Here is a 72,089-nt window from a genome sequence, read left to right on the forward strand (position 1 = left end):
CAAGGCAATACAATGGAGAAAAGTTTTTTCAACAAACTGGACATCCACATGCAAAAATATATATTTGACACATAACTTAAACCCTTTACAAAAATTAACTCAAAATAGATTGCAAGCCTAAAGGTAAAATGCAAAACTATAAAACTAGTAGAAGATAATATAGGAGAAAAATCCAGATGACCATGGGTTTGGCAATGACTTTTTAGCTACAATACCAAAGGCATGATCCATGAAAGAGAACATTGATAAACTAGACTTGATTAAAATTAAAAACTTCTCCGTGAAAGACACCTTCAAGAAAATGAAAAGACAAGTCACAGAATGTATTTGCACAAGACATATCTGATAAAGGACTGTTATGCAAAATATATAAAAAACTCTTAAAATTCAACAAGAAAACAAAAAACCCAATTAAGAAATGGGAAAAGACCTAAGAAGATACACAGATGGAAAATAAGCATATGAAAAGATACTCTACATCATATTTCATCAAGGGAATGGAAATTAAAACAACAGTGAGAGCCCAGCTGGTGTGGCTCAGTGGATTGTCATCCCATGGACTGAAAGGTCCCAGTTAGATTCCCTTTCAGGACACATGTCTGAGTTGCAGGCTCGATCCCTAGTAGGGGGCGTGCAGGAGGAAGCCGATCAATGTTTCTCTCTCATGTGGATGTTTCTCTCTCTCTCTCTCTCTCTCCAAAATCAATTATAACAATAAAATAAAATAAAAAAGTCAAAAAACAAACAAAAAAACAGTGAGATACTACTACACCCTTATTAGAATGGTCAAAGTCCAGAATGCTCATAATACCAAATGCTGACAAAGACGTGGCGCAATAGGAATTCTTATTCATTGTGAGTGGAACCCTAACTGCAAGAGAGTCTGAGAAGTGTAGGGTTTAGATTGTCTACAACTCCATCTAGAAGAGGTGGAATGAACCAGGTTGAGAGAAACAATCCACAGTATTCACTACACCCTCCACAGAAGTGGCACCAAATTACACTCTCAGCAACACAGCATCTTATCAACTCTTTGAGATTTGCTAATCCAATATATAAAAAACAGTACCTGCTGTTTTAATTGACATTTCTCTTATTATGGGAGAGGCTGAGCATCCTCTCTTAGAGATCATCACAATGTACATCTCTGTGAAATATAATTCACAGTGAGTGCTGCCCTCTGGAGTTGTGCAACATGGTGACCCTGTAATATGATTACATACCATTTAAATTTCCTTTTGTGAATTCTTTATGTCCTTTACCCACATGCTGAATCCCACCCCCTCCCATGATATATTTAACTGGAAACATAAATGGGGCCTGAGCATATGGCATCCTCAGTGCCACAATTTTTCCAAACCTACATCTTACCTAGTTTGATGGTTAATTTTGTACTGATGTGACTGGGCTAAAGGAGGCCTAGATAGCAAGTGAGACATTACTTCTGGGTGTGTCTATGAGAGTTTCTGGGATATTAGCATTTTAATCAGTAGACTGAGTAAAAATGATCACCCTAACCAATGCTGGTGAACATCATAAAATCCACTGAGGGCATGCCCTGGCCAGTTTGGCTCAGCAGTAGAGCATTGGCCCGCGGACCAATGAGTCTCAGGTTTGATTCTGGCCAAGGCCATGTACCTTGGTTACGGTTCCTCCCTGGCCCTGGTTGGGGTCGTGCAGGAGGCAACCAGTCAATGCGTCCCTCTCTCATCAATGTTTCTCTCTCTTTCCCTTTCTCTCCCTCTCACTCTATCTGAAGATAAATAGAAAAATATCCTCAGGTGAGGATTAAAAAAAAAATGCACTGAGGGTCTGAATAAAACAAAAAGGCAGAGAAGGCCCTGGATGGATAGCTCAGTTGATCAGAGCATCATCTTGATACACCAAAGTTGTGGGTTCAGTCTCCAATGAGGGCCTGTGCAAGAAACAACCAATGAATGCATAAACAAGTGGAACAACAAATTTCTCTCTCTCAAATCAATCAATATATATTTTTTGAAGGCAGAGAACGGGTGAATTTACTTCCTGCTTGAACTGGCACATCTATTTTTCCTTCCTCAGACATTTGTGCTTCTGGTTTTTCGGCCTTTGGACTTGGACTGGGACTTACAACATTGTTCACCCTCCCCCTTCTTTCTCGGGCCTTCAGGATTGGACTGGAACTATATCATTGGCTTTCCTGGGCCTCCAGCTTACAGACAGCAGATCACAGGTCTTCTCAGCCTCCATAATCATATGAGCCAATCCTTCATAATAAATTCCATTTTATGTTTATCTCTATCTCTATATCTATTTATATCTAATCTATATCTATATATCTATTCTTAATACTCCTACTAACCCAATAACTTTTTTTCCCTTTGGGTCATCTCCCTCCTAGGGGATAGTCTCAAGGGTAGAAAGGAATAGTCTCAACTTGAAATGTCACAAGCATTTCAAGTTCTGGGCTCTAGAACTTTGAAGTTAAATTTTATTCAAAGTGCTTTCCCAATGCCAGTTTACACAAAATTCTAGTTTGCCTCCTGCCTGATGCAGATTTAATTATGAATCATGTTGAATAGATAGATAAGGACACAGAGTGCCTAGTGAGCTGGGTGACCACTCCTGCCTGCTGGGCTTGCGTTCTTGTGGTTTCTAATGTCTTCTTGGGTGAATTATAACCTCATGTTTATGCCAGGACTTTTGGTATTTGTCAATGACCTATAGATGCTGGAAGCCTGAGATCTCAAATTTAACAGCAGGCCTTTTAAGGCTGGTCAATCAATCAGGCCACATAGAGCCACAGAAAGTACAAGATGCTGATGCAGAAGGCCTCCAGTTCCCAGAGGAACACACCACTTGCCTGGAAGTATGGGGTTGATTTTTTTTTTTCTCTCTCTCTTGAAAATACCCAGTTGCTAGGAGATTTAGATGCTCAGTGGCAGGGCCATCTGACAAGGAGTGTACTTAGGTCTGTCCTCTAAGCCCCGATCTGATGCACCAAATTCCATCAACAGATAGTCATTCCTTTAACTTAAACTTTCCCCCAGTAACCTAGCACTCCCTCCAGACTCACTGGTTATTTTCCACTTGATCAGATTCAAAGTGTCCTGGTTATTTTTAATCCTTTCCTCTCTTTTTCCCTCTGTCCCTCCTCCATTCAATTAATCATGAAGCCGTCTTCTGAGTGCCACTGGGGAAGGACTGCTGAAGTGGTAGGAGTACTGATTGTGTGACGTTGGGCAAGTGATTCAAACTCGCTGAGCCTTAATGTCTTCATCTGTAAAGTGGAGCTAACAACATCATACTTCACAGAGTTTTTTGTAAGGATGAAAACTAATACATGGTTTTATTTAAAATAAATAAATATGCACATGCACACCACCATTTCCGCAGAAGCCTCTTCAGCTGACTAGTATCAAGCTTAGTAATTTATAAGATTCTATTTTATTTTATTTTATTATTATTATTTTTTATCCTCACCCGAGGACATTTTTGCATGTTTTCTTTTTTTTTGTTCAGACAGAGCGGGAGGGAGAGAGAGGAAGAGAGAGAGAGAGAAACATCGATGTGAAGGGACACATCAAGTGGTTGCCACCCGCACGACCAACCAGGGCCGGGGACAAACTGCAACCGAGGTATGTGCCCTTAGCGGGAACCGAACCTGGGTCTCTCTGTACCGCAGGCCGACACTCCATCCGCTGAGCCAAACCGGCCAGGGCAGATTCTATTGTATTTTAAAACATACATACAAATAATGCATGATTTTATAAAAAATGAATTTATGTTTCTTAAGATAAATCTCTTTCTATATATATATTCACATCCTATTAGTTCTGTTTCTCTGGAGAACCCAGACTAATACAGCATCTAACTTTGTACCCCCTGATCTCCTCCAGATTAACTGGCCTCTGAGGAGATTCTTATTTATTTAATAAATAAAAATATAGTTTAATAAATAAACCAATACTTATATATTGAATTATTATTATTATTTTGTCTATTTAAAGAACTCGTTTCCCCCAAAGTACCACCTTCCTACTGACTACTCAGTGGGGAAGTGACTCCACCACTGAGTAGTGGTTTCTGAACACCTAACTTCTGTCCCCATTGATTCACAAGGTATCCTTCTGGACTCCGTTTCCTATTTCCCACATGTTGCTTTATTAATTGGCTGAATGTCTGTCATTTATTATTAACTTTGGAATCCTGAGCAAATTATTTACCACTCTGCCTCAGTCTCCTCACCTGTAGAATGGGGACAATAGAAGTACCTACCTCCTACCTCATCAAGTTGTTGTGAGGATTAAACGAAAATGCTTAGCACACAGTAAGCATCAAATAGATGTTTGCTAAGTCAGTGTTCTTTCCTCTAGAACACTGTCATCCCAACAGCCTCTCACTTTGTCTCCTCTTTAAGGGGCTGTATTAGTTAGCTATTACTGAAGAATAAACCTTCTTAAAATTCAGTGGCTTAAAACAATTGTTCATAAGTTTGTGGGCCAACTGGGTGGTTCTGCCGATCTGAGCAGGTTTGGCTAATCTCTGCTGGGCTGATTCATGTCTCTTCAGTCAGCCAGGAAGTCAGCTGATGGCTCAAAGGTGTAGGATGGCCTCATTCATATGTCTGGCAGTTGGCTGGCTTTTGGGTGACTGGACCAGATGCTCCAGCAGTGTAGCCTGGGCTTGTTTTCATGGCAGAGGCATTGTGCCGAGAAAAAGAGCAGAAGCATGCAAGGTTTCTCAGGGCCTTGATGTGGTAGGTACACTGTTATTTCTGTTGCATTCTATTGGTCAAAGCAAGGCTAGTTCTAATCCAAGGGTTGGGGAAATAGACTTTTTAGATGGTGGAGCTGTAAAGTCATATTATAAAGGGTGACAATTCAGGGAAGGGTGAGGATGCCAGCTTTGACATCAAACTACCACTAGAGCACTGGTGCCTGGTGTGGGGAGGTGGGAATGTACTTGTCAGGAGGGAGTGAAAGCACAGCATTACCTCCAAGTTTTGAGATCAAACTGGATTCAAATGCCACCTCCACCAACTACCTGTGAGGACTTTGGGTGACTTACTCTACCTTCCCAAGCTTCAGTTTCATCACAGGTTTGTTGTGAGGATCAAGCAAAGCAATGCTGAAAAGGGGCTTAGCACACAAAGGTTTGCCTAGCACACACAGAGGGAATATTCATTCTTAGAGCACTAGGCTCACCCTGGGCTCTGCTGAGTGCTGCCTCTGCTTCCCAGCACTGAGGAGATGGAAAGCAGGCCAAGCAGGAGCATGATTTCAGATGGGGAACCATGAAATGGCAATTACAGAGTAAGAGCTTAATTACAGTTCTTTGGGAAAAGAAGAGAGGAATGCAATCTGATGAGCAGAGAGGCGGGAACTGGGGGGTGAGGACCAGGGGGAGGGAAGAGAGTGAAGGAGGCCCAAGAGGGAAAAGCTGAGCCATCAGAAAGGGGTCTCCCCTCCTCCTCTAAAAAAATGTTAATGACATTTTTATTTGATGTTCTGTTGTTGCTTTGATTACAAAATTACTGTGCGTTCACTTTACAAAGTTTAAAAAGTACATAGCCCGAGGGCATTATGATAAATAAAATAAGTCAGTTGGAAAAAGACAATTATCATAAGATTTCATGTAAAGGAGAATCTAGAAACAAACAAACAAACAAAACCTCGTAGAGCCCTGGCCAGTTTGGCTCAGCGGTTAGGGTTAGAGCATCAGCCCACGGACCAGAGAGTCCCGGGTTCAGCTCCTACTAAGGGCATGTACTCGGTTGTAGTTTGTCCCTGGCCCTGGTTGGAGTCGTGTGGGTGGCAACTACTCGGAGTGTCTCTCTCACGTTGATGTTTCTCTCTCTCTCTTCCTCTCTCTCTCTCTCCTGCTCTATCTGAAGATAAATGCAAAAAAAAAAAAAATGTTCTCGGGTGAGGATAAAAAAAACACACAAAACCTTGTAGATACAGAGAACAGGTAGGTGGTTGCGACAGGCAAGAGTTACAGGGGTGGATGAAATGGTGAAGGGGATTGAAAAATACAAACTTCCAGTTATAAAATAAATAAGTCATGGGGTAGAATAGTTACAGCAAGGTAACTATAGCTAGCAACACTGTATTGTATAGTTAAAAGGTGCTAAGAGAATAAATCTTAAAAGTTCTTATCACACAGAAAAAAATGTAACTATGATGGTAACAGACGTTAACTAGACTTACTGTAGTTATCATTCTGCAATATATATAAATATCAAATCATTATGTGGTATACCTGAAACTTAAATGTCCATTATACCCAAATAAAAATAAATACAGACAAATCACTTCACTACCATACTATTATGGCACCTCAAAAAGTCAACAGTGCATGCTTAATATCATAAACTACCTATCATGTTCAAATTTCCCAAATCTATTTTAAATAATTGATTTGATTGCAGATAAGACCTGCCACATTGCATTTGGTTATTATAGCTATTAATCCATGGGTTCCTCTTTTTTTTCTTCCTTGCAATTCTTTAAAATAATTTTTTTAAAATTATCTTTATTGTTGAGAGTAAAATAATTTTTAAAATTTTTTAATTACAGTTGACATATAATATTATATTAGTTTCAGGTGCATAACATAGCGATTAGACATTTAAATGTCTTACAAAGGGATCTTCCCCATAAGTCTAGTACCCATCTGGCACTATACATAGTTATCACAGTATTAGTGATTCTTTTCCATATAATACTCTTTACATCTCCTTGACTAATTTTATAACTGGCACTTTCTTCTTTTTTTTTTAAAAAAAAATGTTTTTGTTGATTTTCTTTTTAGAGAGAGGAAGGGAGAGAGATGAAAACATCAGTGTGAGAGAGAAACATTGGCTGCCTCCTGCATGTCCCCTGCAGGGGATTGAGTTAGCAACTCTGGCACATAGCCTGACTGGGAATCAAACCAGTGACCTCTTGTGCATGGGACGACGCTCAATCCACTGAGCCACACCAGCCAGGCACACTTTCTTACTTCTTAATCCCTTCACCTTTTTTTTTTATCCTCACCCGAGGACATTTTTCCATTTTTTGTACAGATAGAGTGGGAGGGAGAGAGAGAGAGAGAAATATCGACGTGAAAGGGACACATCGAGTGGCTGCCACCCGCACGACCAACCAGGGCCGGGGACAAACTGCAACCGAGGTACATGCCCTTAGCGGGAACCGAACCCGGGTCTCTCTAGACCGCAGGCCGACGCTCTAACCGCTGAGCCAAACCGGCCAGGGCACCTTTTTTTTTTTTTTTAAATCCTTACCCACACAATCCCAACCGGGGCCAGGGACAAACTGCAATCGAGGTACGTGCCCTTAGCGGGAACCGAACCCAGGACTCTCTGGTTCGTAGGCCGATGCTCTAACTAACCGCTGAGCCAAATCAGCCAGGGCAATCCCTTCACTTTTTTTTTTTTTTTAATGTTTTTTTTCTTTATTGATTTTAGAAAGATAAGAAGGGAGAGGGAGAGAGAGAAACATCGATGAGAGAGAACATTGATTGACTGCCTCTTGCATGTCTCCCACTGGGGATTGGCCCACAACCTGGGCATGTCCCCTGACCGGGAATTGAACTGGCCATCTCTTGGTACATAGCTCAATGCTCAACCATTGAGCCAAACTGGCCAGGCCAATCCCTTCACCTATTTAACCCATCTCTCCAATGCCCGTCCCATCTAGCAACCATCAATTTATTCTCTGTATCTATAAGTTTGGTTCTGTTTTGTTTGTTTATTTATTTTGTTTTATAGATTCAACATATAACTGAAATTATGTGGTATTAGCTTTTCTCTGATTTATGTCACTCAGCATAATATCCTCTAGGTCCATCCATCCATGTTGTGGTAAATGGCAAGATTTCATTAGTTTTTATGGGTGAGTAATATTTCATTGTATACATGTACCATCTTTTCTTTATCCATTTGTGTTGAGATGGAAACAGGTCTTTTGATTGGAGCATTTAAACTATTTACATTTAAAGGAATTATTGATAAATATGCAAGCCGGTGAGGGGAGGGTCAATGAAAATGAAATGGCTTCTGTTCACACTTCTGCCTGAGAGAAAGCTGCTCCTCCAGCCCTTGCCCTGGTGCTTTTCAAGCTCCTGCCCCAACACTGGAGCTCAGAGCAAGTGAGTCTGTCAGTGAGTAAATCCCTGCATCGGCCCCCTAAGGGGAACCTGGGGCTCCAGCAAGCAGCTCTGTCTCACTCAGCCACAATCCCTGCTGGTTTTCACAGACAGAAGTTATGGGGATTTCTCTTCCTGGCACTGGAACACCCCCTCCTGGAGGGGGGACCTCTGCAGTTTGGATATCCCACACCCCCATTTCTTAACTGCCCCACTGTGAGTGTGGGGCCTGCCCCTTCTGCATCTCTAATGCTCCTAGCAGTATCAATGTGGCTTCTCCTTGATTATGTAGGACTGCAGGCTGTTCTCAGGGGGGCTGTTCTGTAGTTTAGTTGTAATTTTGAAGTGGTACTGAGGGGAGGGGAGCACAGCATGTACCTACTCTGTCATTTTGACAAAAAGTTCTTTCTTGCAATTTATTTGTGGAAAAAATCACATCCTTTGTCCTTTAGTTTTGTTTTGGAATTTGCTGATTGCATCCTATGGTATCATTTCACGTGTTCCTCTGTCCCCTGTATTTCCTATAAACTGGTAGCTATGGGAAGCTTTTAAAAGTGCACATGACGGGGAGGATAAATCAATGGGGGATAAAGGGGGAATATCTGTAATACAACAATAAAGATTTTAAAATTTTTAAAAAAGAAAGAAATGTTTGTTTTTTAAGCCAAAAAAAAAAGTGCACATGTCCAGGCCCCACCCTAAAAATGTATTCAGTAGACCAGTGTGGGTGCGGGGAATCTCTGACTTTCCCCAGATCCCTAGGTGAGTATGAATCTGTTTGCCTCATGTCTGGGAATTGCCAACCCATCCGACTCTGCCAGAAGTCAGCCTCAGTCTCAGCAAGTATCAGAGACAGAGGCTAAGGTTCCGATCTCCAGTGCTGGCCAGTGGGGTGTCACTGCAGGAAGAGGCATTAGCTGTCTTCCGTGGGTTAACTGAGACTCACGGTGCTAACTTTCTGGGAGCCCCAGTGGTGTGCTTCCTTCCTCTAACCCAGTTAGGGAAACTTAAGTGACAGGACCTGCCCTGGCTTCGAGGGTATGTGTTGGGGGAGGAGCAGCAGTCTTGCGGCCGTGGATGTTTAGGGCAGGTGTGCTGTCTGTCCACAGGGTGGGTGATTTTACTCCCATCACCACCCTGAGGGCCTCAAGCTGCTGACAGTGCCCCCTGGTGTTCTGTGCTGCTGAGGCAGGTGGGCCTGGGACTCAGGCCCAAAGCCTGTGCTCTTGCTTGTCTGTTGATATTCCCCTCCCCCACTCCCCAGGACCAACTGTCCCCTTAACTGCTGAGACATTCTACTGCTAACAGCTGGCACCTCACTGCCATGACACACAGCAGTCAGAGTGATCTTTCTATCATCCTCATCAGATCACCTCATTACCCTGTTCTAAGCCCACACATGACTCCCATCACACTTAAGATCCACACTCCTCACCATGGTTGACAAGGCCCACTATAGTCTGGCCCATACCCACTTCTCCCATCACATCTTCATTCTTTTCTCTTTCCTCCCCAGCCACACTGGCCTTTCTCTGGTCCTAGAACAGGCGGCCTCATTCCTTCCTCAGGGTCTTTGCATTTGCCATGTTGTCCTTCAGGAATACTTTTCCTCCAGCTCCTCCAGGACCCATCACTCACATCTCCACTGAAAACTCACCTCCTCCAAGAAGCCTTCCCTGATCATCTTGTGTGACCTAGCTACACTTTATCACTCTATTTTTTTTGTACGTGACCCTAGCGGGAACCGAACCCGGGACTCTCTGGTACGAAGGCCAACGCTCCAACCGCTGAGCCAAACCAGCCAGGGCCCTTCATCACTCTTTATCCTATTTTACTTTTCTTTATAGCAGTTATCATTTGTTTGAAATTATATTGTTGACTTGTTTGTCTCTTCCTTTTGTTTGTGGATACTTTGAGGGGACGGGCATCAGTCATCTCAGTCACTAAAATATCTCAAGCAAGTACAGGTGCTCAATAAATATTTGTTGAGTGAATTGATAGATGGAGGAGTGAATTCACAGATAAAAACAGCATTTTCTCAGTCCTGCCTCTACACACACACAGAAGGAAGTACTCATTGGTTTCAGCCTGAATCCTGCCTCAATTTGCACAGCTATCATTGCAGGAGCCACACAGAAGCTGCACCCAAGGGTCCTTCTTGGAAGCAACAGGGAGGTTTGGGGCCTCACACTGGTCAACTGGATTTCAAGTCAAACACTGGCTTTTACAGAAACTTATTTTATTGTTCACTAAGGGAACCCCACTGAGAACAGATAGGCTGGGAATAAAAAAGCAGGTGAGCCTGTGGATTATTTCACCCATAATCCCACCAATCAGATATAATGCTAATATTTACTGAGCCTCAGTGGGTAGCCACACTGTTCCAAATGTGCTCTATACTTCAGTGACTCATATGATGACCCCATGAATAGGCATGCTATCACCATTGCATAGGGGAAGAGTGGAAACAGGGGCACAGAGAATGCAAGTAATTCAACCAGGTTGCCATAGCTAGTAAATAGCTGAGTCTGGATTCAAATTCAAGCTACCTACTGCCAGAGGGCTTGCCCATCACCTGGGCACAGATGACATTTGGTATATTTCCCTCCATTTTCTTTCACTTTCAGGAAAATGTACCACTATTTTACTACTTTTTAAAAGGCTGTTTGAAAAAATTAGTATTTGTCTTTCCCCAATTTTATTTTTTAGCACTATCGCCAGAAGAGTCAAAGTTTATGTATCTGTCTTCCCTACCTGACTTTTTTTGTAATTTGTCATTTTTTATATCATTTCAAATGTCTAGAAAAGTTGTAAGAACAGTACAAGAAACTCACAGAAATCCTTTACCTATATTAACAAGTTATTTGACATTTGCTTTATCATTTTCTCTCACCATGTAAATATTTATGTATGTGTAACAACTTGAGATTAAATTGGAGACATCATGTCCTTTAACCACTAAATACTTCAGTGTGCATTTCCTAAGAACAGAGACATTCTCATCCATAACCACAGTACAGTTAGCAAATTCAGGGCACTACATGTTGCAACAATGCTATCATATAATCTATACTCCATATTTAAATTAATCAATCAACCTGTGTGTGTAGTGTATGTGTGTGTGTGACTGTAATACAAATAAATAATACAATGATTAATAAATACAAGAATAAACTCTGTGTTTTGTGTTTTCACAACTGTAAACCTCCTTTTGCCCCACTTTTATTTTCCCAGTCCAAGATCTAAACCAGGATACTGCATGTAGTTGTCATATCATTTTAGCCTTCTGTTTTTAAAATTTATTTTTTCTTTATTGATTTTTAGAGAGAGGAAGGGAGAGGGGAGAGAGAGACAAAGACATCAATGAGACAGAATGTTGATTGGCCACCTTCTTCATGCCTCCCACTGGGGATAAGGCCCATGACCTTGGCATGTGCCCCGACCAGGGATCGAACCAGCAACCTCCTGGTGTATAGGTCAACGCTCAACCACTGTGCCACAGGGTGCGGGCATTTTAGCCTTCTTTAAATTTAAATAGTGTTTCAGCCTTTCTTTGTCTTTCTTGACCTTGCCATTTTTTAAATAATATAAGCCAGTTATTTTAGAAAATGTCTCTCAACTTAGGTTCCTTCCATTCTTTTTTTCTATGCAAATGTATACATACATAATTTTAAAATTTTAAAATAGGACCACATAGTAGTGCTATGTTTTGAAACTTTTCATTGAAGTATAACACAAATACAGGAAAACAGATCATAAGTGACACTGAACACACATATTACCAACACCTAGAATAAAGGACAAAACATGACCTGTCCCCAAAGCATCCTTGTGTCCTCTGTCAGTCCCTAACCCCTCCACCCAAAGATGACCACAATCTTGACCTTTAAAACAGAGATTATAGGGGGAGGGGGGAATCAGTGGGGGGAAAAAGGAGAATCATCTGTAACAAAAATTAATCAATTAAAAAAAAACAACACAGAGATTATATTTGACTAATTTTTGAGCTTTACATAAATGGACTTATACAGTGAGTAATGCCATTTTGAACTGGGCTTTTTCACTTAAAATGTGAACACTTGTCCTGGCTGGTGTGGTTCAGTTGGTTGGGCATCGTCCCAGGCACCAAAGAGTTTCTGGTTTTATTCCTGGTTGGGGCACATGACTGGGTTTTGGGCTCAATCCCCCATGGGAGGTGTGCGGGAGGTGGCCAGTGGACTCTCACATCGATATTTGTCTCTCTCTCTCCCTCTCACTTTAGCTCTCTCTAAAAAATCAATAAAAATATTCTTTAAAAATTTGAACACTTATCTATGTTATTGACACTGCTGGTGGGAATGCAGACTGGTGCAGCCACTATGGAAAACAATATGGTGTTACCTCAAAAAATTAAAAATTGAATTTCCATTTGACCCAGTGATCCCACTTCCAGGAAGATACCCTAAGAAGCCCAAAACACCAATCAGAAAGAATATATGTACCCCTATGTTCATAGCTGCACTATTTACAATAGCTAAGATCTGGAAACAGCCCAAGTGTCCATCAGTAGACGAATGAATAAAAAAGCTGTGGTACATATACACAGTGGAGTACTATGCAGCTGTAAGAAAGAAAGATCTCTTATCTTTTGAGACGACATGGAAGGACCTGGAAAGTATTATTCTAAGTGAAACAAGCCAAGCAGAAAAAGACAAATACCACATGATCTCACTTATATACAAAATATAATAAACATAACAGTCTGAGGAATAGGGTAGACCCAGAAACATGGAAGTAGGGTACCGACTGACACCCAGAGAGGGTGGTGGGGGGAGGGAAGAGATAAACCACAGAACTTATATGCATGTACGCATAACCACTGGACATGGTTATGGAAATGGGACAGGGGGGAAAGGGGAGGAGGGTGTTAATGGGGTAAAAAAGGAGAAACATCTGCAACAAAAATAAAATTAAAAAAAAAAAAGAAAGAAAGTTCTTTCCTAGCATCCTATTTAATGGCTTCAGAGTATTTTACTCAAAACATACATTATACTTGATATATTGGGCATGTAGCTTTTATTCCATTTTTTTCCTATTATAAACAACACTGTGTGAATACCCTCCCAAGCAAGAAGCAGCACAGGGTAGTTGTAAAGCATGAGTCTCAAAGCTGCCCTGCCTGGATCTGAATCCTGGATCTAATACTTGCTAGCAGTGACCTCAGGCAAACTGCTTCACAGATCAGTGCCTCAGTTTCCCCATCTGTAAAATGTGGATGATGATGATGATATGGCACCCATGTCATCTATTGTCAAAGGATCTAAATGTGCTCATCCAAATACAGCACTAAGCCCAGCCGGTGTGGCTCAGTGGATTGAGTGTCATCTCATGGACTGAGAGGTCCAGGTTTGATTCCCAGTTAGGGCACATGTCTGGGTTTCGGGCTTGATCCCTGGGGTGGAGGGCGCATGCAGGAGGCAGCTGATAGATGTTTTTCTCTCACATTAATGTTTCTATTTCTCTCTCCTTTCCTCTCTCTCTCTAAAAAAAGAAAAATCAATAAACAAATACAGCACTTAAAACAATTCTTGGCACAAAGAAAATGCTCAATAAATGTCAAGCACTATTATTAGTTATTGAGAACATTTTTCTAGAAGTAAAAATACATATATATTAATTTGATCCTAAAAGGCATTCAGGGTTTTTTCTTTCTGTATGATACTTGTTGATAAAGTCACCGAGTGGGATTTATGTCAAAATATGATGAGGTGAGAAAAAGCCCCAGACTGGAGAGCACAAAAACCTGAGTCCCAGCCTTGGCTTGTTAGTTAAGGAGCTGCTATGTGATCTTTGAGAAGTCCCTTGATGTTTCTGAGCCCCTATTTGCTCAAATGAAGAACTGACTAACTACTGAATATTATATAGTGTAAGGTTAATTAGGCTGGCTTTGGGGTCATGCAAATCTGAGTTTCTATTCTGACTCTGTCACTTACTCTTCTAAAACCCTTGGGTAAGTTATTTAACTTATTTAAACCTACTCGCAAGGCTACTGAGAGGACATACAGTGTAGGGCAAAAGTAGGTTTACAGTTGCTCATAGGGAAAATAATACAATAATTAATAAATAATGATACAAGAATAAACTCTAGCCCTGGCCGGTTTGGCTCAGCGGCTAGAGCGTCAGCCTGCGGTCCAGAGAGACCCGGGTTCGGTTTCCGCTAAGGGCACGTACCTCGGTTGCAGTTTGTCCCCGGCTCGGGTTGGGTCGTGCGGGTGGCAACCACTCGATGTGTTTCTTTCACGTCAATGTTTCTCTCTCTCTCTCTGTCTCCCTCCCACTCTGAACACAAAATGAATGTCCTCGGGTGGGGATTAAAAAAAAAAAAGGATAAACTCTAGCCCTGGCCAGTGTGGGTCAGTTAGTTGAGCATTGACACATGCACTGAGAGGTCGCCAGTTCAATTTCCAGTCAGGGCACATGCCTGGGTTGCAGGCCCAGTCCCTAGAAGGGGGCATGCAGGGGGCAGTTGATCAATATTTCTCTCTCATCGACATTTCTCTCTCTCTCTCTCTCTGTCTCTCTCTTTGCCTTTCTTTCTAAAGTCAATAAAAACATATTTTTTAAAAAAGAAGAAGCCTGGCTGATGTGGCTCAGTGGTTGAGCATCGACCCATGCACCAAGAGGTCACCAGTTCGATTCCTGGTCAGGGCACATGCCCAGGTTGTGTGCCCGATCCCCAGTGGGGGACATGCAGAAGGCGGCCAAAAGATATTCTGTCCCATTGATGCTTCTCTCCCTCTCCCTCCCTCTCTCTCTCTAACATCAATAACAAAAAAAATTTTTTTAAAAAAAAAGAAGAAGCAACTCTGTGTTTTGCATACTTACACTGTAACCCTTTTGCCCCATCCTGGAAAGGCGATGGTGCCTGGGAAACACCTGCAGAGGGCCAAGTGCTGTAGGTTCAATACTGGTGTATCCTTGCCCTGAATTAAAGTATGAAGAAATTATAAACTCAAGTGCTGGGTGTTATTATTGAAGATAAGAGCATAAGCTCTCTCTTTTTTTTTTTAATCTTAGGGAAAGAGTGGCAAGTCAGGGTGAAACAGCAAACAACAGAATTTTAAGGGCTTGTGGGAAACAGTATAAATAAGAAGCAAAGCAACTTTAAGTTGGACCAGCCCCATTTCTCAAATTTGCTTGATTATAGAAATCAATCTATATTTTTTATTTCTACAATATGCAGACTCTGATCAGTAGGTCTGAAGTGGGCCCTGGAATCTGTATTTTTAACAGATGCTTCAGGTAATTCTTATGATCAGGCAAGTTTTGGAAATACGTAGTCGATTCTTAGAGAGTGGAAGCACATGGACTTGTTCCCTAGGGTGGCTGGGAGGGGTCAAGTAAACTCATGTGGAAATAGTCATCATCATTTACTAAGCACCTACTAGATGTCAAGTACCAACCTCAGCATGTTCCTACAATATTCATTTAATTTTCACAGCAATTCAAAGAGACAGACTATTGTTCCAATTTTAAAGATGAGGCTCAGAGAGTTAAATGACTTGCCCGAGGTGATTTATACCAAGATATCCATGTGTCTCTGATTTCAGAAGTCGTAGGAACTACACTAAACTGACCGGTCAGATCGCTCAGATCCATCCATTATGATAGATCATCCATTATGTATGTGAGTATCACTGTGCTCATCACTTTACTGTTTTCAGAGCAGTTTTTTGTTTTTTTTTTATCCTCACCCGAGGACACTTTTCCATTTTTTGTTCAGGTAGAGTGGGAGGGAGAGAGAGGAACAGAGAGAGAGAGAGAGAAACACTGATGCGAAAGGAACACATCGAGTGGCCGCCACCCGCACAACCGACCAGGGCCGGGCACAAACTGCAACCGAGGCACGCGCCCTCAGCGGGAACCGAACCCGGGTCTCTCAGGACCGCAGGCCGACGCTCTAACCGCTGAGCCAAACCGGCCAGGGCTCAGAGCAGTTTTTAAAAAAACAGTTTTATTGCTCCGGCTCATTGACCCATGGACCGGAGAGTCCTGGGTTCAGTTTCTACTAAGGGCACGTACCTCAGCTGCACTTTGTCCCCAGCCCCGGTTGGGGTCGTGTGGGTAGCAAACACTCCATGTATCTCTCTCACATCGGTGTTTCTCTCTCTCTCTCACCCCCTCTCTCCCTCCCACTCTATCTGAAGATAAATGCAAAAATGTCCTTGGGTGAGCCCTGGCTGGTTTGGCTCAGCGGTTAGAGCATCAACCTGCGGTCCAGAGAGACCTGGGTTCAGTTCCCGCTAAGGGTACGTACCTCGGTTGCAGTTTGTCCCCTTTCACATCGATGTTTCTCTCTCTCTGTCCCTCCCACTCTATCTGAACAAAAATGGGAACGTGTCCTCGGGTGAGGATTAAAAAAACAACAACAGCTTTATTGAGGTATAATTTATACACCATGAAATCCATTCATTTATAATATACAATTCTATGGTTTTTAATATATTCACAAAGTTGTATAAACATACCACAATAAAATCCAGAACATTTCCATTACCCCAAAAAGAAACCTCATGTGCACTTAAAATCACTCTCTAAATCCTCCCCAGTTCTTGGCAACCACTAATATATTTTCTGTCTCTATGGATTTGCATATTCTGGTCATTTTATATAAATGCAATCATACAATATGTGGCTTTTTGTGTCTGGCTTCTTTCATGTAACAATGCTTTCAGGTTCATTTGCATTATAGCATGCATCAGTATGTTGTTACTTTTTGTGGCTGAATAATATTCCACTGTATAGATATGCCACCGTTTCTACTCTTTGGCTATTTTGAATGATCTTGCTATGAACATTTGTGTACAAGTTTTTGTGTGGACCCGTTTTCATTTCTCTTGACTATATACCTAGGAGTGGAACTGTTGGATCATGTGGTAACTCTTCAGTTAATCATTTGAGGAACTGCCAGAGTGTTTTCCAAAGTAGCTGTGCCATTTTATGTTCCCACCAGCAGCGTATGAGGGTCCTTTCAGAACACAAATATAACTTGGTTAATCCCCACAACCACCCCAGAGATCAGAGAAGGGATGTGACTTCTCAGAAGACACCAGCTATGAGGGCTGGGGCTCCAACCCCAAGACTGCCTTCTTTCAGGAAGCCTAATTTCAGCCCAAACAGTAGGTTTTAGGTTTTTGAGAGGTGGAGGGGTGATGGGCAGAGAGAAGGATTCTACGGGTACAAAGCCTTGGAATGGATATGGAAGCTTCCAGTTTTAGGGGCAGAGACATCAGAGCCACTTCTGTTTTAGTTTTATTAGGCGACAGCCGGAGCCAGGTTCTGACTAATTAATGATGATCAAAGTGCTCTGAGAAGATGGAGTGCCCTGCAAAAGCCAGCCATGAATTATTAAGAGCCAGGTCTTCTTAGCTGGGGGCAGGGGACATGAAGTGGGGGGAGGTGGCTGCCCAGGAGTAGAGAAAGCTAGGCCCTCACTTCCCCCCTCAGCTTGCATGAGCCTGAGACCTCCTGCAGAACTCAGTTTCTCCATCCAGCAAATGGGGCCACATGTGAGCTCTCAGGTCAGGACTTGGCAGAGAGGGTTGGTGACCTGAGTCCTGTTACCATCCAACCCCAGAGGCAGTATATACCCAAGTTGCTCCCACCAAACAATAATTAATAATAATCATACCAATACATAGTTCAGGGTCAACAAACATTTTCTTTAAAGGCCAGATAGTATTTGGGGCTTTGCAAGACCATATAGTTCTGTCTCAACTACTCAACTCTGCCATTGTAGCCCAGCAGCACCATAGACAATACATAAAACAGTGGATGCAGCTGTCCAATGAAACTTCATTTGTGGACACTGAAACCTGACTTCTATGTAATTTTCACGTTACAAAATATTATTCTTCTTTTTACTTTCCCCTCCAACCATTTAAATGCATATATACCATTCTTTGCTCCTGGACTATATAAGAACAGGTGTTGCCTCAAATTGTTAAATATAATTACAATTTGACCCAGCAATTCTGCTCCAAAAGAAATGAAAATATATGTCCACATAAAATGTATACATCAAAGTTTACAGTCGCACTCTTCATAATGTGGGAGACTTTTTGCTTGGCATCGATTTTGCTAAAATCTGCTCTGCCACCACCTGCCCCAAGGCAGGATATCGCTGCATTTTGCATTTCTTTAAGTAACCATTTACTCAACAAGCCAGTCTTTGCTGACCTTTTGTTCCTTTTGTAGTATTTCCTAGAATTGCTTCGGGCAAGCCTGGTGCTTGGCAACAGGTGCTTCTAGCCCTATATATTGTGTGAATTACCCCTGAATAAACGAGACTTGATCAGAATCCTGTCTTGTCTCCATTTCTCGTGTCTCTTGTCCCTCCTCATCCTCACTCCCCCTCTAGAGTCCTCGTTGCTCGACCTGCGGGACGGGTCATCATAATAGCCCCAAAGTAGAAGAAAAACACAAATGTCCACCAACTGATGAATGGATAAACAAAATGTGGTATATTCATACAATGGAATATTGTTCAGCTATAAAAATGGAATGAAAATTTTATATATGTGACAACATGAAAAAGCCTTAAACAAACTATGCTAAGTGAAGGAAGCCAGACAAAAAATAACATTTGTATGATTCCACTAATACAAAATGTCTAGAATAAGCAAGTTGATAGGGATAGAAGTAGAGGAGTCATTGCCTAGGGCTGAGGAGCTGAGAGGACTGGGGAGGGGGTGATAGTGATAGCTAAAAGGTATAAAGTTTCTTTGGGGTATGATGAAAATGTTCTAAAATTGTGGTGATTGCCCTGGCCAGTTTGGCTCAGTGGTTAGAGTGTAGGCCTGTGGTCCAGAGAGACCCGGATTCAGTTCCCGCTAAGGGCATGTACCTTGGTTGCAGTTTGTCCCCGGCCCTGGTTGGGTCATGAGGGTGGCAGCCACTAGATGTGTACCTTTTACATCGATGTTTCTCTCTCTCTCTCTCTCCTGCTCTATCTGAATAAAAATGAAAAAAAAATGTACTCGGGTGAGGATTTAAAAAAATAATAATAATAAATAATAATTCATTGTAGCCCAGTGGCGTGGCTCAGTGTTTGCGCATCGACCCATGCACCAAGAGGTCATCAGTTTAATCCCCGGTCAGGGCCATGCCTATGTTGTGGGCCAAATCCCCAGTGGGGGGCATGCAGGAGGCAGCCAATCAGTGTTTTCTTTCATTGATCTCTCTCTCTCTCTCTAATATCAATAAAGAAAAAAACAAACAAAAATAAATAGATAAATAAAATAAAATAAAATGAAAATAATTCATTGTAGCCCTGGCCCATTTTGCTCAGTGGTTAGAGTGTCAGCCTGAGGACTGAAGGGTCATGGGTTCGATTCCTGGTCAAGGGTGAGCACCTGGGTTGCAGGTTCAATCCCAACCTCTGTTGGGGTTATGCAGGAGGCAACCAATTGACGTATCTCTTACATCGATGTTTCTCTTTCTTTCTCCCTCCCTCCCTTCCACTCTATCTAAAAACCAATGGATAAATATCCTCAGATGATGTTTAACAAAACAACAAAAAATTAATTGTAGAAAATTCAGAAAATACAGATAAAAGATATCAGGGCCACTCTTAGTCTCATTCTTTAGGTATAAACATGGGGAATATTTTGGGGTGGCTCTGGAGCCAGTCTCTTGGGTTCAAATCCCAGCTCTATCACTTACCATCTGTGACCTTGGGTGGCTCATTTCACGTCTCTGACCCATTTCTTCACCTGTAAAATGTAAACTATAATAGCACCTACTGATAGAATTGTGTGAGAATTAAATGAGGATGTAAAGCACTAAAAACAGTGCATGAGACATATTACACACTCAGTACATTTTCCCAGTGTTTTTTATTTATATATATTTTTCCTTACAAAAATGAGATCATTCTGTATCCACCATTTCATAACATGGATATCATGTTAACTGAATTATATACATCTCTCCATAGCATTAGAAATCCTTCTATAGAACAGTTTTCTTAAGATACATATATAGTATTCCATCCCTGCAGGGGGATATTTAGGTGTGACACCCCACCCCCAACAGTTTTCTCCTTTTCTTTAACTACTTCAGGACAAATTTCTAGGGAGTTACTGAGTCAAAGGAAGTGTGGGTGCTAAAGGCTTTTGGCACATAATAGCCAAACTGTCCTTCAAAAAAAGTTTAGAAGGAGTTTCACTTGCACCAGGAAGGAAGAGAAGGCCTCATTCTCTCCAGTGTTCTACTTATCTTCTCACTTAGAAACATCATTTGCAATTTGACCCAGATGAAGCATTGCTTTCTGTCTTTTTCTAGTTTGTAGTTCAAGCTCTTCCTAATGGAACCCAGCTTGGACATTTGCACAATCCCATGATCTCCCACAGTGGTTCTGGACTGGTAATCAACCTCCCTAAACCCAAAGGCTCAGTTATAATCCCCAAGTAAGACCAGGATTTCTAAAATGAGGTAATATAGGTAAAAACCCCACTGCAGGCCAACTTCTCATTATTTGAAACATGGTTGTAGGGATTTCAGAAACAGGGATAGCATCTCAGGAAAGCTCTGTAGGCAACTGTTGTGCACATGGGGAAACTGAAGCCCAGGAAGCAGAAGTCTTCCCAGTAAAAAAAAGTCAGAAACATCTAATAGAAAAATGGGTGAGCCTGGCTGGTGTGGCTCAGTGGATTGTGTTGTCTCATGGACTGAGAGGTCCCTGTTCAATTCCCCTTCAGGGCACATGCCCGGGTTTCAGGCTCAATCCCCAGTGAGGGGCATGCTGGAGGCAGTCCATCGATGTTTCTTTCTCACGTCAATGTTTCTCTCTCCCTCCCTTTCTCTCTCTCTAAAGAATCAATAAAAAATATATTTTAGCCCTGGCCGGTTTGGCTCAGTGGTTAGAGCAATGGCCTGCGGTACAGAGAGACCCAGATTCAGTTCCCGCTAAGGGCATGTACCTCGGTTGCAGTTTGTCCCGGCCCTGGTTGGGCCCTGGTTGGTGCGGGTGGCAGCCACTCGATGTGTCCCTTTCACGTCGATGTTTCTCTCTCTCTCCCTCCCTCCCTCCCACTCTATCTGAACAAAATATCTAAAAATGTCCTCGGGCCCTGGCCAGTTTGGCTCAGCGGTTGGAGCGTTGGCCTGCGGTCTGGAGAGACCCGGGTTCGGTTCCCACTAAGGGCACGTACTTCGGTTGCAGTTTGTCCCCGGCCCTGGTTGGTTGGTCGTGCGGGTGGCAGCCACTCGATGTGTCCCTTCACGTCGATGTTTCTCTCTCTCTCTCTCCCTCCCACTCTATCTGTACAAAAAATGGAAAAATATCCTCGGGTGAGGATAAAAAAAACAACAACAACAACAACAACAAAAAAAATGTCCTCGGGTGAGGATAAAAAATAAATAAATTAATTAAAATAAAAAAATATATATATATTTTAAAAAAGAAAAATGGGTAAAGAACATGAATAGGCAATTTAGAGAGGAAACTTAACTCTATATTAGTATTCAAAGAGATGTTCAAATGCGTTAGTGATGAGGGACATGAATGCCAGAACAAAGAGTAGGTACCAACTCACAAATTGGTAAAATTAGGAAGTTGGACAATACCAAGTATTGGTAGGGAAAGGGGAAAATGGGGCTCTCATGCAGCCCTGGTAAGTGTAGACTAATATTCTGAGACGCAGCAGTTCTACTCCTGGACTAATGTCCTAGGGACCTTCTCACACAGCTGAGGGTGTTCACTGCAGCTGTTGTTTATGGTAGCTGGGAGTAGGAGATAAACTGGATGCCCCTCACTGGGGGAATAAATGTGTGAAATATGGTAAAAGCACATTATGGAATAATTATGCAGCAGTTCAAAACAATGAAATAGAACAGGGGCCAACAAACCAAGGTCTGTGGGCCAAATTTGACGTGCTGCCTGCTTTTGTACAGCTTGGCTCTTGAGCTAAGAATGATTTTTACATTTTTAAATGGTTGGGGGTGGATCAAAAGAATATTTTGTGATACATGAAAAATATATGAAATTCAAATTTCAGCATCCACAAAGTTTTATTAGAACATAGCCAAGCTCATTAGTTTGTGTATTATCTATGGCTACTTTTGTACTACAATAGCAAAGTTGAGTTGTTGGGATAGAGACCATATCTCTGTAAACCTGAAATATTTACTATGTAGCTCTTTACAGTGAAACTTTGCTGACTCCTAAATTAGACAAATGCAAAGAAACTTGGATAGCTCTACAAACTATATGGCTAAATGAAAAAGTATCAGTTATCAGTTGCTGTGTAACAAATTACCCCAAAACCTGATGAATGATTTAAAACAAAGATAAACATTCATCATTTCACATAGTTCCTGTGGGTCAGGAATTTGGGTATGGCTTGACCCAGTGGTTCTGGTTTGGAATCTGTCATGAGATTGCAGTTAAGATATCACTGGGACTGCCCTGGCCAGTTTGGCTCAGCGGTTAGAGTGTTGGCCCGCGGACCAGAGAGTCCCGGGTTCGGTTCCCACTAAGGGCATGTACCTCAGCTGCAGTTTGTCCTCGGCCCCTGTTGGGGTCGTGTGGGTGGCAGCCACTCGATGTGTCTCTCACTTTGATGTTTCTCCCTCTCTCTTCCTCCTTCTTTCCCTCCTCCTCTATCTGAAGATAAATGCAAAAATGAGGATTAAAAAAAAAAAAAAATGATCTCACTGGGACTGCTGTCATCTGAAGGTTTGACTGGACCAGGAAAATCATTCAAGATGGTTCACTTATATGGCTGACAAGTTGGTGCTAACTGTTGGCAGGAGGCCTCTGTTCCTCACAGACCTCTCCATAGGGCTGCTTCAGTGTCCTCACAACATGACAGCTGACTTCCCCTAGAGTGGCTGATCCAAAAGAGATCAAGAGGGAGTTTGCAATGTCTTTTATCACCTAGCCATGGAAATTGCATACTGTTATCCTTGCAATATCTTATTTGTTGAGTAGGGTCAGCTCTATCCAGGGCGAGAAGGAACTGCTCAAAGATACAAATACAAGGAGGTCCACTGGGGTCTATCTTGGAGGCTGGCTAGCACAGTAAGAAACAGAACACGGTAGCAGGGTAGATGTTAATTAAAAAATTAAATCACATTCACAGGAAACAACACTACATATTTGACAAAGCTACATACAAATTCAAAGATATTTATTAAACAGAGTGGGGAAGGAGAGTAATGGGAGTGGAGGGCAGGGATACAAAGAAATAAATGAGTGAGTCAATTAATAAAACCAGAAAGGAAACTTTGCACAAACCAACTATTAGTGTGGGCTGCAAAATGAGATGATTACTCAACTCTCTGCACTCAAATTCCTCCCTGTCCACTCAAAAAAGAGGGAGAAAGATTGAGAAAACAGGTTCCTTGTCCAAGATCACAAGAACCCAGCTTCCCCAATAAAGTCTTGCTCTCTTTGCATAATTGAATTGACACATTCAATATATGGTTGACCTGCAGGGTCTTCAGAGAGCTCTGGTTCTTGGCTCGGTAGAAAAGGTCTTCAGGATAGGATGTGAGAACCAGCAGAACCAGCCTGGGAAGAAAAGGTTTAGTTATTTAAATGCTGGTGGATTGCTCACCCTCTTGCCAGTGTTCTTACTTCCCTGGAGACAAAGGGTTCTCACAGTGCAGATCCCTGTGAATACCCCCAGGCCCAGTCTTGGTCATGGTGGAAGAATTGAAACTCATTTCTTTCCAAATATATCCTGTGCCCCTAGGTCTTGTGACTTCTTTTATTTATTTCTTCTAACTTTATAAGCTGTGCCAAATAAGATCTGTTATTTCAAGATGCCCAGAGAAGTGAATTAAAGAGATTATTTTCAACTATTTTACCTCTTTGTGAATTCATTCATTCATTCATTCAATACTTACCGAGTATGTACCTACAATGTGCTAGTAATGGTGCTACAGCAATGAACAAAGCAGGTCAAGTCCCTGTCCTCCTGAGTGAGGGGTGGGGGTGGTGGGAAAAGATGGACAGTAAAGGAGCAATAAATAAGATATAAAAACTAAAATGGGATAGACATAAAAGTCATGTGTTATCAGGGAATACTTGTATTTGAACTGAGACCTGCAAGGTGAGAAGAAGCCAGCCCAGAGAAGAGTGATGTTCTGGAGTGATGTAAATGTCCTCAGGTGGAGATAAACATGGTGTTGGAGATTATAAAGTGAGGCAGGCCCCAGATCAGATAGGACCTTGTAGCTATTTGTCAAGAGTTAGGAATTTACTCTGTCAGATGGAACTTATTCCACATTTATTAACTATATGACCTCAGGTAAGTTACTTCACTCCTCTGAGTCTCAGTTTACCTATCTATCAAGTGGAGTTAATAATCCATTCATTGTGGTAGGCAGCCTCTACAGTGCTTCTCATTAACTGTGAGTTCTGGTATTCACACCCTGTGAATGTGGGTTGAGTCATTTCTCTCCAATACAATGTATTGTAGAAATGATGGTGCAATTTCCTATTCCTGCCATAACAAATCACCACAAATTTAGTGGCTTAAAACAGCACAGATCTATTATCTTGCAGTTCTGGAGGTCAGACATCTAAATGGGTTTTACTGGGCCAAAATCAAGGTGTTGACAGAACTGTGTTCCTTCTGGAGACTCCAGGGGAGAATGCTTCCTTGTCTTTTCCATATTGTAGAGGGCGCCTGCAGTCCTCAGCTCCTGGTCCCTTCTTCTATTTTCAAAGTGCATCACTCCAACCTGTTTCCACTGTCACCTCTACTTTTTTGGGGGTCACTGACTGTCCTGCATCCTTCTTTCCCCATAAGGACTCTTGTGATTACATCGGGCTCATGTGGACAATCCAAGACAATCTCCATCACCTCAAAATCCTTAATTTAACTACATCTCCAAAGTACATTAGCCATGTAAGGTATCGTACAGGCTCTAGGGATTTTTAGGACACAAACATCTTTGAGGGGCTATCATTATTCTATCTACCACAGATGGTATCATTTTTGTGAAAGACTGGGGCTTTTGTCTCAAATTCTTTTGTTATCTTTCTCTCTCTTTGATCACTTTGGAGAAAGCCAGTTGCCATGAGGCAACCCTGTGAAGAGAGGCCCATGTGGCTAGGAACTGAGGCGCCTGGCCAACAGCCAGTGAGAAACTGAGGTCTACTAACAACCATATTTGTGAGCTTGGAAGTGTCTTCTGCAGCCCCAATCCAGCCTTGAGATAGCTATAGATCAGGCCAACAGCTTGACTTCAGACTCATGGGGAACCTGAGCTTGAAACAGAACTAAGCTCAGATTCATAACTCTCAGAAACCATGTGAGAAGATAGTTTATGGTTTAAGCTGCTAAGTTTTGAGGTAATTTGTAATGCAGTAATAAAACATATTCACTCATTCAGCAAGTATGTGTTAAGTGCATATGCTATATGCCAAAATTTTGAGGTGTTGGCAACACAGTAGTGAATAAAACAAAAAAAAATTTCTGCTCTTATGGAGTTTACATACTACTGGGTGAGACAGCAAACATAGTAAGTCAGTAAATTATATATGTCAGAAGGTGACAATTGCTATGGTAAAAAAAGTAGAATAAGATAAGGAAGATAGGCTAGTCAAGGAAGGCTTTGCTGAAAATGTCATATTTAAGCAAGACTTGAAGGAGGTGAGGAAACCAGGCTCTTCATGGGAAAGACTATTCAGGTGGAGGAAACAGCAAGTACAAAGGTCCTGTGGCAGGACTGTGCCCTGCTTTTTTAAAAGGCAGCAGGCAGCCCGGGCCGGTTTGGCTCAGTGGTTGGAGCGTCGGTCTGCGGTCCGGAGAGACCCGGGTTCAGTTTCCGCTAAGGGCATGTACTTTGGTTGCAGTTTGTCCCCGGCCCTGGTTGGTCGTGCGGGTGGCAGCCACTTGATGTGTCCCTTCACGTCAATGTTTCTCTCTCTCTCTCTTTCTCTCTCTCTCTCTTCCTCTCTCTCCCTCCCATTCTATCTGTACAAAAAATGGAAAAATATCCTCGGGTGAGGATTAAAAAAATAAATAAATAAATAAAAATAAATAAAAGGCAGCAGGCAAACCCTGGCTGGGTAGCTCAGTTTGTAGAGCATCGTCTTGATATGCCAAAGTTGCATGTTCGGTCTCCAGTCAGGGCACATACAAGAATCAACCAATGAATGTATAAATAACTGGAACAACAAATCAGTAGTTCTCTCTTTCTCTCTCCTTCCCTCCCCCTCTCTAAAATTAATTTTTTTTTTTTTTATCCTCACCCGAGGACATTTTTCCATTTTTTGTTCAGGTAGAGTGGGAGGGAGAGAGAGGAACAGAGAGAGAGAGAGAAACATCGATGTGAAAGGGACACATCGAGTGGCTGCCACCCGCACAACCAACCAGGGCCGGGGACAAACTGCAACCGAGGTACATGCCCTTAGCGGAAACCGAACCCGGGTCTCTCAGGACCGCAGGCCGACACTCTAACCGCTGAGCCAAACCGGCCAGGGCTAAAATTAATTTTTAGAAAAGGTAGCAGGGCCAGCTGGTGTGGCTCAGTGGTTGAGCATCGATCCATGCACCAAAAGGTCACTGGTTTGGTTCCTGGTCAGGGCACATGCCCAGGTTGTAGGCCATATCCCCAGTGGGGGGCATGTAGGAGGTGGCCAATTGGTGTTTTCTCTCATTGATGTTTCTATATCTCTTTCCCTCTCCCTTTCTCTCTCTCTCAAATCAATAAAGAAAAAAAAGGCAGCAGGAAGGTTAGTGTGACTGGAGTGGAGTGTACTAAGGGCAGAGTGGTGGCAGATGATTTAAAAAGTGAGATTGTAATGGGGAAGGACTATGCTATACTACATATAGTACTCTTAGTAGGTATTGAACCCAGCTTGTTACTGTAATCTGATTTTTTCCCTCTCCTAAAATTAAAGCTTGCATGTTAGAAGTGTTATAGTATACTATTACAGGAATCTGCACTTTTAGTTCCTGTGTGAACCTAAGTGGTTTGGCCTCAAGACCCTAGAATTCAGCTGACAAAAAAACCAAGTGACCAACTCCAGAATGCTGACCATAAACACCCATATCAAGACCTGTGGGAAAATGTCCTGCACATCCCCCCTTTTTTATCCTCACCTAAGGACATTTTTTCATTTTTTGTTCAGAGAGAGCAGGGGGGGGGGGGTGGAGAGAGAGAAAGAAACATCGACGTGAAAGGTACACATCAAGTGGCTGCCACTCACACAACCCAACCAGGGCTGGGGACAAACTGCAACCGAGGTACATGCCCTTAGCGGGAACCGAACCCGGGTCTCTCTGGCCTGCAGGCCGATGCTCTAAACGCTGAGCCAAACAGGCCAGGGCATCCTCCCCTTTTTGAGCATATTACAGGAATGTGCTATTCCAGATCCTGCCTGGGCCTGGGGTAGCCTGACCACAGGGACGGGCTAATGCCAAGATCCTTATCAAAGCTGACCAGAACAACTACCCCCTTTTTCTGCATGTCTACAACCCCTTGCTTGATTTCTTTGTTCTATTTCTCCTCCTGATAAAACCGCCTGCCTGTCCTGAGACGTTAACATGGTTTTGAGGACAGGAGTCAGCCATTTTGTTTGCAGTAATTGAATAAACTGCTTTCCTTCTCATAAGCACCTCTCCCATGAATTTAGCTTTTGTTCTGGCAGGCAGCTGTACCTGCATTCAACTTCAAGATGAGGATTAAAGTAGATAATGTATGTTAAGCTTTTGGAATCTAGTAGTGGCTTAATAAATTAAATTTTCTTTAAGAAACTACATTTAAAAATTTTGGAGCCCTTCTTGGTGTGGTTCAATTGGTTGAGCATTGTCCCATGCACCAAGAGGTCACCAGTTTGATTCTTGGTCAGGGCACATGCCTGGGTTTTGAGATTGATCCCCAGTAAGGGGCTCACAGGAGGCAGCTGATCGATGTTTCTCTCTCCCTCTCCCTTCCTCTCTCTCTCTCAAATCAATAAAAATGTATTTAAAACGAATGAAAAAGAAACTACGTTAAAAAAAACCCAACTTGTGCCCTGGCCGGTTTGGCTCAGCAGTTAGAGCGTCGGCCTGTGGTCCAGAGAGACCCGGGTTCGGTTCCTGCTAAGGGTACGTACCTCGGTTGCAGTTTGTACCCGGCCCTGGTTGGGTTGTGCGGGTGGCAACCACTTGATGTGTCCCTTTCATGTTGATGTTTCTCTTTCTCTTTCTCCCTGCCACTCTATCTGAACAAAAAATGGAAAAATGTCCTCGGATAAGGATAAAAAACAACAACAACAAAAAACTTGTGACACTCGCCAGAATGGCTGCCACCAACAAATCATCAAACAATAAGTGCTAGTGAGAGTGTGGAGAAAAAGGGACTCTAGTACACTGCTGGTGGGAATGCAGACTGGTGCAGCCACTATGAAAAACAATATGGTGTTTCCTCAAAAAATTAAAAATTGAACTGCCATTTGACCCAGTAATCCCACTTCTAGGACTATAGCCTAAGAATCCTGAAACACGAATCAGAAAGAATATATGTATCCTCATGTTCATAGCAGCACTATTTACAATAGCTAAGATCTGGAAACAGCCCAAGTGTCCATTAGTAGATGAGTGGATAAAAAAGCTGTGGTACATATATTCAATGGAACACTATGCAGCTGTAAGAAAGAAAGATCTGTTATCCTTTGAGACAACATGGAGGGACCTGGAGAGTATTATGCTAAGTGAAATAAGCCAATCAGAGAAAGACAAATATCACATGACCTCACTTATTTGTGGAATATAATGAGCAAAATAAGCTGATAAACAAAATAGATCCAGAGACATAAAAGTAGGGATCAGACCGACAAACCTCAGAGGAGGGTTTGGGGAGGAGAGAAGTGATAAAACAGAGAACTTATATGCATATATGCATAACCAGTGGACATAGACAACAATACTGTGAGTGGGGGAGGGATTGGAAGGAGGGTGTCAATGGAGGAAAAAGGAGAAACTTCGGTAACAAAAATAAATTAATTCATAAAAATAAATAAATACATACATACATACATACATACATACATAATAATAAATAAATAAATGTTCAGGGGAAAAAAATTTGTGAGCCCTGACCAATATGGCTCAGTTGGTTGAGAGTCATCCTGTGCATTGAAAGGTTGTTGGTTTGGTCCCTGGTTGGGTGCATGTGGGAGGCAGCTGATTGATGTTTCTCACATGGATGTTTCTCTCTCTCTCTCTCTCCCTCCCTCTATCCCTCTCTCTTTAAAATCAATAAAAAGATATTTTGCCCTGGCCGGTTTGGCTCAGTAGTTAGAGTGTGGGCCCGTGGACCAAAGATTCACAGGTTCAATTCCAGTCAAGGGCACATACCTTGGTTGTGGTTCAGTCCCCCACCCTGGTTGGGGTCATGTGGGAAGCAACCAATCAATGTGTCTGTCTCACATCAATGTTTCTCTCTCTATCTGAAGAAAAAAAAGAAAAAGATATTTAAAAAATTGTGAAATGATCTCATGTATACACAAAAGAGGAAAGGGAATAACAATTAATTTAACCCCAACCTACACTAATAAAACTCTATCGGCTATGGCTGAAGTCTCTGATGTTCTTTTCCCTATTCCAACACTCTTTTCTGCCCTAAACACCACTTATTAAATATAGTGTTGATTATTCCTTTACATGGCTTTATATTTAGTCCACATGTGTATATCTATAAACAATCTCTAGCACTGTTTTTCAGATTTTAAATATATGCATAAAATGTATATGCAAAAAAGCAAATCTAACGTATATCACAATATATTATTATATATGTCATAATATATATCAATAAATATATATATCATGGTATCATTACTATAGCAATTATATCATTCTATAATTTGCTTAAAAAAGTTTTTTTTTCTTTATTGATTTTTAAAGAGAGAGGAAGGAAGAGAGAGAGAGAAACATCGATAAGAAAGAACATTGAACTGGCTGCCTCCTGCATGACCCCGCACTGGAGATTGGGCCCACAACCTGGGCATGTGCCCTGACCAGTAATTGAACTGGTGACCTCTTGGTACATGGGTTGACACTCAACCGCTGAGCCACACCAGCCGGGCAATTTCTTTTTTCTTTTTCTTTTTTAAACTTATCTTTATTGTTGAATGTATTATAGATGTTCCTCCTTTTCCCCCGATTGAACCCTCCTCCCCGCTCCCAACCACCTCCTACCTTTCCCCACACTGCTATCTGTGTCCATTGGTTATGCATATATACATTTAAGTTCTTTGGTTTATTTCTTCCCACCCACACCCGCCTTCACTTTGAGGTTTGTCAGTCTAACAACCAATTTGTACTTCTTAATCCCTTCACCTTTTTCACCCATTTTCTCTACCCCCCGCCCCTCTGGCAACCAACAAAATGTTCTCTGTATCTATGAGAATGTTTCTGTTCAGCTTGTTCATTTTGTTTGTAGATTTAATTGTTGACAGATATGTATTTGTTGCCATTTTATTGTTCATGTTTTTGTTGTTCTTCTTCTTTTTCTTCAAGAAGACCCTTCAACATTTCATATAATACAGGTTTGGTAGTGATGAACTCCTTTAACTTTGGGAAACTCTTTATATGGCCATCGATTCTAAATGATAGCTTTGCAGGATAGAGTAATCTTGGTTTGAGTTTCTTGCTTTTTATCACTTTGAATATTTCTTGCCACTCCCTTCTGGCCTTCAAAGTTGTGGGTTTTTTTGTTTTTGTTTTTGAGAAATCAGCTGACAGTCTTATGGGAACTCCCTTGTAGGTAACTAACTGCTTTTCTCTCGCTGCTTTCAAAATTCTCACTTTGTCTTGAATTTTTGCATTTTGATGATGATGTGCCTTGGTGTGGGCCTCCTGGGGTTCATCTTGTTTGGGATTCACTGTGCCTCCTGGACTTGTATGTCTGTTTCCTTCATCAAGTTAGGAAAGTGTTCTGTCATTATTGTCTCAAATAGGTTTTCAATTTCTTGTTCTCTCTCTTCTCCTTCTGGCACCCCCATGATGCAAATGTTGGCACACTTGAAGTTGTCCCAGAAGCTCCTTAAACTAGCCTATTTTTTTTTTTATTCATTTTTCTTTTTATTGATTTGATTGGGTATTTTCTGCTTCCTTATATTCCAAATTGATGGTTTGCTTCTTGGCTTTACCTCCTCTATTATTGAATCTGTGTAAATTATTCTTTATTTCAGTTAGTTCCTCCTTCATTTCTGACTGGTCCTTTTGGGTGGGGCAGGGCCTCAAGGAATCACCAGGGCAGGGCAAATAGTGTGAGCTAGGTTGTTGGAGTTCCAGATATGGCGGCCCTCTGCTGGCCTCATGGGGGGCCTTGTGGAAGAAGGGCTCACCAAAGGGACAAAGGCCTCCGACAGCACGTCTGTCCAGGAGAAAGTTGCCTCTCCAGCCCTCGCCTCAATGCCAAACAACTCAGTTCTTCCCCGTATGTCCCTGGTGTCTTTCAAGCTGCATTCCCCATGCTGGAGCTCAGAGGGAGTGTGTCCAAGTAAATCCGTGTGTGGTCCCTTTAAGAGGAACTGCCTGGGGCTCTTGAAGCCTCAGCCTCTCTCAGCCTTAGTTCCCACTGGTTTTACAGTCGGAAGTGATGGGCCCTTCTTGTCCTGGCACTGGAACTCTGAGCTGGGGGCCTGGTGTGGGACAAGGACCCCTCACTTATCAGGGAGGACCTTCCCAGCCAAGGTGTCCCTCCTGACTTTTATCCGCCACACGTGGGTGAGGGACCAGCCTGTCCATGCCTCTGCCCCTCCTACCAGTCTCAATGTGGCTGCTACTTTTAATTTTGTAGTTGTAGGACTTCCATTCAGCTCGATGTCAGGGGGTTTTGAGTGATGTTTGTTCTGTAGTTTAGTTGTAATTGCAATGTGGTTGTGGGAGGCCACAATACTGCACTTAACTACGCCACCATCTTGACTGGAAGTTCAATAATTCCTTTTTTTAAGAAAAATTGGTTGATATCTTTATTGCTTTGGGGACAGGGGGTTCTCAGGTGCTCTTGGTGGGGCATGCCTGCTTCCTTTTCACCATCCCAGACTTCTGGTTGCACAGGATGGTGCTGGCCCTGCAGATGGCAGTCCTGCACAGATCCAAGCTGTACTTGTTCTTTCAGATTATGTGCTGGATGCTGCGCAGGATGGCCCCGGCATTCTTGGTGGTGACAATCTGCAAATAGAAGGTGGCTGGCTTTCACTGGCTGGATCTCAGCTTCATGACAACCCCTACAGCCTTGCCATGGGCAGCTGGCTCCACCCACTTGTGGTGAATCATCTTGTTGTAGTGAAAGGAGTTGTGGGCCTTCTGACTGTTGGGTTTCATGCTGTACATTTGCTTGTTCCTCTTCATCAGGAAGCTGGCATAGTTCCATAGGACCAACCATTGCAGGTGAGCAGAAATGACAGTAGCTTTTCTCACTGTGGCAGCCAGAGATGGAAGGAGAGTAATTTCTTTTTTTTTTTCTGTATTGATTTTAGAGAGAGAGGAAGGAAGAAGGGGAGAGAGAAAAGCATCGATGAGAAAGAACATCGATTGGCTGCCTCCTACATGCCCCCGACTGGGGATCAAGCCCACAACCTTGGCATGTGCCCTGACTGGGAATCAAACCGGCAACCTCTTGGTACCTGAGTGGATGCTCAACCAGTGAGCCATACAAGTCAGGCGAAAGAGAGTAATTTCTTTCTTTCTTTTTTTAAAAAAATCTTTATTGTTGGATGTAAAATGTATTACAGATGTTCCACATATTTCCCCCATTGACCCCCTCCTTCCCACTCCCGCCCCCCTCCCGCCTTTTCCCACACTATTGTCTGTGTCCGTTGGTTATGCATATAAGTTCTTTGGTTTATTTCTTCCCACCCCCCCAACTCCTTTCCCTTTGAGGTTTGTCAGTCTAGCAACCAATTTGTACTTCTTAATCTCTTTACCTTTTTCACCCATTCCCCCAACCCCTCCCAACTGGCAACCAACAAAATGTTCTCTGTATCTATGAGAATGTTTCTGTTCTACCTGTTCATTTTGTTTGTAGATTCCATTGTTGATAGATATGTATTCATTGCCATTTTGTTTGTTCATATATTTTATCTTTTTCTTCAAAAAGACCCTTCATCATTTCATATAATAATGGTTTGGTGGTAACGAACTCCTTTAACTTTTTCTTGTCTGGGAAAGTTTTTATATGGCTATCAATTCTAAATGACAGCTTTGCAGGATAGAGTAATCTTGATTGTAGGTTCTTGCTTTTCATCACTCTGAATATTTCTTGCCACTCCCTTCTGGCCCGCAAAGTTTCTTTTGAGAAATCAGCTGACAGCCTAATGGGAACTCCCTTGTAGGTAACTAGCTGCCTTTCTCTTGCTGCTTTTAAGATTCTCTCTTTGTCTTGAACCTTTTGCATTTTGATGATGATGTGTCTTGGTGTGGGCCTCTTGGGGTTCATCTTGTTTGGGACTCTCTGCGCTTCCTGGACTTGTATGTCTGTTTCCTTCACCAAGTTAGGAAAGTTTTCTGCCATTATTGTTTCAAACAGGTTTTCAATTTCTTGTTCTCTCTCTTCTCCTTCTGGCACCCCCAAGATGCAAATGTTGGCACGCTTGAAGTTGTCCCAGAGGCTCCTTACACTATCCTCATTTTTTTGGATTCTTTTTTCTTTTTGCTGTTCTGATTGGGAATTTTTTGCTTCCTTATATTCCAAATTGATGGTTTGCTCCTCGGATTTACATACTCTATTATTGAAGCTGTGTAAATTATTCTTTATTTCAGTTAATGTCTCCTTCAGTTCTAACTGTGCATCTATGATTTCTAACTGGTCCTTTTTTATGCTCTTGAGGCCCTCCCTAAGTTCACTGAGGTTCTTACTAAGTTCATTGAGCATCCTTATAATCAGTATTTTGAACTCAACATCTGTTAGGTTGCTTATCTCCATTTTGCTTAGTTCTTTTATTGGGGTTTTGTTCTGTTCTTTCATTTGGGACCTGTTTCTTTGCTTCCTCATTTTGGCTGCCCCCCCGTGTTGGTTTCAGTGTATTACTTAATGAGAGGTATGGGGCTCGCTGAGACCAGATGCTGCTCATTTGAAAGAATTTAGGAAAAACCTGAAGCAGGATCCAAGACAGGCCAATCCTATGGTTAAGCAAGTGGCAACAGCTTGGGTGGGCCTGAAAGTTGGGTGGGGTGGGGTGGGGTGGGGTGGGGTGGGGTGGGGTGGGGCCTCTGGGAGTCACCAGGGCGGAGCTACCAGTGTGAGCCAGGTTGCTGGAGTCCCAGATATGGCGACTGTCTGCCGCCCCCGGGAAGGGCTCACCAAAGGAACAAAGGCCTCTGACAGCACATTTGTCCCGGAGAAAGCCCCCTCTCCAGCCCTCGCGCCAGTGCCAAACAGCTCAGTTCTTCCCTGTATGTCTCTGGTGCCCCTCGAGCTGCCTCCCCTCCAAGGTTAGAGGGAGAGAGTCCGATAAGTCCGTGTGCGGGCCCTTTAGGGGGCTGCGTGGGGCTCCAGCCGCTTCAGCTTCCCAGAGCCTCAGTTCCTGCTGGTTTTTCCAGCCAGAAGTTATGGGGACTTCTCTTCCTGGCACTGGAACCCTGAGTGGGGCACCTAGTGTGGGAGGGGAACCCCTCAGTCCTCAGGAAGGACCTTCCCAGCCGAGGTATCCTCCTGATTTTTATCTGCCACACGTGGGTGTAGGACCAGCCCGCCGCAGCCGTCGCCACCACCCCAGCCGCCTCTGCCCCTCGAGCCTCCATCCTTCCTACCAGTCTGGATGTGGCTGCTGCTTTAATTCTGTAGTTGTAGGACTTCCATTCGGCTTGATTTCAGGCTGTTTTGAATGATGGTTGTTCTGTAGTTTAGTTGTAACTTTGATGTGGTTGTGGGAGGATGCAATACTGCGTTTACCTACGCTGCCATCTTGACCGGAAGTCACTCGAAAGAGAGTAATTTCTTAATATTATCTAATATTCAGTTCATATTAAAATTTCCCCAATTGTCTTAAAGATGTCCTTTTACAATTAGTTTATTCAAATAAGGATTTAAACAGGTCCATCCAATGTATTTGGCCATTATGTCTTGTAAGGCTTTTTTATTCAAAAAAAGTCTTTTCTTTTTACCCCTATACATTAGAATGTTGGAGAAATTGGGCTCTCTCACATCCTGGATTCAGTTGGTTGCTTCTTATAGCGTCTTGATCAAATTCATTTTTTTGGTGGGAAGGGAAAGGAGAGGATAGAAAACTGTCCAAAACCTACACGATGGGTCTCCTGATATGATGTAATGGGAAATAGGTAACATGGTCTCTGTAATATTTTACCAAAAGTGACTTATCTGATAATCATGAAGAATACACAGGACAAATTCAGATTGTGAGATCTTCCACAAGATAACTTGTCTGGACTCTTCAAAAATGTCACGAAAGAAAAAATTAAATAAACACTGATTGGATGCTGGATCACACACAAGACTATAGTTATACAGAATATGACTGGGAAAATTGAGGAAATTTGAATATGAAACTGTATATGATATAATATTATCACATTGTGTTTCTTAGGTGTGATAATGGCATTGTGGCTGCATGGGAGAATGCCCTTGCTCTTAGGAGCTGCAGACTAAAGAATCTGGAGTGAAATGTCAGAATGTTTGCAAATAACTCAAATGGTTCAGCCAAAATCATAAAATAAAATCTGTGTATAATCTGGCAAAGTGTACTGACAACTGGTGAATCAAGATGAAAAGTGTAAGAGTGTCTGTTGATTGTAGTTTTTAAAACATTTCTGTTGGTTTGAAATTTTTTTAAATAAAAAGTTGTGGAAAAAGAATGTTTTGCTCATGCCCAGCCAGTGTGGCTCAATGGTTGAGCATCGACCCATGCACCAAGAGGTTGCCAGTTCGATTCCTGGTCAGAGCACATGCCCAGGTTGTGGGCCCAATCCCTGGTGGGGGGCATGCAGGAGGCAGCAATCAATCTTCTCTCTCACTGATACTTCTATCTCTCTCTACCTCTCCCTTCCTCTCTTTCTAAAATCAATAAAGGAAAAAAAAAAAAATAAGAATGTTTTGTTCATGGAGCTGCTGGGCCTCTCCTGAATTACACTGGCATCTCTGATTTGTGGGTGTCGTCATTGCTTACTCGGATCTCCCCTATTGCTTGCCTTTTGCTCCAGATCTCTTCCCCTTGGATGCAGGAGCCGTGGATGGAGGCCCCGAGATCCTGTGTCTTATCATTCTGATGCTGTGGAATTCTAGTACTGTATCATTTAAAGGAAGGAAGGAAAAGAAGAGAAGAAAAAGCGGAGAGTAGGCTTGTCTTGTGCAGGCTCTGTCACCTCCAGGATTGCTTCTACAGTCAGCCACCGCCCCCTGGTGGCCATCAGCATGCAGTGTCTCCTCCTCGCAGGGCCCTGCAGCCCTCACTCTTACCAAGAGGCACCGGTGAAAAGCACACTTGGGGACGAGTGGTTTTACAATCCCAGCCTGCTCACCATTTTAAAGAACACCAACTAGAGCCCAGGATGGTGCAACGTGCTTTAGAGATATTAACTCAATCCTCACACCAGCTAACAGGTGGGGCTACGGTAGCACCTACTTTTATTTTTTATTTATTTTTATTATTTTTATCTTTATTGTTGAATGTATTACAGACATTCCTCATTTTTCCCCCATTGACCCCCTCCTCCCCACTCCCGCCCCCCTCCTGCCTTTTCCCATACTGTGGTCTGTGTCCATTGGTTATGCATATAAGTTCTTTGGTTTATTTCTTCCTACTCCCCAACCCCCTTCCCTTTGAGGTTTTTCAGTCTAGCAACCATTTTGTTCTTCTAAATCTCTTCACCTTTTTCACCCATTCCTCCAACCCCCCTCCCATCTGGCAACCAACAAAATGTTCTCTGTATCTCTAAGAATATTTCTGTTCAGCCTGTTCATTTTGTTTATAGATTTCATTGTTGATAGATATATAGTCATTGCCATTTTGTTTGTTCATATATTTTATCTTTTTCTTCAATCTTTCATATAACGGTTTGATGGTGATGAACTCCTTTAACTTTTTCTTGTCTGGGAAACTCTTTATATGGCCATCGATTCTAAATGACAGCTTTGCAGGATAGAGTAATCTTGGTTGTAGGCTCTTGCTTTTCATCACTCTGAATATTTCTTGCCATTCTTTTCTGGCCTGCAAAGTTTCTTTTGAGAAATCAGCTGACAGTCTTATGGGAACTTCCTTATAGGTAACTAACTGCTTTTCTCTTGCTGCTTTTAAGATTTTCTCTTTGTCTTGAACCCTCTGCATTTTGATGATGATGTGTCTTGGTGTGGGCCTCTTGGGGTTCATCTTGTTTGAGACTCTCTGTGCTTCCTGGACTTGTATGTCTGTTTTCTTCACCAAGTTAGGAAAGTTTTCTGCCATTATTGTTTCAAACAGGTTTTCGATTTCTTGTTCTCTCTCTTCTCCTTCTGGCACCCCCAAGATGCGAATGTTGGCACGCTTGAAGTTGTCCCAGAGGCTCCTTATACTCTCCTCATTTTTTTTTGGATTCTGTTTTCTTTTTGCTGTTCTGATTGGGTGGTTTTTTTTTTTGCTTCCTTACATTCCAAATTGATGGTTTGTTTTTTGGCTTTACCTATTCTACTATTGAATCTGTGTAAATTATTCTTTATTTCAGTTAGTGCCTCCTTCATTTCTGACTGTGCATTCTTCATTTCTGACTGGTCCTTTCTTATGCTCTGGAGGCCCTCACTAAGTTCACTGAAGTTCTCACTAAGTTCACTGAGCATTCTTATAAGCAGTGTTTTGAACTCAGCATCTGTTAGGTTGCTTATCTCCATTTCGCTTAGTTCTTTTCCTGGAGATTTTTTCTGTTCTTTCATTTGGGACCTGTTTCTTTGTCTCCTCATTTTGGCTGCCTCTCTGTGTTTGTTTCTGTGTATTACTTAACAAGAGGTATGGGACTAGCTGAGACCAGATGCTGCTTGTTTGAAAGAATTTAGCGGATCCTGAAGCGGATCCAAGACAGGCCAATCCTATGGTTAAGCAACTGGCAACAGCTAGGGTGGGCCTGAAAGTTAGGTGGGGCGGGGCCTCAGGGAATCACCAGGGCAGGGCTACCAGTGTGAGCCAGGTTGCTGGAGTCCCAGATATGGCAGCTGTCTGCTGCCCAAGGGAAGGGCTCACCAAAGGAACAAAGGCCTCTGACAGCACATTTGTCCTGGAGAAAGCTGCCTCTCCAGCCCTTGCTCCAATGCCAAACAGCTCAGTTCTTCCATGTGTGTCTCTGGCGCCCCTCAAGCTGCTTTCACCATGCCAGAGCTCAGAAGGAGCAAGTCTGAGTCCATGCTCAGACCATTTAAGAGGAACTGCCTGGGGCACCAGACGCCAGCCTCCCTGAGCCTCATTTCCTGCTGGGTTTTCCAGCCAGAAGTAATGGAGATCTCTCTTTCTGGCACTGGAACCCTGAGCGGGGTGCCTGGTATGAAATGAGGACCCCTCAGTCCTCAGAGAGGACCTTCCCAGCCAAGGTGTCCTCCTGATTTTTATTTGCCACACGTGGGTGTGGGACCAGCCCGTCCACCTCCGCCCCTCCTACCAGTCTCAATGTGGCTGCTTCTTTAATTCCATAGTTGTAGGACTTCCATTCAGTTCGATGTCAGGCAGTTTTGAATGATGGTTGTTCTGTAGTTTAGTTGTAACTTTGATGTGGTTGTGGGAGGATGCGATACCACATTTACCTATGCTGCCATCTTGACCAGAAGTCCTGGTAGCCCCTACTTTTAAAGACAAACTGAGCCCTAGCTCATGTGGCTTAGTTGGCTGGAGCATGTTCCCATGCACCCAAGGGTCTCTAGTAAGATTCAATTCCCCGATTGGGGCACGTATAAGAGGCAACTGATCAATGTCTCTCTCACATAGACTCCTCTCTTTTTCCCTCTCCCTTTCTCTCTAAAATCAATAAAAACATATCCTTTGGTAAGGATTTTTAAAACTTAAATAAATAAATAAAAACTAACTCAGAGAGAGGAGGTGACAGGCCAAAGAGTGTCACACCTAACTATAGATGTAATGCTGTGCCCACTACAGCACAGCTGCTTCCAATTTTGATGATGTGATAATGGTAAAATAATAGCAAGAGCCCTGACTGGTATGGCTCAGAGGTTAAAGCATCGGCCTACAGATCAAAGAGTTTCGGGTTTGATTCCTAGCAAAGGACACACACCTCAGTTGCAGGTTTGATCCCCAGCCCCTAATCAGGGTCATGTGGGAGGCAACCAATCAATGTGTCTCTCTCACATCAATATTCCTCTCTCTCTCCCCTCTCCCTCCCTTCCACTCTATCTAAAAAGCAATGGAAAAAAATTCTCCGGGAGGATTAAAAGATAGTAATAAAAATAATAACAAGATACATTTGTTGTGTGACTTTGGGCCATGCACTATACAACATATTAACTAATTTAATCCACAACAGCCCTAGGGGAGTAGGTTTTATTAATAAGCCCATTTTACAGCTAAGGAAATCAAGGTAGAGAGTTTAATAAATCTGCCCCAGGTCACTCAGAGAGGAGTACTAACTGGGGGGAGGGGAGAAAGCATTGAGGAGCATTGGAAATGTCTATTTGCTCAGTTCATAAATGTTTATTACTACCTACCAGGTACAGGACCCTGAACTAAGATATGAATGTGCAACGAGAAGACAACAAAACAACACTACTAAATAAAAAAAATGGGGAAAAATGTAAATAGAAAATCTAATCTATTTATAAAAATGCATTCCTAAAAATAAGATGCTCAACAAGAAGAATGAAATTTTTTTTTTTTGAGAATGGAATTGTTTTACAATCAGTAGAAATAAGGTAAACATGGACTACTGATCTGTTCTAAGAGAAGGGAGAGAAAGCACAAGTGAACATAAACATTTTTACTGCAACCCACCAGTGAAGAACACACTGATAAGTCCCAATTTAAGGTTTGGCTAAATATTTACCTCAAAGAAAAGTAAAAGAGGGCACTGGCATTTTCCTGAGAAATTCATAAGAACTTTTTAGACATGCATTCAAATTCCTGTTTCTAATAGAATCTGGCAATTCAATTTGACTTTCAGAGAATGCCATTTAACCATACCACCTGCAACCAACTCCATTTGCTCCAAGCAGCTGCCTTCCAGGTTGTAGCCTCCCAGGGTCCAGAAAAGTCCAGGGGCCACTCTTGCCTGGGCCGCTTCCCTTCTCCCTCCCTCTGGTGCTTCCCAGGCCCAATATAGCATCGGATCACTTAAGATTTCTTGAAGTCCCTAGGCTCGGTCCCACTGGGCTGCTGTGATTCACTTCTTCCTCACCCTGGGTGAAGAAACCCCCAGCGAAGATGCCCACAAGAGTGCATCCATGCTGTGCTGCAGCTGCAGTTGGAGCACTAGGACCAGCTGAGCACCACCCCTCTTCACCAACACACACTTTTTTCAGCTTACACTGTTAAACAAAATACCTGATGAAATTTTGTAGAAAAATGAAGAACATAAGGTGTCATTGTTTGTTTTTTTGGTATGTGCCTCTAGTAGGAACTGAACCCGGGATTCTCTGGTCCGCAGGCCAATGCTTCAACTGCTGAGCCAAACCGGCCAGGGCAGATGTTGTCATTGTTTTTAAAAATCACTTTATTAAATAAAGTATGATTGAAATACAAAATGTGTACATGCTTACTGTACACAACGTGAGTTTGAATACCATTTTCATTCTCACCATCTTTGTTATCATTTTGGTCTATATATTCCATGAAATGTTGTCTGGACATAGTTGAGAAAAGTGTATAGCTGGAAAAATTGGCTAAGAGTGTGAATAGACTGGAGGATAGTGTTGACTAAAGAACAAAACACACAGATCATCCCTTGAAAGAAGCTGTGTTTCTCAGAGTGACCAGCAGTGTCAACCTTATTTGGGAACTTTTTAGAACTGCAAATGCTTTGTTTGGATCACACTTGCTGAATCAGAAAACAGCAGGCTGGGGCTTAGAAATTCGTTTTAACCAGCTCCCCAAGAGATTTCGGTGCATGCTCAAATTTGAAAACCACGTACTACTGCTACACAATGACCAAACCTTCTACTAATTCAGTGATTATTAAAAAGTAAATGTATCACTCTTCCTACCCAGAGCATGCCCACGCCTTTCTTCCCTCACAAGTATGCATCTCCTAAACTCTAAGGGTCCCCACCAGACTTGCAACCAGGGGAGCAATGGACAGTAGCAGCTTGTCCTGAGTTAACCCCCTGAACCTGTCTCCAAGGCTCCTTTTCTCTGACTTTCCATTGAGCCAAAGCAGCCCCACCTAGACTCTCCTGTTGCTTCTTCTATCCTAGGCCCTGCCTTGTTTTACTCTCCCCGGCTTTAATAGACGTACTCTCAACATAAATTTTAAAAAGTGAATTTATATTTTCTTAGTCTTAACAGCAAGTTGTATTAAAGAAATAAGAGCAAGAGGAGCCTGGAGAATGCCTGGTGTGGAGGTGGAGTTTTCCCACACAATCTCTCTCGAGGTAAAAGACAGTAGGAACTAGAGGCATTCAGATACATTGGGCAATGTTTGAGGTGGGGAATCCCTTAATCATGCACCATCCACCCTTCACCCCCAAAGTGTTTGTGTTGTGAAATTAGAAAATAAACTGACAGTCAAAAAAGGACCAAAGGTGTCCCTCCTGACAGCTGATTTGGCTTGGCTGGAGGTGGGAATGGGTGTGCATGGAAGAAAATGTTCTTGTAGCTTGTGTGGGATCCCCCTTAGAGCACCCTTGAGGTCCTGGTAAGGGTCCCCTGGTGGTATTTTTCTGGCTTACATCCCTCCTGTTCTCCCATCCCTTTCTTTAAAATTAAAGTTTTTTGTTTTCTTTATTGATTTGAGAGAGAAAGGGAGAGGGAGAGAGAGATAGAAACATCAATGAGAGAGAACATCAACTGACCGCCTTCTGCATGCCCTCTACTGGGAATTTGGTCCACAACCTGGGCATGTGCCCTGACCAGGAATCAAACTGGCGACCTCTTGGTGCATGGGTAGATGCTCAACCACTGGGCCACACTGGCCAGGCTCCCCATCCCTTTCTGCTCTCCCCTTGGCCCCTCTCCCTGATCCTTTTTCTCTAACTCCAGCTTTTTACTTCCCTCCCCATTACCCACAAGTGCCCAGGTCTCCAGCTGCTGACTCATTAGCATGGAGGACAGACAGGTTGCTACCTCCTTGCGAGCCCCATGGGACATCTTGTTCCCTACTGACCCCTTAGGCTTAGAGGGACCTCAGTGGCAAAGATTGGGGACCTTGCAGATGGAGGAGGATGTGAGGAATTTTGCTGGGCCTGGAGGAGGAGGTGGTCCATAAAGCTCCCCAATATGGGGGACGTCCTGTCCCAAGGAAAAGCCTCAGGGTCCAAAATTCTTGGGAGGCTGGCCACTGTTGTTCTAATGGATTACTGAGTCTTTGGGTCAGTAGAGTTGCCCCCATCGGAGCCAGATCCATGGGCCAGGAAATGTCACTGACCTTGAAACCTCTGACTAAGAAGAGAGGCAAATGAATGTCCCTTTTCTCTGCCTGCCTTTGGTCTAGTTTTCTTGCTGGGCTCCTGCCCTGTTGCCACTCACTCAAACTCTTGTGGATACAGGGGCTATTTGGGGGCAGGAGTGTGGTAGGTCAAACCCATCCCTTTCCAGAAGCTGCAGGGCTGCTTCTAGATCAGGTTGGGGATGGTGAGGCAGGATGTCCGTGCCTGTGGAATCCTGGGATTTCTCTGGGCCTAGACCTGGCATCTGGACATAGATGCAACTTCACCCCTTCTTTGACCCCTCAAATAGAGTCAAATTGTCCATTGTGACTTGTCAGCTAGGAGGACTCCAAGGCAGCTTTCTCAAATCCAGCTGCAATTGTGGGTGTTAAGGAGGTCCCTCACATGTTCTTTCTCACCTTTTGAATTAAAACTTTTTATTATGCTCTATCCCTTAGCTTGTTATATACCTGTGGGTTTTTTCTTTTTATAGTTGATGTACAACATTCAGATATACAACACAGTGATTTGATTATTTTCACCACAATAAGTCTTGTAACTATCTGACACCACACAAAGTTATCATGATGGCCCTGATCGGTTTGGCTCAACGGTTAGTGTTGGCCCGCAGACTGAAGGGTCACAGGTTTGATTCCCCGTCAAAAGCATGTACGTGGGTTGCAGGTTCGATCCCTGGCCCTGATCAGGGTCGTGCGGGAGGCAACCAATTGAAGTGTCTCTCTCACATCAATGTTCCTTTCTCTCTCTCTTTCCCTCCCTTCCACTATCTCTAAAAAACAATGGAAAAATATCCTTGGGTGAGGATTAAAATAATAATAATAAATAAAAATACTAAGAGCCCTGTGTAGCTAGTTCAGTTGGTTAGAGCATCGTCCCTATATGCCAAAATTGTGGGTTCAATCCCTGTTCAGGGCATGTATAAGAAGCAACCAGTGAATGAATGCATAAATAAATGAATGCATAAATAAATGGAACAACAAGTCAATGTCTCTCTTCCTCTCTCTGAAATAAATCAATACAAATTTAAAATATAATCAACTTCTAAAAATAAAATAAAAATACTATGAATTTCTATTTTATACTTTCTCTGGTAATTCCAGTATCTGAAGTGTTTCTGTCTGTGATTTATTGTTTGTTATTTCTGCATGTTCTCTTTCATGATGTCTCCTGCATACCTGGTTATCTTTGAGAATGTGCTGGAAGTTACTAAAAAAAGGGTATGTGTGTGTGTGAATACTTTGATGTCTGAGATAATACCTTTCTCTAAAGATTATATTCAATGGCTTAAAAAATTTTTTTTTCCTTTATTGAGAGGGAGAGGGAGAGGGAGATAGAAACATCTATGAGAGAGAACATCAACTGGCCCCCTCCTGCATGCTCCCCACAGGGGATTGGGCCCACAACCTGGGCATAGGTCCTGACTAGGAATTGAACCAGCAACCTCTTGGTGCACGAGTTGCTGCTCAACCAGTGAGCCACACTGACTGGACTCAATTGTCTCTGTAAGTCATCTGGGCACATCACAAATCTGGTCAACATTGTAAATTTTTTTTATTCTTCTCTTTTTATCCTCACTTGAGGCCACTTTTTCATTTTTTGTTCAGATAGAGTGGAAGAGAGAGAGAGAGATCGTCATGAAAGGGACACATCAAGTGGCTGCCTCCTGCATGACCTTACCAGGGCCAGGGACAAACTGCAAGTGAGATACATGCCCTTAGTGGGAACCGAACCCAGGTCCCTCTGGACCACGGGCTGATGCTCTAACCGCTAAGAGAAACCGGCCAGGGCAACATTGTAGATTTTGAAGGTTGAGATTCCCTACACCTCTGAGAATTGTTGAATTTGAGAGACATATCCATCTTCAGTTCAACATTTTCTTGAGGGTGTTTTCATTTAGGGTTCTAGTTCAAATATGGGGTGATTATTCAGACTACCAGCTTTACTTTTACACTTGTACCCCTTATACTGAAAGTCCACCACCCTTACAGCTGAGATTCACAGGCGTCTCTTTCCATCAACAAATACCTTCAGGCAAAGGTAGCTGGGAGTTTTGGGATTATGAACTGTCTTTAGCTTCTAGAATTTGATCCCTAGTTCACTTTTATTAGCTCTTTGAAATGTTTTCCTTTTTTCAACATTTTATCCAGCTTATTTTCTATGGAAGAATTGGTCCTAATTACCTAGACCATCATTGTCGGAATTGTAACCCTTCACTTAAGGCTTCATTATCCATCCTCCAGTTTGCCTGCACAGGTCTCTTCTTGCCTGAAGAAGGTAGAAGGGAAGAGAGACAAAGAAGAGATGCTGTCTGTTTTTATGACCTTATTTCAGAGTAGAAACTTATACTTCCTCAGGAAAAGCTACACTTTTTCGACATGAGGAGATATGGTCACCTGGAGTTTCTCCACTTAAACTAATTTCATATGTTCAATTTATCCCCATTTTGTCCAGTAGGTCACGAGGTAGATGGTGGTGTCCAGCCACCCGGCAAAGAGCGAGAAAAGAGGGGAGGGGTCGGTCTGAGGTGTTCTGGCCATGGGGCACAGTGGCTGGGGGCGGCCACCGGGCAGAGAAAGCTCTGGCTCGGAGGGAAGCGAACACGGAGCACTGCACACACGCCCAAACAGATCGGAACTCGGTATGCCAGGCGCTGGAATTTCATTCCTCTCCCCGGAATGCCCGCATGGCAGCGGAAAACATCAGGCCGGAAGCGAGAGTGCATCCAGCCAAGGCTTTTGGGGATTGTAGTCTGCAGCCGCGCCGTGTCCTGGGCACTCGCAGGAAGTCCTTTCTGCGTGTAGAACCGCATGTGGCGAACGCTGCTTCTCCCCCAGGGTTCCTAAAATGTCCAGGGAAGCAAGGGGCTTCCTTTGACACCTCTTTAAAGGGCACACCCAGATCTTCCTGTTAATTCCTTTTTAAAAAAAATATATTTTTACTGATTTTAGAGAGAGGAAGGGAGGAGAAACATCAATCAGCTGGTCTCTGCTTGAGCCCACAACCTGGGCATGTGCCCTGGCCAGGAATCGAACCTGCGACCTCTTGGTGCATGGGACAGTGCTCAACCATCTGAGCCACACTGGCCAGGGCCCTGTTATTAATTCTAAATTTGGTGATACAACCTTTCCAACCCATGTGTCACCATTAGGTTCCTTTTTACCCCTGCCACACCACTTTAGGATCCTTTAACCTGAAAGAAAGCAATTTAGTGCTTTCTTGTGGTTATTAAAATTTAGTCTAGCCCATTTGAAATGTCCAAACAAATAGCTTATTTTTAGGTGCTTGCATGTAGGTCGGTTTCTCTGAGCGTTGGGTTAGTCCTGTTTGGCCTGGGGCCGGTGGTCTGCTGTGACAGGGCAGTCCCTTCACAAAGAGATGCATGGCTGTCTAGACACTACATGCAGCTTCACCCCAGGCCTGTGTGTTCATTCACTGCAGGGCAGACTAGTTTCCTCTTTGGCCCAATGCAGTCCATGCTTCCAATCCCTCTAGAGGTGGATCATCCCCTAGTTTGGTTGGGCAGTTACTGGGACACAGTCCTTTGATTCCTGCCACTCCATATTCCTTCCTCCCTCCTGGGAACTCCAAGCACAGTGTAAACATATGTCCTGGTTTTCCAGCACAGCCTCAGCTTCTGGTCTGATAAGCTTCCCTTTCATTCTTTTTTTTTTTGTATTTGTCACCCAAGAATACTTTCCTATTTATCATCGGATAGAGTGGGAGGGAGGGAGACATCAATGTGATAGAGCCACTTCGACTGGTTACTTCCTGCATGACCCAACCAGGGCTGGGGACAAACCGCAACCGAGGTACATGCCCTTGGCTGGAATTGAACCTGAGACTCATTGGTCTGAGGGCTGATACTCCAACTGCTGCGCCAAATTGGCCAGGGCTTCCCCTTCATTCTTGGTCCCAGTTTAGAAGATCAACTATATAGTCACACTATCCAGAATCCACTGATATCCTTTCTTGTGATCTCTGGCAGCAAAGAAAACGGAGTTGTTCTGTCCTTTTCTTCCTAGGCACAACACAAATGCGGAACCTAGGAGGGCTTCCAGCTCTGCTACAGTACTCCCCTCCCTTCAGAAATCTCCATTCGGTTGTCTGCACCTGTGTTTGATCCTCCCTCCCCTTTACCACCGCATACACACTCTTCAGGGGTAGACAGCAAGCTTTCCCAACAACTCCAGGTGACAGCCCAGAAGTGGGCCTGTGGTTTCACTGGGGATGGAGACATAGTATGTGCACAGTATCTCCAGTCATTCTGTTGGTGCCTGAGTTCTCTAGCCCTGTGGGGTGGGGTAGAGGCCTCAACCCACGAACATAAAGCCCTTCTCTCCCCTGGACCTGACCCTTGATGCATGGTTATATGTCAATGGGGGCCCAGGAGCAAGAGAGTGTGCAAGTCTCACACCTCCTAGTGAATCCCATGGGAGAGTGTGCCCAGTCCTTGCGGCACCCTTTAGAATATAGGGTAGCATGATATTTTATTTTCACCTTTGGGGTTTTATCAGCAACCCCAAGCCAAAATCCTGTGATAACTCTTAACTTTTGAAAATTAGCATTAAAATCCAAGAACAATTGGTAATTGATAGTTTCTTAATGCACATAGTAAAACAAAACCCCATTAGTTATTACAGTTAATACATATCTGGTCATAGCATAATAAAACATCATCTATACTTCAGGTCAAAATTTCTTGGTTCCTTTATCCATTAAAAACATGTTTGTCCAAAAGAGTGTTCCCCAAAATTATAGGGCTTTCACTGAAATTAGCAAAAAATAATTCTCTCCTTCTACCAACTCCTGCAAATACCACTTATGTTCTTATCTACAGGAAGCCTTTTGCTCCCTGCTCTCCCCTTCTTTTTAACTGGTCCCTGAAATGGCATTCTTAGAGAGTAAGAATGACTTTGCTTGATCTTAACAGTGCCAACACCTCTCTCTTTTGTCTTGGGCTTGGATCAGCTTCTCACCTATGGGAGCATAAATGCCTATTTTTCCTTCTCCTAAATCCTTTAGGCACACTAGATGTACAGGCCAAAAAGACTCATAACCTGAGGGGAACAAATCAGATGACTTTATTTATTTATTTATTTATCATTTATTTATTTATTTTTGGTATGTGCCCCTAGCGGGAACCGAACCCGGGACTCTGGTCCGCAGGCTGACGTTCCAACCGCTGAGTCAAATTGGCTGGGGCTCAGATGACTTTATGAGAGAGACCAGATAAGAGCAAAGGGACCGTCTTTAACTGTTAAAGCTGGTTTGGCTTAGTGGATTGAGTGTTCTCCCATGGACTGAAAGGTCCTGGTTTGATTCCCAGTCAGGGCACATACCTGGGTTTTGGGCTCAATGTCCAGTAGGGGCCGTGTAGGAGGCAGCCAATCAATGTTTCTCTCACATGAATGTTTCTCTCTCTCCTGAAAAAATCAGTAAAAACATATTTTTAAAAAAGATTAAACATTCAGAGAAGCACATACAATAATTACCTATGCATCACACTCTTTTAACAAATGTAAATATCTTGCCATATCTTTTTTTAAAAGGTATAAAATGAGTTTAAGCTTTCTTTATTCCTTCTTTTCCCTCTCTCCATTAACTCCAGAGGAAACCACCACGTTGAAGCTGATAGTTTAATACTTCCTTACCTTTACTGCATGAATTGATTTAAAAAAAAAATAGCATGGATTTTATTATATCACATTTTATGTATCCCTCTGCAACTTTATTTTCAATTGTTTTGAATATATTAGGCATGTTAATACTGAAGGGGTTAATAATGTTTTGACAAAATTAAACTCCATTGTACCAGTTATTCCTGTACATAAACACCCAAGCAGTTTTCAAAATAACAACAACAACAACAACAAACCCTGGGACTGAAACCCAGAGGAACCATAAAGATAAGGGGTTAATGGTGGCCTTGGAAAACTTGGAGGGACCATAAAAAAGAGAGATTAATGACTGCCCTGATCTCTGTAACAAGCTCATCTCGTCCGTTGCAACAGATTCCTCCCTCACCTCTGTAGCAGTTTATATCAGCCCTGGCACCAAAAAGCAGCACCAAGAGAACGTAGTTGTTTTTTTTTTTTTTATTTTTAGTTTCTGTAGCTTATATGTATATAAGCCAGAGAACAAAGAAATTTCGATGCTGAGCTCTTTACAGCTCGGCATTCGTGTACCCAGGCATATGAAATAAAGCTATTTTGCTCTACACTGGCCTTGCATTGTAGATGTGATCCCCCACTGGCTCAGACCTTTTAAACACATGTACATTCAGTACAACCATTTGTTAGATACTTGAAAATTTGTGCTGAGGATAGGGCACTAAACAAAAGTGCAAAAGTAGCCGCCCTCAATCATCAAGCTGTTCACTTGCTATTTTGTACTTTTCTGTATGTATGTTATGCTTCGATAACATGCACCCCTCCCTCCAACCTCTACTCTACTTCCAGAGTAGGACATATAATAAATAAAATATTTAGAATGTCAGGTGGTCGTAGTTGTTATGTCAGGGGGAAAGGGAGATGGAATGTGCCATAGAGGAGTGGTCAAGGAAGAGTTCTCTGGTAAGAAAACCTAAAGCAAAGTTTGGAAGACAGTGAGGGAAAGAGGGTTCTAGGAAGAGGGAACAGCAAAAGTAAAGGCTCTGAAGTGGAAACTTGCCGTGTGTGTTTGTTACTGCCGGTAGGCTAGGGCCCAGAGCTGAGTGATCAAGGAAGATGAATGGCAAGTCAGACAGATAATACTGGGTGGTAGGTGGTAGCAGTATTATATAGGGCTTTTACTTTAGCTTTTATCCAGTAAAATTGAGAGCTATCAGGAGTCTTTGAGCAGATGGGTGACATGGTCTTAGATTTTTTGTCTCACTCTGGCTGAACTGCAAATATAAAGGCAAGAATGGAAGCAGGAAAGCCATTATTTGCCAAGTATTTGGGACACAGATGATGATGGTGACTTGAGCTAAATTGGTGGAGGCAACAAGAAACGGTCATCTTCAAATACCCCACAAGCAGATAGGACTTATTAAAACTTGGATGTGGGTTGTGAAAGAAAGGAATCAAGAATGGGTTCCTAGTTTGGGGCCTGAGCAACTGGAAGATAGGGTTGCCTTTTCTCAGATGGGAAGAAGGGGGGAGAAACATGCTTATGATAGCACTGGGAGGAGATCGTGAATTAGTTTATCTTTGGACACGTTAAATTTGAGATGTCTTATAGACATCCAAGTAGAGATGTCACATAGACAGTTGGTTGAGTATGAAATCCTGAGCTGGAGATCCAAATTTTGAAGTTGTCAACAAGTAGATATTTAAAGCCATGAGACAGAATGAGAGCCCCAAATGAGGGTGTATATAGAAAAAGAAGAGGTCCAAAGACTGAGCCCTGTGAGACTTCCCATGTCTAGTACAAGGAAAAATTTTTAAAAAGCCTGGGAGAAGTAGTTGTCAATAAAGTATATGGAAATCTAGGTAAATGTGATAACCTGTAAGCCAAATGAAAAAATGTGTCAAGGGCAAGGAAGTGATCAGTGGTACCAAATAATACTGAAAGGTAAAGTAAAAGGATTGAAAAAAGATCACTGGATTCAGCCATTTGAAGTCCATCAGTGACTTTTGGTAAGAGCAGAAACAAAAACCTGATTGGGCCCTGGCCGGTTTGGCTCAGCAGTTAGAGCCCACAGACCAGAGAGTCCTGGGTTCGGTTCCCACTGAAGGCACGTACCTCGGATGCGGTTTGTCTCCAGCCACGGTTGGGGTCGTGTGGGTGGCAGCTACTCGATGTGTCTCTCTCACATAGATGGTTCTTTCTCTCTCTTCCTCCCTCTCTCCCTCCCGCTCTATCTCAGGATAAATGCAAAAATGTCCTCTGGTGAGGATAAAAAAACAAAACAAAAAAACAAACCTGACTGGAGTGGCTAAAGAGACAATGGAAGTAGATGAATTAAAGATAATGAGTATTAGACACATCTACTGAGGAATATTCCTATTAAATGAAGAAATGGAGTGGCAGGTGAAGGGGGGGTGCTGTATATTTATAAATATATATGAGAAAAATTACATGTTATTATGCTGATGGAAGAGATTAAATAGACAAGAAAAAAAAAAAAGAGAGATGCAGGAAAGAGGACGATTGTGGAAACAATGTCCTAGTTTAAGGACGGTATCCAATATACCACAGAAGTTGGTCTTAGATAACAGTCAACCACAGTAACAGGAATAACTGGTGGACAAGAAGCATGTAGGTGAGTAGTTGTCTTCTGATTGCTTTTATTTTTTCCTGTTAACTAGGAAACAGTCACCAGCTGAGTGACAACTGGGGAGAAGTGCTGGAGGTTGAGAAGAGAGAAGCTATAAAACAATCTTAGGAGACCGGGTCAATGACTGGACTAGGGAATAAATGCTTGAGGTCAGCAGTCAGGAATTTAAAGTGGGACTCATAACTGTGGTTCTGTTTTTCTCCAGCTACATTTAGTTGCATGGGCACAATAGCAGACTGGGCAGAGATAGAATATTTTGTTTTGCCAGATACTCTGGTTCCTTCATTTACATAGTGTTGAATTCATATTTTTACTATTTCAAACATTGCTGCAATGAGCATCCTTGTGCATGTCTTTGTGCTCACATAGGAGAATTTCTAGTCTAGGGTATATATGCTGGGTCATGAGGCATGCTTAGCTTCAACTTTACTGGAAATTGTCAAATTACTCTCAAAATAATTATATCACTTTATCCTCCTACCAGCATAAAAGCTGTTTCCTCCTGCCAGTCTTCTAAATTTTTGCCAGAAATAGTATTTCACTGCTTTCTTTTGCAATATTCTGATTTCAAGATTGAGCATAATTTCATTTATAAGCCAGTCGTCTTTGTCTATCAACAAATCTCCACTCCACTGCTTACATAAGATTATATTAAGTACCTAATATGTCCCTAGCACTGTAACAAGGAGGGGAAATAAAAAGTAGCAAAATTGATGTGGACTCAGCCATCCTGGAACTCATGTAGTCTAGGGTGAGGGGAGAACACCAAATGATCAAATACAAATTGTGGTAACATGAAGGAATTCAGTTCTCTGAAAATTTGAGACTTAGTTGAAGTAGGGCAGTCAGTGACACTTGCATTTTTTTTTTTTTTTACTTGATATTAGAGAGCGAAGGGAGAGGGAGATAGAAACATTGATGAGAGAAAACATTGATTGGTTGCCTCCTGCATGCCCCTCACTGGGAATCAGGCCCACAACCTGGGCATGTGCCCTGACTGAAAATCAAACTGGGGACCTCTTAGTGCATGGGTCGACACAACCATTGACCCACACCAGCCAGGTGGCATTTGTATTTTTAACAGATGAGTAAGAATTAACTAGTTTAACAGCTATAAAGAATTAAGCATGACTATCATCAATATGCCTACAAACTGCAGAAGTGTTCTCTTATCTTCCCGTGTGGGCAGAGGTATGCTGGATGTTCTGGGGGACAGAAGGCCTGCCCTAGGGCTTTCCCCAGGAGTAGAAGGCTGGTTTTCTTTTAGACCCCTTTTGTAATTTTGAGATGGTTTCTGCTGGGCTATCATATCCAGTTTGTTCTTGTGAATCTCATACCATCTGGTTATACTAACCTCTCCATGCTGACCTAGTAATCCCATTTGGGATATTTTATCTCATTCTGGATATGTTAAGAAAAAATTCTGTAGAAAAAAAAGGTGGGAGTGCTTAAAAAGATAAAAGTATTCAATATCATTATTATCACAACAGTAAGGGATTTAAGATTGAGACTGTAGCACCATGGAAAATATGAAAGTTCTTTTTTTATGTGTAATAGATTTTATCTACAGCTCTGGCCAGTGTGGCTTAGTAGTTAGAGTATTGGACCACAAACCAAAATGACATGGGTTCAATGCCGGTCGAGGTCACGTACCTGGTTCCAGGTTCAATCCCTGGCCCCAGTCAGGGAGTGTGTGGAACCAATCAATGTCTCTCCCACACCTGTCTTCCTCTCTCTTTCCCCCCTTCTCTCCCTCCCTTCTACTCTCTCTAAAAATCGATGAAAAAAACATCCTCAGGTAAGGATTAACCAAAAAAAGAAAAAAAAAAAATCTATAGAATGGGCTGATGTACATAATGATACATTCAGGTGTGGGGGCTGTGAGTTTAGGGATTTAATTTACCAAGTCAAGAAAAACATTTCAGGCCCTTCTTCATTCTGTGTCTGCTTGGTCTCTGACGTATCACTATATCCCTCCATCCACTCACCTCCAAAAGACATTGCATTATATGCAGCTCCTTGAACCCAACATGGCCCCAGACACATCAGTTGATGGGTAACAGCATACCTCTGCAGCCAGTCCTGAGTCAGAAGCCTGAATCCACCATGGGCAATACTACATGGGGTGAGTTACCTTACCTCTCTGGCTCCCAACCCCCATTATAAAACAAGGATATAATACATGAATCAGGTTTATTTAATGCAAGAAACAGAAATCTGACAGATTAGCTTACTCAAAAAGGGAATCACTGGACTGATGGTGGGGAGCCCACTGAATCCCAGAAAGGGTTTCAGAAATTGAGCCAGGTCCAAGGACCTCAGGAATTAGAAATGAGAACATCATAGTGTCAGTGGCACCATCTCCTACAAGAGATCTCCCCTCTCTGGTAATGAATTGGGCTCCAGGTAGCTGTAGGCCTTCACCTTTCTGATCTAGCAACCCAAAATTAAAGTTTCCCTATTAACTTAATTTTGAAAAAATCCTGGCAAAGGACTCTGATATTGGCCCAACTAGGTCACATGCTTCCCCCTAAAACTATCATTGAACCCCAGGGACATCCTGATGTGTATTCCTGTGGTCAGTACAGCAGGGATGGTTATACAAAAAGGGAGGGAAAAGCTGGGCAGACAGACAAACGTTATCACAAGATCTAGAATGGGGAGTTAAGAATTAACTGAAATGATGATTATAAGATATTCAGTACAATGACTTTAAAGTAGTAAGCATTCAATAAGTGGTAGCTGTTATGAACTCACCTGGCTGTGATGAGTTTTGCAGTTAATTCCTCCTCCTTGATATGCCACTCTTTAATCTTAGCCAAATTCTGAAAATTGAAATAGACAAACTGACTCCCATTCAACTAAAGAGGCTATTTATTGAAATAATACAATGATGTTACAAAGATGCATTTCATGTGGCCTAGAAAGCTATGTGTTCACAAGTGCATGGTGGATGGATGCTGGGACTCCAGAATCCTCTGCTCAATAGCCACACATATATCCTGGGCTCCCTCCTTGTCAATAAAGATGTGCTGAGATTCAGAGATTGGTTGGATTTAGGCCAGGCTCCACATACAAACCAGTGGTCTCCTAGAACTAAGTCTTTATAAACTTCCGCAACAGTAGGGTAGCACTCAACTGGTTACAATTCATGCCCTTCTTACAAATAGTCCATTATGCGAACCCCAAATCAATCAGCAGCAAAATGAGTTCCTGATAGGTATCTTGGCCAATCAATCAATAGGGGAACGTTTGAGTATAACTACCCAAACTATGTACCAGACAACACAAGCATGGCTTTGGCATTGTGTGTGCATTAAGCATGGAAAATCATAAACAAGACATTTTAAATGGTTAATGTCCTGGAAGGGCAGATCTGCTAGGGAGTATCCCATCTTGCTTCACATGAGATAGACACTGGGCTAGACAGCCCATATTTCAGCCCCCAGGCACAGTTTCCTGTGAAGAATTATGAAGAATGTTTGGGAGCTGCCTCATGTTGTACAGGATGAAACAAGGATGATATATCCTCTGCTACCTGGCATGCAAAAAAGCCAGTAGGAAAGGTTCACCACCAACACCACTCAAAGCACTCCTCCCAATGATTCATCAAGATCGGAAAATTTGCTTATAGAGGGGAGACACTCTTGTATGAATAGGGTTAATGTCCATAGTTGCTTTGACATTTATCTGCACTATTAATGCCAATGAACCAACAAAGGTTCTTGAAATTCCTTTAGGACAGTCTATGAAGTTACATTAGGAGACATGAAGGATTTGTGTGGGCTAATGAAGCTTAGCTCTCAGGCTTTACTGCTGGGAAATCACTGCAGAACTTAAAAAGTTAATTTTCTATGGTGAAGTATTTCCCTGGCACACATGCTAATTTAAAGACTAATGTTATGGCAAGAGGTAACTGGATTTAGACTTCTCTACAGTAAAATTAACCTGGGGAAAAATCCTTGTCCTAGTTTTGTGTTGTTTCCCTACTGACCCAATATAGGAAGCCTGGGGCAGTGCAAAGAGGAAGACTTAATAGTTCCACAATACTGACATGTTAGCTGAAAATATAATTATGATACTTGGAAAATGGAAAAAAACTCACCAGTAGTTCAACCATTTACAGTTTCTGTTAACATTTTGGTGTGTAAGCTTCCCACAAGTTGCTTTAAATAAGTTTGTGACAAATTTGAATGTCTTGCTGCCTTGTATGCTTTTATGAATTCCCAGTGTATCCAACTCATAAGTGCTCATTAAATGTTTGTGCACCTGATTTAAAATTTAAAAGCCCTCTGAAGTCCAAAATACCTTTTCAGTGGCAAGACTTGGGGCCAAAGATCCAGGAGACCAGCATCCTCCACCCAGTTTTGCCATTATAAGCTGTATTACACTGTGCAAACCACTACACGTCTTTGGTTTTCAGTTTATTCATCTGTACAATGAAGTGGTTGGACCAGTTGATCTAATTCTTTGTATAGTGCACTTCTGGAGGTGGAATTGGTTTCCATGGTGAATTTAATGTAAGAATTGCAACTGCATGCAGTTGTCAAGCAATTTAAAAAATGAATTTTGATCATTACTGCAGGAATTTTATCTATTAAAAAGGCTATAAACAGTAACAGTTACTAGTCAAACTGTTGAAGGTTGGTAATCTCCTGCATATATATTAAAAAGCTTTATAATGTCCAATATATAGGCATATCATTCCAACAGTTTATATATTTGTTTGTAGTTGTTTTTATAAAAGTTTGTAACCAGATCCAAGAATGTGGCTTTTATTTATAAAAAAAAAAAATTATTTACTAGCACAGAGTTTTCTCTGTACACAACATAGACATACACATAATTCATTACATTCTCAAACTTTCACTCCAGAAAGAATCCTTTGATACAGAGCAAGAATAATATTTTAGCTAAAGTTTTCTGCACATTCTTTAATTCCAGGGTTCCTAGAGTTTATTTCGCATATGAATTCTCTGGTGTTTAGTCAAAGCTGAACTTCGACTGAAGTTTTTCCCACATTCCTTACAAGCATATGGTTTTTCTCCAGTATGAATTCTCTGATGATCATGCAGATTGGTTTTTTTTCGGAAGGCTCGCCCACATTCATTACATTCATAGGGTTTTTCTCCAGTATGAGTTCTCTCATGCTGAATGAGGGATGAACTCTGACTGAATGCTTTCCCACAGTCAATACATTCATAGGGTTTCTCTCCAGTGTGGGTTCTCTCATGCTGAGTAAGTGATGAGCGTCGACTGAAGGCTTCTCCACATTCATTACATTCATAGGGTTTTTCTCCAGTATGAATTCTGTGATGCTCTATGAAACTTGTACTCCTTTTGAAAGCTTTTCCACATACATTACAATGATAGGGTTTCTCTCCAGGATGAGAAATAGGTTGTTGACTGAAGGTCTGCTGACAACCATAAGGGTTCTCTCCGATATGGATCCTCTGATGGTCAGAAAAGTCTGTAAAGTGACTGAAGTCTTCCCCACAGTCACTACAATGATAGGGTTTCACTTCAGTCAGAGTGCTTTCATCTTGAGTAACAGATGAGCTGTGCTTGAAATCTATGCTGTAGTTATTGCTTTGGTAAGGTTTCCCTCTCTTATGAATCCTCATATGTTTATAAAGAGATGGGCTCTGACCAAAGGCCCTCCCACATATGCTACATTCAAAAGGTTTTTCTCCAGTATGAGTCCGCTCATGCTGGACAAGGGAAGAACATCGACTAAAGGCTTTCCCACATTCCTTACACTGAAAGGGTTTCTCTCCACTATGGGTGACCTCATGTTGAGTGAGGGATGTGCCATGCCTAAAAGACCTTCCACATAAGTTACACCGATAGGGTTTCTCTCCAGTGTGAATTCTCTGGTGTTGAACAAGAGAGGAGCTGCGCTGGAAGGCTTTCCCACAGAGATTACACTGATAGGGTTTCTCTCCAGTATGCGCATTCTCATGCTGACCAAGGGACGAGCTATGCCTGAAGGCCTTCCCACACACGTTACATTCAAAGGGTTTCTCCCCTGTGTGAATTCTCTGATGCTCAGTAAGCTGTGTCTTCCAGAGAAAGGTTTTACCACAGTCAGTACATTCATGGTGTTTCTTTGCAGCATAAATTCCCTGATCTGTACCATTGGGAAAAACTCCCTCTCCTTTATGAGTTTTCTCATGTTTAGTAAGGGATGATCTATGAATAAAAGCTTTTCTACATTTATTACATTTATAAGGTTTCTTTTTTACAAGGATATTATTCTGATTGAGTGAGTCTGAATTATGTCCTAAACTAATTCCAAGTGTATCACATTCACTAGACCTTGAAGGAATGTTCAATTGTGTAACCAGGTCTGTGTTCAATCTAGAGTTTTCACCAAATTTATTATGCTCAAAAGTTTCCTCTGGTGTGATTATTTTCTTCTGGGTGGATAGATCTGGCCCCAGATACCTCTTCCAGTTTTCCTGGTGCCTCTCCAACTGATTGCTCACATCCCAAGCATCTTCTAATATGGCATGTGAGAGATCATCTGTGTGAAGGGATACTTCAGATATGCTCTGCTGCAGATTTGACGATTTAGCTGCAGGCCTGGTCTTCCAGTCTGAAAGAAATCCAAAGTGCAAAAGTCCCTGTTCCCTCCTGTTGAAACAAACTGCTACAGTAGAAATGAGGAAATGAAAGAGATTCAAATTATACATGACCCTGTTTTGAAATTAGCCCTGTAGCTTGGGGGAGAATACCAAAAATAGAGGAAAGGAAGACTGAAGAGATGTGATAGTGCAGACTGTAGATCCAGAGGAAATGGAAGTCCAGAACTAGGAAGCCCACCTAGGAGAGCTTGTTAGGGAGTAAGGAAATAAGTGATTAAGAGAGTGTTAGGCATAGATACAAAAGCAACAGGATCATAGTCTGTCTTACAGGATCCTATCTGCTCTCCATGAATCCTGATCATTTTACAAACCACCAAAGAATCTATCTTCTTAATTCATCTATTTTATAATTTCTTTAAAGTCACCTCTGAGGCTCCAGATCTTCAAACCCTGCAGAGAAAAATCTGCAGCTAGTGATCTAACAGAAATGATTCTTTGATATATTTGGAGATCAAGAGCTAGATGTTACAAGCTGAGAAAAATATTTCAGGAGAAAAATCATCCTTGCCCTTTACAACTTTGAATGTGGTTTTAGTCTATTTGACTTCTGGTTCTACACTAGTTACTGCTCTTAACCAAAAAGGACTTACTTTACTCTGCCTAATAAATTGATCTCTAAAAATCATTAACAAATATTGAGCTCTAAGTTAATAATATACACATGAAAAAAATGTAGGAACGAAATATACTCATTTGCAACTTGGAAATGTGTCAAAAAGATAAACCGATAGACAAATAGATGAAAAGGTATGGGATAAAGCAAATATAATAAAATGTTAAGTACAGAATTTTGGTAGTAGGTATGTGGTGTTCACTGTATAGTTTTTCAACTTCTCATATATTTAAAGATTTTCATAATTAAATGTTAGGAGGGAATAACACAGTAACTAAGAGGCCCTAAGCTCTAAAATTCCTTACCCCGTAACAAGACTCAATTCTCAATTCCTGAGGACAGGCAATGCTTTGCATTTCTCTTAGAACGCTTCTCAGTGGGACATTCAAGAAATGTTTGTTGAAATAAATAATAAAGTTATTTCCCAAGCCAGGTTCCATAACAGTCAATCAAATAATTTCTAACTGCCTTCTACATGCTTTGCACCACAGACAGAATATATAGAAATAAAATACTCGCCCTGGCCGGTTTGGCTCAGCGGTTAGAGCGTTGGCCTGAGGTCTGGAGAGACCCGGGTTCGGTTCCCGCTAAGGGCACGTACCTCGGTTGCAGTTTGTCCCCGGCCCTGGTTGGGTCGTGTGGATGGTGACCACTCGATGTGTCCCTTGCACGTTGATGTTTCTCTCTCTCTCTCTCCCTCCTACTCTATCTGAACAAAATATCAAAAAAAATAAAAATAAAAAAAATAAAATACTCTAGGAACTTGAAATATGAGAACATAAATGAGACTCAATCTTTTGACAACTAAGCCCTGCCCAGTTTTGCTCAATGGTTAGAGCATCAGCCCACGGACCAATGAGTCGTGGGTTAGATTCTGGTCAAGGGCACGTACCTTGGTTGCCATTCGTCCCTGGCCCAGGTCTGGGTCACGTGGCAGGCAACCAGTCAGTGTGTCCCTCTCACAATCGATGTTTCTCTCTCTCTCTCTCTTTCTTCCTTCCTCCCACTCTATAAAATTAACAGAAAAAATATCCTTGGGTAAGGATTTGAAAAGAAACAATTATCAGATGTTTTATTATTAAATCTGGATTTGTGCGGTAGAGGTGATATAAATGGTATTTGTGATCAGGGAAAGAAGAAGTAAATATATTAGTACATATTAGGTTTCATGAATTAGACCTTGAACTTAAAGTAGATGGCTTTGGATGGGCAGAAAGCAGTATCTAATGAGGAAAAGTATATGCTGCTTACAAAGAACATTAAAAAGAAGTTCAACCTAAATAAAGGTTGTTTTAATAGAAATGGAAAGATAATAGTCGAAGGTATGGTGCAGACATTTAAATCAAGGGAGTTTGTTTCCTATGAGGTACAGGGAGCAATGGAAAGGTTTTTTTAGAGGAGGGTCATTTAATACAATAAGGTCCATCGAGTGATGAATAGATAAACAAAATGTGGTCAATACGTACAATGGAATAAATACAAAGGAATGAATACCAATAAAAGAAGTACAACATGCTATATGCTACAACATGAACTCGGAAAACATTATGGTAAGTGAAAGAAGCCAGTCACAAAGAGTTACATATTATATAATTCCATGTATAGAAATACCCATAGAGAGAAAAAGGGGACTAATGGTTGCCAAGAGCTGAGGGGGGAATGAGAAATAGAAAGTGACTGTTAACAGGTCTAGTGTTTCTTTGTGGGGTGTTGAATATGTTTTGTAATTAGATAGTGGTGATGGCTGCACAACTCTGTATATATCCCAAAACCACTGAATTGTACACTTTAAAAGGGTGAATTTTATGTTTTGTGAATTATATCTCAATAAAGCTATGATTTTTAAAATCCAATATGGATTATAAAAAAGATAGAGGAAGCAATTTCAACTGTGAATTATAGTAATCTAAGCCTGGAGCTTGGTTTAAAATGTCACCAAGTGGAAGTTAAAGGCAGGAAAATCTAAGATACTTCTCAAATCAGCAAAATAACCTGGGTTGAAAGTAAAGGACTAAACTGACTATGGTGCCTGGTCTGAGAGATTAGAAATCGTAATAGGTTTCTAATAGGCAAGGAGTGATAGGCAAGGTAGAAAAATGTGCTGGCTAGGGATGAAAATGATTAATTTAGATTTCTATATCTTTTTTTTTAAATCTTTACCCAAGGATATTTTTGTATTTATCTTCAGATAGAGTGAAAGAGAAACATCGAAGTAAGAAAGACACATCGACTGGCTGCCTCCCGCAGGACCCGGGCCAGGGCTGGGGATGAACTGTAACCAAGGTACATGCCCTTTACAGGAATCGAACCCACAATTCATTGGTCTGCAAGCTGACGCTCCAGCCACTAAGCCAAACTGACCAGGACTAGATTTTTATATCTTTAATAAGAACTGAGTGGGACTTCCAAGCAGAGGTGTCTTGTGAAAAGGAATAAGTGACCAGGATACAAGAATGATTTCTGAGTCTACAGCATAAATAAAGAGCTGCAACTACCAGAAGGAAGGTACCCGTTTAGTAATAGAGAAAGAAGGGGGAGGAGGCAAGAGGGCAGACCCCTTAAGGCAGATTTGTTTAGGGGGAAAAGCAAAAAAAGCCAAGAAACACTTAACAAGTTGGGAGATCAGGAGAGGATGATACATACCAGGAACTGCAGAGGGAGGCAATGAATCAAATCAGCATGAACACAGAATGGATGGCAGACCATTTTGCTCCCGCAAAAGGTGTGGTCAGGGAAAGCAGTCTGAACACAAGTTATGAAGAGAGGAAGAATCAAGGCTGTGGCTATTTCCTACAAGTCTGGGGCAGCTGATAGTGAAAGCAGTAAGACACAATGAGAAGGAGACATGAAAGTTCAATTATGTCTGAATGAGTAAGAAAAGGGATCTCTACATAATGATGGGAGACTGAGGACACCAGAGGAGAAAACAATTCAGCAAGTAGGGTTATAGGATACGGAAAGATGGTATACTGAGTATATAACAAAGTGGTATCTTTCCCTCTAAAACCTACCAGCAGCAGGAGCACCCTATTGGAGAAGGAAGATATATAGAGGTGTCATCCAGGAGATGAATCAGCCTCCTCAGCCTGTCTATGAGCTCCCAGGACAGCAATCTGAAAGTGCTTCCTCTTCCCTCAGCTATGCCATTGTCTGCACTGACTCCTACATGCTTGATCTTCACTCATTTACCTGGACAGAAAGATCTTTGGATTTCTCCCTCTGATAGCCATGGCTCTTCTCCTTGCTCCAATTTGAAGATCACTTCTGGTTTGGAAACTTGATATCCTGCTCATGGATAAAAACACAAGATTTGTTTTTTGTGTGCAAGTGGACAAAGAACCCTCCTACAAGTCAGTACTAGTCCTTGATCCTCAGGAACTCTGAAGGAAAAGAAAAGGTGCAACTTGAGGAGTCATGCAATCAAACAGCCTACTTCCAGTTCTGCAAAAGAAAGACCTTTGATCTAAAGAGCAGGCTCAGCCCTGGCCGGTTTGGCTCAGCGGTTAGAGCATCAACCTGCGGTCCGGAGAGACCCGGGTTCGGTTCCCGCTAAGGGCATGTACCTCGGTTGCAGTTTGTCCCCGGCCCTGGTTGGGTTGTTTGGGTGGCAACCACTCGATGTGTTGCTTTCACGTCGATGTTTCTCTCTCTCTCTCTTCCTCCCACTCTATCTGAACAAAATATCGAAAAAAAAAAAAAAAATGTCCTCGGGTGAGGATTAAAAAAATAAATAAATAAAATAAAATAAAGAGCAGGCTCAGAAACCCATAGGCTGAGTCTCAAAAAGATGAACAAGTTCTGACCCTGAACACCCACACCCTGCTCACAGTCACCTAAGCTACAGTCACAGAGTCCCACAACCTTAGCAACTGAGAAAGGAAAGTCCAACCAATGGGCAAGACATTGAGATGTGGCCCTTACCAAGAGAAACCAGGTTGCTGTAGTTCTCCAGCATCACATCCCTGTACAAACGCCTCTGAGCAGGGGCCACGTGGTGCCATTCTTCCTGGGTGAAGTCCACAGCCACATCCTTGAATGTTACTGATTCCTGTAGGATCACATTCCTGCTCAAGTAGGATCAACCCCACAAACATTCCCATGGCAACATACTGTAGGGTTTATTAGAAACAATGATCACACATTTAATGTCCCAAGGGGGCAATGTTGGGTTAAATATACTAGTTGTTTACATAATTATATAAAGAATCTAATATTCAGGCCAGAAAGTCATGAGGAGCAATATGTGCTGCCACCCTTAGCTTTTGCCTTATTTCCCTTCAAAGCCAAGACTTTTTATACAATCACCAATTCCTCCCTGCCCATGCACTTCCTTTGTTACAAAATACAAATGTGGTGGGAAGTAAAAAGTGGAAGTGGGCGCCCTCCTTCACCCCCATTATCAATCTTAATTTAAACCCTAGAAATAACCACAGTTAACAGTTTGGTGCGTACACTTAAGAGTCTACTTTCCATGTTTCTTACACACACACACACACACACACACACACAGTGTCTTGTTTTGTGAAATATTATAAATATTATTCCACAACTTATTTTTACATTTAACTGTGTACCTTGGAGATCTTCCCATAGCAGTACATATAATTTCACTTGATTCTTTTGAAGTACTTCATAGCACTCCACAGTATCATAATATTCCCATTACCTAAAACCAACAGCACCCATTGTACTAAGAATAAGATTCAAACTCCCCATCACTTACTGGGCTCTAGTTATGCTGACCCTGTTGATCCCCGAACACATCAAGCTTGTTCCCACTCTGAGCCTTTATGCTTGTTACTTTCTCCCTCCCAGGATCTCCACATGGTTGACAACTACTTACTATTGGTTATTTAGGTCTTATCTCCAGCATCACTTCCTCAGAAAAGCTGTCTTAGCACCTTCCTCTAATTCACTTTCTATCATATTACCATGTTTAATTTTCCCCCAACACAGTTCTCCCTCTCTGTCCAAATTCCTGCGACCTGAACTCAGGAACCAAATAGATTCAGATAAAAAGGACACTTCTACTTCTAACCATTATCTGAGATTGCTTACTTGTTAGCTTGTCTGTCTCCCCCACTGTGAGCTTCATGAGAACTTTATCTGTCTTCACAACAGTAATATACCTAGATTGATACCTAGTACATATTGGATGCTTACAAATACTGAGAATGCATAAATGGACCAGGTCCTGTTAACAGACATTTGGCTTATTTCTAATATTTTACGATTGCAAATATTACTGCATTAAATATTCTTTGTGCGATTATGCTAGATTTTTGTGCGATTATGTGCAATTTCTCTGGGATAACTAGCTAGAACTAAAATTGCTAGGTCAAAGATCTTTTCACACTTCTTTTCCCATTCCAATCACTTTTTCCTCACCACCCCACTGAAACTAGGGAGACTGAGGTCCTCCATGCCATTCATTCATCAGTTCTGATGCTCATGGGTTGATTTTTGGCTTGCCTTGCCAGTCCTTGTTAAGCCACGAGACACCTGTCACCACGCCCTTCTTGAAATTTCTCCTTTGGTCCTGGTTACTTTCTACCTCAAGAAGGATACAATAAACTATGGTAAAGGCAATTTGTACAAAAAGGCATGGAAAGCAGAGCCATGAGTTCGCTGGAGCAGTGAGGGAGGCTACTTGGAGGTGGTCTGCCTTTATCCATGCCTCTTCTCCCCATGTGCTTGGCTACAGCTGAACTGGTGGACTTCTTTCAGTTTCCTGGAAAGTATCATTCTTCCCACCCTCCCACCAGTCTTTCCCTTGCTAATTCCATTTCATACTTCAGGTGTTGGTTAGCAGATTTTAAGGCTTCTGATCCCCCATTGGAGGGTCAATCCCTGTATTGTGTGCTTTAAGCCACCTGGCACCACCACAATTATTCGAATAGACCTAGTAATCTACTTAATGTTTGTTTTCCTAATTAGATGGTGAGCATTATGAGGGGAGCAACTACACATTTGTTTTTAAATTGTAAAACACTAGTATCCCACAAGTGCCTGACCCACACTACACATCTGTTTCCTGACTGAGTTGAGCCTTAAGGAGATGGTTGAGATTTGAATTTTAGAGAATCAGGAATGGGCCCATCCACTGAGTGAGGTGCATGACTGCATTCATACACACTGGCTTCTCTGTGGCGAAGTTCCCACAGGAACAGGGAAGGCTTGAAATGTGGCAGATTTTTCTGACCAGCATCAGAGATCTGTCTGTGCCAGTTAAGATGACACTAGGTATTTCCTAGGTGTCTAACTTGACCACATGCACTGCGGCAAGAAAAAAAGCCAATGAAAAAACACTGCAGTTCTTGAATATGTTTCAGTTTATTTTAAAATGTGTTATTTATTAGAGCATGATACAAGACAATGTATAATAAAGTGAGATGCTATGAATGTGCAGGGCAGAGAAGACAGACAGAGGCACAGAGCCTTCAAAGTGGGCTATACACTGGGCCTTAAGAGATTAAGTACTGATCACTTTCCTTCTGAACTCTTTAGGAGGGAATCTAGGAGAAGCTTCAGGCTGTGACTAGACTTCCAAGTGACTCACCAAAGAAGCTTACCCCACCCTCGACCCCAGCATCTTCTCAGATGCCCCGTGAAGAAGATTCGGCTGGCACTCAAGCTGTCTCAGAAGTACTAGCCAAGTACATTAGTCATTTCACTCTCAACTCCAATACCCAATTCCCTTCCCTCTACCAGAATGTTCACCTAACGACAGGACAGAGAAAAAAATTTCCAGGGGTGTGGACTGGAGCTGGGTCAAGGCATGCTCTAGAGACGTGGAGTGAGGACACTGACAATTGCTCAGAAAGAAAGGATGTAAAAGATGTTACAGGTTGCCCTGGTCAGTTTAGCTCAGCAGTTAGGGCGTTGGCCCGCAGACCAGAGAGACCTGGGTTTGGTTCCTGCTAAGGGCGCATGCCTTGGTAACAGTTTGTCACCGGCCCCGGTTGGGGTTCTGTGGGTGGTGACCACTTGATGTGTCTCTCTCATGTAGATGTTTCTCTCTCTTCCTCCCTCTCTCCCTCCCACTCTATCTGAAGATAAATGCAAAGAAAAAAAAGATGTTACAGGTTATTAGATAATGCACCCTTTCTCTGCTCCAAAAAGACCCACGGGAGAGGAAACCAGAGATTGAATCAAGAGTCAGAAGATTTAGATATAGCTGTCATTACTGCCTATATCATGGAGATCCTTCTGATAATATCAGCATGAAGAATGATTATAACATGGAGTCGATTTAGCTATGAACCTTATTCTTGTACTTTTTTCTCCTTGCTAGTAATTTTAAGGTCATTATGCAGCAGCTTAGGTAAGCTACTTTGTGCTAGGATAGGCTGTCAACCAATATTTTGATAACCTGTAACAAAAGTTCTGTGATGTCTTTTTCTTGAATCTTTATATTGTCTACCTAGATGCCAGTAACTTATAAAAAAATCAATTTAGTTTGCATTTAAAGGACTTCAATATAATGACCTTATTGCAGGGCAACAACTAGCCTCTGCTATTCTACTCTTGGTCCCACAAATTCTTTTCCTCATGCACTATCGGAGTCATGTCTCTAAAACACAAATTTGATCATGTTTACAAACTTTTCATTTCTTCCCACTTTTCCCTATTCCTACCACCCTTACCCTACTCCATGCCACCATCATCTACTACCTGGACCATTGCTACAACCTCCTAACTTGCCTCTCTCCTCTTCCACTCATGTCTTCCTCCCAAGTCTGTTTTCCATATGACAACTAGAGCAATCTTGTTAAAACATGCATATCAAGTCACTTCTTTGCTTTAAAGCCTCTAATAGCATCCCTATAAAAAGCCAAATCTTTACAGTGTCTACATAGGCCTTCACAATCTGGCCCCCTACTATCTCCCTGACTTCATCTTGAACCTCATCCCTGACCTACTGCTCTCTCCCCTTCCTTCACTCACCCTGCTCTCCTTACAGTTCCCAGAACTCACTACACATGCTCCTGCTTTGGAGTATTTGCTCTCACTGTTCTTTGACTTGGAAGCCTCTTCCAGCAGATATGCTTGTGGCCCCCACTCACTTCTTTCAGTTCTTTGTTCAAATTTCATCTCATCAGAGAAGCCTTCTCTGACTTCCTTACATAAAACAGTGCCCCCGACAGTGCACTGTCACTCTCTTATTTTCCTTTTTCACAGCCCTTACCACAACACATCATATATTTATTTGTTTGTAGTCTGTATTCCAAAGCAGAATGTAAACTCCAGGAGAGCAGGAATATTATCTATTTTCTCTCTGTTTTTCTATTATTTTATTTTTGTTACAGATGTTTCTCCTTTTTTTCCCCATTGACACCCTCTTTCCCACCCCCCACCCCATCACCGGCTTTGTTGTCCATGTCCATTGGTTACGCGTACATGCATATAAGTTCTGTGGTTTATCTCTTCCCTCCCCCCACCACACCCTCTTCTGAGGGTTGTCAGTCTGTACCCTACTTCCACGTCTCTGGGTCTACCCTTTTCCTCAGACTGGTATGTTCCTTATATTCCACAAATAAGTGAGATCATGTGGTATTTGTCTTTTTCTGCTTGGCTTGTTTCGTTTAGGATAATACTTTCCAGGTCCCTCCATGTCGTCTCAAAGGATAAGAGATCTTTCTTTCTTACAGCTGCATAGTACTCCATTGTGTATATGTACCACAGCTTTTTTATCCATTTGTGTACTGATGGACACTTGGGCTGTTTCCAGATCTTAGCTATTGTAAATAGTGTTGCTATGAACATGGGGGTACATATATTCTTTCTGATTGGTGCTTCAGACTTCCTAGGGTACATTCCTGGAAGTGGGATCACTGGGTCAAATGGCAATTCAATTTTTAATTTTTTGAGGTAACACCATAGTGTTTTTCATAGTGGCTGCACCACTCTGCATTCCCACCAGCAGTGTACTAGAGTCCACTTTTCTCCACACCCTCGCCAACACTTGTTGTTTGTTATTTATTTTCTTTCTTTCTTTTTTTTTTATCCTCACCCAAGGATATTGTTCAGATAGAGTGGGAGGGAGAGAGAGAAAGAGAAAGATTGACGTGAAAGGGACACATCGGGTGGCTGCCACCCCCGCACAACCCAACCAGGGCCGGGGACAAACTGCAACTGAGGTACATGCCCTTGGCGAGAACCGAACCCGGGTCTCTCGGGACCGCAGGCTGATGCTCTAACCGCTGAGCCAAACAGGCCAGGGCGTTATCTATTTTTTTTATGGTTGAATCTCCATTGCCTAGAACAGGCCAGGCACATAGTGGGTGCTCCATAAATATTCAGTAAATGTTCCTTAAGATTAAAAATTAGATTCGTTACTGTGAGCTTCAGAACCCTTCCATAACCTAGTCCCCACCTTACTTCCACAACTTTAGCTCTCTCTGGCTTCTCCTCCTCTCTACACCAAAATTCAGTGTGCAGAAGAGCTATAGCTTCTTGAAACCAATCTCTTTCATCTCTGCAAGTGTTGCTTCAAAACCCTCGGCCTTCCCTCCTCTGCCTAGCTAACACTGATTCTTTCCTTGGAGGTCCATTCCTACTCCCAGGTCTGTGCTAAGTGCCCTCTCATATCCAACATGGCTCCCCTCTCTGGGCCTCTCTCCAGCACAGCTCATAGCACATGTGTTATGGTGTCTGTTATCTATTATTTACTGTGGGGCTAGAGGGTCAAGACCTTGTCCTGGGCACCTTCAAATCTCCATAATCATTTTGGTACACAAAAGACGATCAAGAGTTTGCATGATTTAGTAGGTAAAATATACTCTGAGAGTCTTGGTGTGAGTTAGCCACTCTGACTCACATCAACTTTAGGGCATTCTCAGAGCTGCAGGTCACACCTTAGACCATAATAAAATGACCCAGTAACATCTTGTAAACACTACTCACTCTTCTTCCAGATATAACTGAACTTCATCATCAACCCTTTTAAAAATTAACAAGAAATTCCAAAATGGCGGCACAGTGAATGTAAGCTACACAGACCGTCTCCCAGGATCAAACTGGAATTACAATTAAAACACAGGCAAATTGATGGGAAAAAGCAACAGAAAAGCAGCTTGCGAGGATCATATAACCAGGGACACTGACTTGATCCTGGTATGATTGCGGAGACGCGAGAGGGGGGCTGGGAGCACACAGCAGCGGCCTTAGCTGTGAGCAGCACCCTCGGGTTAAACTCCCAACCGGCTCCATAGCGCTGAGCTGGGACAGACACTAAAACAGCCACAGCCACTCACTGTGGCTCCGGCAGAGGGAGGGTGGACTGGACTGGAACTGTGTGGGGACACTCGGGATTTGGAGGGAACTCAGAGCTTTTGCTGAGTTCAAGCCACGTAGGACGGTGGCCATCTTGCTCCTTCCCAGGGCTCTGGGGAGAGGCAGTGGCCCCTCCCCTTACCCTGAGCACCTGAGGGAGTTTTTCATTCAACTGACAACCCAGAACTCTTCAAGTAACCGCTGCTGATAACCTCCAGGCAAAAAGCTACAGGATAACTGTATTATTCCTGGGCTAGCAACTCTAACCAAGAAAGTAAGACTTGACAGTGGTGTTTAACGTGCGTCCTCCCTCGCTCATCCAAACCCAGGAGAGGGAGCCACAAACAGCAGAACACCAATACCCACAGGGAAAATTTGACAGGCTCCAACGCACACTGTGATAGCCTAAATGGTGAATCACAGAAACAAAAGCCAAATGAAAGAACAAGTGACCTCTACCAAAGATGAGATAAATATGGAGCAATTACGCAAGTTAACAGAACTAGAATTCAGAGCCATGACCTTGAGGAAGCTCAACAGCATGAGTAAGGACATAGAGATGTTGAAAAAAAAACAATTGAAAATTAAAAACCACCAAGAAGAAATCAAGAATGACATATCAGAAATAAAGAATACACTGGAAGATCTAAACAGCAGAGTAGAGGAAGCTGAGGACCGGATCAGCGAATTAGAAGACAGGGTAGAAAAATCAACGAATCAGAAAACCAAAAGGAAAAAACGATTAAAAAACAGGAAGACAGCTTAAGAGAACTGTGGGACAACTGGAAATGTAATAATATTTGCATCATAGGAGTCCCCGAAGAAAAAGAAAATGAGCAAGGGTTAGAGAAGATATTCGAAAAAATAGTGACAGAAAACTTCCCTAATTTGGTGAAGGAAGAAGGCATTCAAGTTCAAGAAGCACAGAGGGCCCCAAGTAAGAAGAACCCAAACAGTCCTACACCAAGACACATAGTAATTAAAATGCCAAAAATTAAAGACAAAGAGAGAATCCTAAAGGCAGCAAGAGATAAGCAACAGGTTACCTACAAAGAAACCCCCATTAAGCTATCATCTGACTTCTCAAAAGAAACACTACAGGCCAGAAGGGAATGGCATGAAGTAATCAAGGTCATGAAAAACAAGGATCTGAATCCAAGACTACTCTACCCAGCAAGGCTATCCTTCAAAATAGGTCAAATAAAGAGCTTTCCAGACAAAAAAAAAGGTTAAGGGAATACATTAGCACCAAACCAGCACTGCAAGAAATGTTAAAAGGACTGCTGTAATTAGAAGAAATAGGAATAAAAATATAACCCAACTAAAAAAAAAAATGAAAATAAACAAGCACATATCAATAATCAACTTAAATGTAAATGGACTGAATGCTCCAATAAAAAAACAGAGTAGCTGATTGGATAAGAAAGCATGACTCATCTATATGTTGTTTACAAGAGACCCACCTCACAGCAAAAGACTCACATAGGTTGAAAGTGAAGGGATGGAAAAAAAATCTTCCAAGCAAACGGAAAGGGAAAAAAAGCTGGGGTAGCAATACTCATATCTGATCAAATAGATTTCAAAATGAAGGCCATAACTAGAGACAAAGAAGGCCACTACATAATATTGAAAGGATCTATCCAACAGGAAGATATAACCTTGATAAACATATAAGCACCCAATATAAGAGCATCAAAATATATTAAAAATCTTCTGGAGGATTTCAAAGGAGAAATCGACAGCAATACAATCATAGTAGGTGACTTCAACACCCCGTTGACACCACTGGATAGATCCTCTAGAAAAAAATTAGCAAGGAAACAGAGACTCTAAATGAAGCACTAGACCCAATGGATTTAATAGATATCTACAGAGAATTACACCCCAAAACTACAGAAGTTTCACATTCTTCTCAATTGCACATGGAACATTCTCAAAGATAGACCACATGTTAGGGAACAAACTAAGTCTCTACAAGTTCAAGAAGATTGAAATATCAAGCATCTTCTCAGATCACAATGACATGAAACTAGAAATCAATTGCAACAAAAACATGCAAAGACATGTGAACACATGGAGGCTAAATGGCATGTCATTAAACAATGAATGGGTTACTGAGGAGATCAAGGAAGAAATTAAAAACTTACTGGAAACCAATGAAAATGAACACACAACAACACAAAATCTATGGCATGCAGCGAAAGCAGTTCTGAGAGGGAAGTTCATAGCACTACAGGCCTACCTCAAGAAGCAGGAAAAATTTCTAATTTACTGTCTAACCTCACAACTTAAAGAATTAGAAAGCAAACAAAAAGAAAACCCCAGAGCAAGTAGAAGGAAGGAAATAGTAAAGATCAGAGCAGAAATAAATGACATAGAGACCAAAAAAACAATTCAAAGGATCAATGAAACAAAGAGCTGGTTTTTCGAAAAGATAAACAAGATTGATGGACCCTTAGCTAGACTCACCAAGAAACAAAGAGAGAGAACCCAAACACACAGAGCTACTATAATCAAAACAGCCTGGTACTGGTGCAAGAACAGGCATATAGATCAGTGAAACAGAATAGAGAACCCAGAAATGGACCCAAGGCAATATGCTCAATTAATATTTGACAAAGGAGGCAAGAGCATACAGTGGAGTAAAGATAGCCTCTTTAATAAATGGTGTTGGGAAAATTGGACAGCTACATGCAAAAAAATGATACTAGACCACCAACTCACACCATACACAAAAATAAACTCAAAATGGATAAAAAACTTAAATGTGACCTGTGAATCCATAAAAATTCTAGAAGAAAATGTAGGCAACAAAATTTAGGACATCATATGCAGCCTAATTTTCACTGATACATCACCTAAGCAACAGAAACAAAGGAAAAAATGAACACATGGGACTACATCAAACTCAAAAGCTTCTGTACAGCATAAGAAATAACCATCAAAATGGAAAGGCAACGCAATGTACGGGAGAACAAACATCATTGCCAATAATACATCAGATAAGGGGTCAATTTCCAAAATATATAGAGTACTCATACAACACAACAAAAGGAAGACAAAGAATTCAATTAAAAACTGGGCAGAGGAGCTGAATAAACACCTCTCCCAACAGGACATACAAATGGCCAAGAGACATATGAAGAAATGCTGAACGTCACTAATCATCAGAGAGATGCAAATTAAAACAACAATGAGGTATCACTTCACACCTGTCAGAATGGCCACCATCAACAAATCATCAAACAACAAGTGTTGGCGAGGGTGTGGAGAAAAGAAGACTCTAGTACACTGCTGGTGAGATTGCAGAGTGGTGCAGCCACTATGAAAAACACTATGGTGTTACCTCAAAAAATTAAAAATTGAATTGTCATTTCACCCAGTGATCCCACTTCCAGGAATATACCCTAAGAAGCCTGAAGCACCAATCACAAAGAATATATGTACCCCCATGTTCATAGCAACACTATTTACAATAGCTAAGATCTGGAAACAGCCCAAGTGTCCATCAGTACACAAATGGATAAAAAAGCTGTGGTACATATACACAATGGAGTACTATGCAGCTGTAAGAAAGAAAGATCTCTTATCCTTTGAGACGACATGGAGGGTCCTGGAAAGTATTATCCTAAGTGACACAAGCCAA

General features: G+C 42.1%; 1 protein-coding gene and 1 pseudogene across 5 annotated transcripts in view; both read right to left on the minus strand.

Moving 5' to 3' along the window:
- Nucleotides 1-32,117: 32,117 nt before the first annotated feature.
- LOC118639583 lies at nucleotides 32,118-45,457 on the minus strand (annotated as a pseudogene).
- An 8,333-nt stretch (nucleotides 45,458-53,790) lies between these two features.
- Nucleotides 53,791-72,089, minus strand: part of ZFP90 (ZFP90 zinc finger protein) — a 24,975-nt gene continuing 6,676 nt past the window's right edge. For 4 of the 5 annotated variants that reach the window (XM_036274284.1, XM_036274287.1, XM_036274288.1 and 1 more), the window contains 3 exons: nucleotides 62,090-62,216; nucleotides 61,358-61,453; nucleotides 53,791-57,506 (listed from right to left, as the gene is read on the minus strand). In XM_036274284.1, coding sequence (XP_036130177.1) covers nucleotides 55,858-57,506; nucleotides 61,358-61,453; nucleotides 62,090-62,216 — 1,872 coding nt within the window. In that variant the 3' untranslated portion in view covers nucleotides 53,791-55,857. Of the gene's footprint in view, nucleotides 57,507-61,357; nucleotides 61,454-62,089; nucleotides 62,217-63,226; nucleotides 63,268-72,089 lie in introns of those variants that run through there. The other variant, XM_036274289.1, reaches the window with a different exon arrangement.

Source organism: Molossus molossus, unplaced genomic scaffold, assembly GCF_014108415.1.
Source record: "Molossus molossus isolate mMolMol1 unplaced genomic scaffold, mMolMol1.p scaffold_m16_p_21, whole genome shotgun sequence".
In the NCBI taxonomy this organism is placed as follows: Eukaryota; Metazoa; Chordata; class Mammalia; order Chiroptera; family Molossidae; genus Molossus; species Molossus molossus.